Source organism: Hyaena hyaena, unplaced genomic scaffold (assembly GCF_003009895.1).
Source record: "Hyaena hyaena isolate Hyena2069 unplaced genomic scaffold, ASM300989v1 scaffold_202, whole genome shotgun sequence".
NCBI classification, from domain to species: Eukaryota; Metazoa; Chordata; class Mammalia; order Carnivora; family Hyaenidae; genus Hyaena; species Hyaena hyaena.
The window spans coordinates 2,096,605-2,156,392 of record NW_024080832.1 but is presented as its reverse complement, the minus strand read 5'-3'; the positions used below and the strand labels follow the sequence as shown (position 1 = coordinate 2,156,392).

General features: G+C 43.1%; 4 protein-coding genes across 7 annotated transcripts; 1 reads left to right on the top strand and 3 right to left on the bottom strand.

Moving 5' to 3' along the window:
- Window positions 1–13,859: 13,859 nt before the first annotated feature.
- TAP2 (transporter 2, ATP binding cassette subfamily B member) lies at window positions 13,860–24,874 on the bottom strand. 2 transcript variants are annotated; one of them, XM_039241771.1, is made up of 12 exons: window positions 24,714–24,874; window positions 23,817–24,317; window positions 23,614–23,728; window positions 21,954–22,084; window positions 21,462–21,667; window positions 18,328–18,525; window positions 17,720–17,848; window positions 16,387–16,575; window positions 16,058–16,231; window positions 15,404–15,563; window positions 14,941–15,077; window positions 13,860–14,588 (listed from the first exon to the last, which is right to left on the bottom strand). In XM_039241771.1, exons 2-12 carry the CDS (start codon window positions 24,307–24,309, stop codon window positions 14,409–14,411), a joined length of 2,112 nt encoding a protein of 703 aa, XP_039097702.1. In that variant the 5' UTR covers window positions 24,310–24,317; window positions 24,714–24,874; the 3' UTR covers window positions 13,860–14,408. The 2 variants fall into 2 exon arrangements, with proteins under 2 accessions (XP_039097702.1, XP_039097703.1); XM_039241772.1 differs by having other exon boundaries at window positions 24,800–24,871.
- A 2,032-nt stretch (window positions 24,875–26,906) lies between these two features.
- Window positions 26,907–31,063, bottom strand: PSMB8 (proteasome 20S subunit beta 8). 3 transcript variants are annotated; one of them, XM_039241775.1, is made up of 7 exons: window positions 31,046–31,063; window positions 30,059–30,211; window positions 29,146–29,293; window positions 28,874–28,985; window positions 28,303–28,432; window positions 27,473–27,677; window positions 26,907–27,225 (listed from the first exon to the last, which is right to left on the bottom strand). In XM_039241775.1, the coding sequence occupies exons 2-7, from the start codon at window positions 30,203–30,205 to the stop codon at window positions 27,137–27,139; spliced, it is 831 nt and encodes a 276-aa protein (XP_039097706.1). In that variant the 5' UTR covers window positions 30,206–30,211; window positions 31,046–31,063; the 3' UTR covers window positions 26,907–27,136. The 3 variants fall into 3 exon arrangements, with proteins under 3 accessions (XP_039097706.1, XP_039097704.1, XP_039097707.1); XM_039241773.1 differs by lacking the exon at window positions 31,046–31,063 and adding an exon at window positions 30,512–30,861; XM_039241776.1 differs by lacking the exon at window positions 31,046–31,063 and having other exon boundaries at window positions 26,907–27,241; window positions 30,059–30,462.
- A 337-nt stretch (window positions 31,064–31,400) lies between these two features.
- Window positions 31,401–39,253, bottom strand: TAP1 (transporter 1, ATP binding cassette subfamily B member). The gene is made up of 11 exons (XM_039241770.1): window positions 38,446–39,253; window positions 37,889–38,003; window positions 37,602–37,732; window positions 36,292–36,497; window positions 35,659–35,856; window positions 34,721–34,849; window positions 34,361–34,549; window positions 33,604–33,777; window positions 33,187–33,349; window positions 32,755–32,891; window positions 31,401–31,999 (listed from the first exon to the last, which is right to left on the bottom strand). Exons 1-11 carry the CDS (start codon window positions 39,041–39,043, stop codon window positions 31,787–31,789), a joined length of 2,253 nt encoding a protein of 750 aa, XP_039097701.1. The 5' UTR covers window positions 39,044–39,253; the 3' UTR covers window positions 31,401–31,786.
- Window positions 39,254–39,369: 116 nt separating this feature from the next.
- On the top strand, window positions 39,370–45,160 carry PSMB9 (proteasome 20S subunit beta 9). Its single transcript, XM_039241750.1, has 6 exons — window positions 39,370–39,712; window positions 41,588–41,655; window positions 43,104–43,235; window positions 43,896–44,025; window positions 44,271–44,412; window positions 44,980–45,160. The coding sequence occupies exons 1-6, from the start codon at window positions 39,683–39,685 to the stop codon at window positions 45,105–45,107; spliced, it is 630 nt and encodes a 209-aa protein (XP_039097681.1). The 5' UTR covers window positions 39,370–39,682; the 3' UTR covers window positions 45,108–45,160.
- The last annotated feature ends 14,628 nt before the right edge of the window (window positions 45,161–59,788 follow it).

Genomic DNA, 59,788 nt, shown 5'->3' with positions numbered 1-59,788 from the left:
GTGAGAAAGGGAAATGAGGAAGTTCCAGTTGTGTGGCTTCAATGGACTCAGTTTAGGACAAGGGAAAATCTTCTGCTAAAAAGGAATTGGAAGAAAATCCTTTTGACAACTAAGGAGAGAAAGCTGCTTTTTAACCAAAATAGTCTATAAGTACATTATTATTTATTTAGCACAGAGCCATCATCCATGCCTGATACTACAGGCCATGCAGTGATGACACAAAGATGTTCCTTATTCTCAAGAAATACGTAACCTAAGCGGGTGACAAGGAAACAATCCACTGTAATGTCAGGAATCATGAGATTACTTTGTTAATGTTTGGGCCCACAAAAGAGTAGATTTTAACTTAATCTAGAAAGAGTTCATGATAAAGTTGATATCTGATACAAGTGACCTACTAAGCAGAGATTTTTCAAATTTGAAATAACCAGTACATGTTGACAACAGAATGAAGATAAACAGTGAAACGAAAAGTTTATCTGGAGTCCATTTAAAATTTCTGATTATCTGCAATAGATAAATACATGCAAACAACTTAATTAAATGGGAAAAGATACAATATAATTTTTTTTATTCTTCACTTCCCTAAGAGAATACACATAATCTGATGGGTGTGTAAGATAAGATTATGATGGTAGTTGACCGGGACACCCAGGGATACTTGAGTTATGCCTTGCCAAGTATGCTGGGAGTTCCTGAGAAAATTTCTACCCATAAGTAGTAATAGCAAATTGTAAATCAAAGACTGACTCTATTATTAGCTGGTCAAATCTCTGGGTTACCCCCAATAGAAAGTTTTATGGTAAGCATCTATGAAGCTTGAGACCCATGCACAGTCTCATGTTACCTCTTATATACCACTTATACCACTATCAAGCTGTAAATCCTGAAGGATTAAGAATTCGCAAGCATATGAGTAATAGTGTGAGTCCCAAAGGGACTCTGTTCAAGATGGCAGAAATAGGATTCAGAAGAGAGGTGAAATGCAATTATGTAAACTTTATGTACCATGGCCCTGGCACTCTTAGTAAACATGCCCTGTCCTGGAATCTGACCAGTCAAAATAATAATTCCGTCTCCTGGGAGATCATGACAGATAAAGAAAAAGATGGGGAGGTGTGGAAGACCTCACTAGTGCTCACCAACATCCTCTACTTCCTGGGTACATGGAAAACTCTATTTCCTGGTTTCCCAGGGCTATGTGACCAGTTCTAGCCAATGGTTAGTGAACAAAAAGCTCTTGATCAAAGAATTTAACTACCATTTTATGACTCTTCTTCCCTCACCAAGTCAAGCAGGACAACCTTGCATTGAAAGGTGGAATCTGGAATCAGAATATAAAAGCAGTCTAATTAGCTGAGTCATCATGAAGAGTAAAAGCCCTTAGACAATCACCCAAAACCACAACAGATGCTACATGAATAAGACATAACTTTTGCTTGGTTAAGGCTCTGAAGGTTGTTACCACAGCCAAGGCTAGCTTAACCTAACTAATAAAGGACAAGAACAAAAACATTGACCTGCCCCCTCCATGTCCCTCAGGTAGATTTGAATATTAATGAATTGGTACCCTGAGCCCAGGCCAAAACTGGTAGACTCCATACACGGAGCATCTGACCCATGACTGTCGGTACTTCTAGAAGTAAAATGGTTGCACTGCTCCCATCTGGGGGGCATGTGTGGAGCTGAGTAAAAAAGTGACAATCAGAAAGAGCTCAAGCCACTGAGTTTTAACTTCTTCCCTTCTTCCTACCTACACTTACCTTAATCTTTCCCATGTATTTTATCTCATACGGAAGCAGAGAAAAACATTTTACTTCAAGCTAAGTGAATGAGAACATGACATGGAGATTATCCCAAGCAGCAAAATCATGAGAGGGTGGAAGAGGCTTAAACCCAAGTCTGTTTACTCTCCCTCTGCAGGCAATGCTGTGTCCAGGCTTCCTATCTTGATGTGTTTTTGTTTTCAATTTGCACTAGATTCTATTGTAAGCAGAATATTGTAAATATTTTAAAGGATTTTTGCATCCATAAGTAAATTCATCTAAAGTTTTTATTTTGGTGCATTTTCATCGTTTAACATTGATATTATACTTCATTAAAAAAATACATTTGCTGCAGTTGAACCATTTAATTAGGATTAGAATTCCACCTCCTTCGTTTTTCTTTAAAGATATTATTATATTGACCTATATATCTGGGCCCGGAGCACTTTTTGGGGTAGCTCTCTTACAAGTTTTTCTGTTTCTTCCTTGGAAATTATTCCATCTTTAAAGAGATTGGTTTGGGTATATTTTTCAAACAAATTATTCATTTAATCTAAGTTTTCAAGTTTATTTTAACAAAAGTGAACAAAATAATTTCTTATTATTTCCCCCATACATGTATTAATTTTGTCCTTATCATCTCTTATTTTCTCTACTTTTGTCTTGGCTAGGTTTGTCAGTGGTTTATTTTAGTGAAATTTTTTAAGCTTTGAATTTATTCTGTTTCCCTTTTCTAAGTCTTCATTTCTGCTTTTATTTTTATTATCTGTTCCTGTTTTCATGTGACTGATGTGTTGTTCCTTTCACTTAAGTCATATGGTTTCATTCTTTCCTTTAATTGATGAAGGCCATGAATTCTCCACTGAGCACTGCCTTCGTTATTTCACAACTTTGAAATGTAATGTTTAATTATAATTTTTCTAGAAACTTTTTGTTTTTTTTCCCTCTGATCAAGAAAGAGACAGTTTAAGTTTTCATGTGGAGAAGTATTTATCTTTTCTGATTTTTTAAATAATTATCCAGTTTGTTCCATTATGGTCAGAGGATAGTATCAATAGCATTTCTACTTTTAGGAATTTATTAAAGCTTTTTGTGCCATAATATGTAGTACATTTTCATTAATGTCCTGCTGGAACTTGAAAAGATGTGCTATTTTTTGTGAATAAAGTTTAATGTAGATCCATCAGATCTAATTTCATACTGTTGAAGTATCTTCTCTGATCATACTTATTTTTGTCCACTGAGAAAAGTAAATTAAATGTGCTAACACTAGTACATTTCTGAATAGTTTCCTTATATCTCCCTTAATTTCAAACTTATGAGAGTTGCTTGTGTGCTATTTAGAACTTAAAAGTATATCTCTTATATATGCATTATGGATTTCACACTTTACATTATAAAGTGCCTTCTTGTCTCACTCAAGTTTTTTCTGTTTGAATTTCTTCTGTTTAATAATAGTATCATGACCTCTGCTCTGCTTCCTTTATGTTTACATTCTCCCATGCCTTTCCCATAGTTTATTTTTTGAATAAATGAGTGGACCTTTCTGAGTCACTCTATTTTAGGTGTTTTGAGGTTTTTGTTTGTTTGTTGTTTGTTTATGTATATTGCAAACAGCAGAGGTTTTTCTTTCAATCTAACTCAAAAGTATTTTTATTTTATATATCAGTAAGCTCATTTACAATTAATATAGCAAATAGATTCAGTGTAATTTGTGACCTGTAAGTAATATTATTCTGTTAAATATGTTGTTTATATGAGTATTTCTTTTAGAAAATCTTGCATTGTGTCTCATGTTTTCTTTTTCTTTTTTTTCTTTTTTTTTAGTTTATTTATCTATTTTGAGAGAGAAAGCACAAGCAGGGGAGGGGCAAAGAGAGAGAGGGAGAGAGAGAATCCCAAGCAGGCTCCCCACTGTCAGCACAGAGCCCGATGCTGGGCTCTATCTCACGACCTGAGATCACAACCTGAGACAATATCAAGAGTCAGATGCTTAACTGACTGAGCCACCTAGGTACCCCTCATTGTGTCTCATGTCTTATTATAGTTTTTCAGATACAGTATTTTAAAAGGTGTATATTTGATAATTTTTTTCTTAACTAATATAGTTAGTTTCCTCTTTCTTTAGATAGTTCCTATTAGTCATGAACATCATGAAAGTGCTAGTTTACATCCTCCCCTCCTCTTCCATTTTCTTTGTGTTTACCTTTGTACTCTTAAATATGTTCTAAAAACTACTACTTTATTTACCCATTTTAAGAGATATCTTTATGTGTGCTTGGATGGCTCAGTCAGTTGTGCATCCAGCTATGGCTCAGGCCATGATCTCATGGTTCATGGGTTTGAGCTCCCACTGGGCTCTGTGCTGACAGCTTAGAGCCTGGAGCCTGCTTTAGATTCTGTTTCCCTCTCTCTCTGCCCCTCCTCTGCTCATGCTCTGTCTCTCTTTCTCTCTCTCTCTCTCAAAAATAAATAAACATTTTTTTAAAAAAAGTAGAGGTATCTTTAAACTCCCAGATATTATAGATAAGTCCATTAGTAAGTTTATTCTATATTCTTACTCATTTTTCCATTTAATCTATAATTACTGAGAAATCCATTTCTTCTTGCCAATTTATTCTTATAACTCTGTCTATATTTTCCTACACATTTTGTGGCATTTTTGCTACATGTAGGTTGACCCTGTTTTAGTGTAATGTTCTAGTGACTTCCTTTTTTTTTTTAATTTTTTAATGTTTTTTAAATTTTATTTCTAGGAGAGAGAGAGAGAGAGAGTGTGTGTGAGCAGGGGAGGGTCAGAGAGAGAGGGAGTCACAGACTCTGAAACAGTCTCCAGGCTCTGAGCTGGCAGTCAGCACAGAGCCCGACGCAGGGCTCGAACCCACGAACCGCGAGATCATGACCTAAGTGAAAGTCGGACGCTTAACCGACTAAGCCACCCAGGCGCCCCAGTAATGTTCTAGTGACTTCTTGCTGTCATTATGCAATGATTGTCTTTGTCTCTACTAACGCCTTTGTCTTAGACTGTATTTTTAGATATTGAAGTCACCATAAGCATTGTCTTCTGTTCGTGTTAGTTTCTTAGTGTTATCTTATTGCATGTCTTGATTTTAGGCTTTTCATACCTTTAGGTTTTCTTTGTGATTAATATGAAGAGCATATAACTGGATTTTGTGATCCCTTTGCCCACGGTTTCACTTTTGGAAGTTTCAGTGACATATGTCCAACTACCGCCCATAAGCCAATGATCCTCCCTCTGACATCAGGTCAGAAGATCAATTGTAGCCTAATGCTAGGTTGCAATGCCTACATCACTCACCTCATTTCATCTCATCACATAGTCATTTTATCATCTCACATCATCACAAGGTGAAGAGGGTGAGTATAGTACAATAAGATATTTTGAAAGAGAGACAATACAAAACTTTTATTACAGCATATTGTTACATTTGTTCTATTTTATTATTAATTACTGTTGCTAATCTCTTACTCTGCCTAATTTATAAATTAAACTTTACCTAGGTATGCACATATAGGAAAAACAAAATATACATAGAGTTCAGTTGCTATCTATGGTTTCAGGCATCTACTGGGGGATATCCCATATCCCCCATAGATAAGGGTGGGAGAATTGTATTATTTATCTAATCTGAAAAACTTTTAATTCCATATTTAAACTGTTTACATTTACTGTGATTATTAAATTATCTGAATTTGTTTTTACTATTATTGTGTTTTCTATTTTGTTATGTTCTTTGCTTCCTATTTTTCTCCTTTCATCATTCATATTAAATTGATTACATTAAAAATGTTAATGTTTATTTATTATTGAGAGACAGAGCATGAGCATGGGAGGGGCAGAGAGTGGGGGAGACACAGAATCTGAAGCAGGCTCTAGGCTCTGAACTGTCATCGCAGAGCCTGACCCGGGGCTTGAACTCACAAACCGCGAGATCATGACCTGAGCCTAAATTAGATGCTTAACCAACTGAGCCACCCAGGCGCCCCTAACTTCATTACATTTTGAAGTACTCTATAATTTCCTCCTACTGGCTTAAGATTTTTAAATACTAGGGGTGCCTATGTGGTTCCACCGTTGAGCATCCGACTTCAGCTTGGGTCATGATCTTGTGATTCTTGAGTCTGAGCCCCACATCGAGCTCACTGCTGCCACCCTGTTAGCTTCAGATCCTCTTTCTCTCTCTCTCTCTCTGCCCCTCCCTTGCTCACACTAATTCTCTCAAAAAATAAATAAAACATTTTTAAATAAAAATAAATAAAAGAGAATTTTAAATTCTAATTTTATTAGTTAAGAGTTATTCCTACATTTTTAACATGACTACCTAAATTGACAACATCCACAGTTAATCTTTACCCTTCTTCCAAACAGAACAAAGGCTTAGGAATGTTTTACTTTATCTGCCTCATTTTCATGTTGTGATTGTTCCATCATTTTCTTAAATTTAATAGTCATATCTGTCAGTGATTTTTAAAGCCATAGTCATTTTCATACCTTATTCTGATCTCCCAATACCGATATTTTATTTTTTAAATGTATTTATTTAGAGAGAGAGCAACCATGAGTGGGTGAGTGGAAGAAAGAGAGGGTGAGAGAGAATCCCAAGAAGATTCCACACTGTCAGCACAGAGCCCAACATGGGACTCAGTCCCAAGAATTGTGAGATCATGACCTGAGCCAAGTTTGACTGTCAGACACTTAACCAACTGAGCCACCCAGGCTTCCCTAATTTACCAACATTTTAGACAGATGTTTTGCTGCTGGTGTTGTGTGTGTGTGTGTGTGTGTGTGTGTGTGTTTCTCGTCTTTGCTTCTTGTGTTCCAATTCTTGCTGAATTTAGAATCCTTCTTACGTAAGTGGTAATAAAAGAAAAACAATGACAACTACCATACGACATTACTTTCTATTTATTACATTTATTTATTTATTACATTAATGAAATCTAAAAAACTAAGAACACTTGGGGCACCTGGGTGGATCAGTTGGTTAAATGCCAGACTCTTGGTTTCAGCTCAGATCATGACCTCACGGTTTCATGAGTTTGAGCCCCACATCAGGCTCTATGCTGATGGTGTGGAGCCTGCTTGGAACTCCCCCCTCCTGCCCCCACTCAGGCTGTCTTTCTCTCTCTCAAAATAAATAAATAAAATTTAAAATTAAAAAGAATAACAACACTTTGTGTTGGTGAGAATGTGGGGAAACAGATGAACTCATATATTGCTGATGGGACTGTGCATGAATACAACCTCTATTAAGACAATTTTGCAAGACATATCAATAGTAGTGATGTATCTACATTTGGACTCAGCAACTCCCCCTTTAGAATTTATCCTACTGATATTCTTGCACATGTGTATTACAACGCATTACTTATAAAACCAAAGACTTCCAATAGTCTAACTACCCATGAATAGGAGAAGACAGGCTAAATAAAATATGGTACTTCCATAAAATAGAATACTATATAGCCATATGTTTCTAAATATAAAAAATAATGTTCAGAACAGTGGATCTAAAGACTTGCTCTTTGTAAAAATAGGGAATAAGAACATATACACATATTTGCTTAAATTTTCATGATTTCCCTGAAAGGACAAACATAAAGTTTGGAACATGGATTGTGTATGCAAGGGGTCTTGGCAAACCGTGGGAAGGATGGGAGTGAGAGTTTCCTCTGTATACTTTTTTGTGGCTTTTGAACTTTAAATCACATTAATATAAAGGCCTATTCAAATTAATTGTATCTTTAGAAAAGGAAGTAGTAAGAAAGTAAGCAGATAGTGGGAGTGTAGGCAACTCTTTTGAGGAGTTTTGTAGTAAAGCTGGGCAGAGGCCACTTTTTCCAAACTTTTGTAATGCAGGGGAGTTAGTAAATATGGCTAAACCTCCATTTTCTCATTCTTAGAACTGATATAGTATTATCTGCCACATAGGATTATCTTGAAGATAAAGTAAGAAGATATATGTCAGGCACTTAGCATAGCACTTGAATGATTACTGGCATTAAAATTATTACAATTTACAAGTCCATAAAGCTATAGGTTCAAAACCCAGAATTTCCTAGGACCACCAGATGGGCATCAGACTCAATATAATGGGGTGCTTTTGGACTCACACAGCACCCAAAATTGGGAAGATCTTTGTTTTCCCTACTCCTTAGTCCTTTCCCCAAAATGCTGACAACTCCACTCTTCCTCCTCTTGAATCACAACTGCCCTGGTAGACTGCAAGTGGGTTACCCAATTGGACTGGGGCATAAAGGACTTGAAATTCAATGCAATTTCCACACTGGGCAAAGAATATGGGGTAGGAGGTTTTTTGGGGTTTCCAAAAAAATCTATGAGAGTTTCCTAAGGTCTCCCCTCTTCCTTTGGAAAGAGTAAAATATGACTGAATGGGAAAGATGCTGAAGATAAGTGACAAGAAAGGGAAGTTAAGGGGCCAGAAGATGAAATGGTATTGGCAGGTAGGTGAAGTGAATGAAGAGAATTAGAACTCGGGTGATCCCTATCAAAATAACACCAGCATTCTTCACAGAGCTAGAACAAATAATCCTAAAATTTGTATGGAACCAGAAAAGACCCCAAATAGCCAAAGCAATCTTGAAAAAGAAAACCAAAGCTGGAGTCATCACCATCCCAGACTTCAAGATGTATTACAAAACTGTAATCATCAACACAATATGGTACTGGCACAAAAACAGACACTCAGATCAATGGAACAGAATAGAGAACCCAGAAATGAACCCACAAACGTATGACCAACTAATCTTTGACAAAGCAGGAAAGAATATCTGATGGAAAAAAGACAGCCTCTTCAGCAAATGGTGTCGGGGAAACTGGAAAGTAATATATAGAAAAATGAACCTGGACCACTTTCTTACACCATACACAAAAATAAACTCAAAATGGATGAAAGACCTAAACGTAAGATGGGAAGCCATCAACCTAGAGGAGAAAGCAGGCAAAAACTTCTTTGACCTTGGCCAGAAACTTCTTACTCAACACATCTCCAGAACCAAGGAAAACAAAAGCAAAAATGAACTGCTGGACCTCATCAAAGAAAAATCTTCTGCACAGCAAACAATCAGCAAAACTAAAACGCAGCCAGTGGAATGGGAGAAGATATTTGCAAATGACATATCAGATAAAGGGTTAATATCCAAAATCTATAAATAATTTATCAAACTCAACATCCAAAAAACAAACAATCCAGTGGATAAATGGGCAAAAGACATGAATAGACACTTCTCCAAAGAAGACATCCAGATGGCTTAACAACACATGAAAAATGTTCAACATCACTCATCATCAAGCAAATACAAATAAAAACCGTAATGAGATTCCACCTCACACCTGTCAGAATGGCTAACATTAACAACTCAGGCAACAAAAGGTTTTGGCAAGGATGGGGAGAAAGAGCATCTCTTTTGCACTGTTTTTGAGAATGCAAACTGGTGCAACCACTCTGGAAAACAGTATGGAGGTTCCTCACAAAATTAAAAATAGAACTACCCTATGGCCCAGAAATTGCACTACTAGGTACTTATCCAAGGGATACAGGTATGCTGTTTCAAAGGGGCACACACACCCCAATGTTTATAGCAGCACTATCAACAATAGCCAAAGTATGGAAAGAGCCAAATGTCCATGGATGGACGAATGGATAAAGAAGATGTGGGGGATGTGGTATATATATTCACTGGAGTGTTACTCAGCAATCAAAAAGAATGAAACCTTGCCATTTGTAACTACATGGATGGAACTGGAGGGTATTCTGCTAAGTGAAATTAGTCAGTCAGAGAAAGACATCCTCAATGGGGAAAAACTGAGAGCTTTGCTCCTGAAATCAGGAATACGACAGGGATGTCCACTCTCACCACTGTTGTTTAACATAGTGCTGGAAGTCCTAGCATCAGCAATCAGACCACAAAAGGAAATCAAAGGTATCAGAATTGGTAAAGAAGTCAAACTTTCACTTTTCGCAGACGACATGATATTCTACATGGAAAACCTGACAGACCCCAACAGAAGCCTACTAGAACTGATTCATGAATTCAGCAAAGTCGCAAGGTACAAAATCAACGTACAGAAATCTGTTCCATTTTTATACACCAATAATGAATTAACAGAAAGAGATATCAGGAAACTGATCCCATTCACAATTGCACAAAAAACCATAAAGTACCTAGCAATAAACCGAACCAAAGATAGAGGAGATCTGTATGATGAAAACTATAGAAAACTTATGAAGGAAATTGAAGATGTCACAAAGAAATGGAAAAACAATCCATGCTCATAAATCGGAAGGATAAATATTGTTAAAATGTCATAACTACCCAAAGCAATCTACACATTCAATGCAATCCCAATCAAAATTGTATCAGCATTCTTCTCAAAGCTAGAACAAACTATCCTAAAATTTGTATGGAACCACAAGGGACCTCGAGTAGCCAAAGTAATATTGAAGAAGAAACCAAAACGGGAGGCATCACAATCCAAGACTTTAGCCTCTACTACAAAGCTATAATCATCAAGACAGTATGGTATTAGCACAAAAACAGACACATAGACCAATGGAATAGAATAGAGAACCCAGAATTGGACCCACAAATGTATGGCCAATTAATCTTTGACAAAGCTGGCAAGAGTATCCAATGGAAAAAAAGACAGCCTCTCTAACAGATGGTGCTGGGAGAAATGGACAGCAACATGCAGAAGAATGAAACTAGATCACTTTCTTACACCATACACAAAAATAAACTCAAAATGGATGAAGGACCTGAATGTGAGACAGGAAACCATCAAAACCCTAGAGAAGAAAGCAGGAAACAACCTCCTCGACTTCCACCGCAGCAACTTCTTACTTGACACATCCCCCAAAGCAAGGGAATCAAGAGCAAAAATGAACTATTGGGACCTCATCAAGATGAAAAGCTTCTGCACGGCAAAGGAAACAATCAATAAAACTAATAGGGAACAGATGGAATGGGAAAAGATAGTTGCAAATGACATATCGGATAAAGGGCTAGTATCCAAAATCTATAAAGAACTCACCAAACTCCACACCCAAAATCAAACATTCCAGTGAAGAGATGGGCAGAAGGCATGAACAGACGCTTCTCCAAAGAGGACATCCAGATGGCCAATAGACACATGAAACGATGCTCAACATCACTCATCATCAGGGAAATACAAATCAAAACCACACTGAGATACCACCTCATGCCAGTCAGAGTGGCTAAAATCAACAAATCAGAGACTGTAGACGCTGGCGAGGATGTGGGAAAATGGGCACCCTCCTACACTGTTGGTGGGAATGTAAACTGGTGCAACTCCTCTGGAAAACATGTGGAGATTCCTCAAAAAACTAACAATAGAACTCCCCTATGACCCAGCAGTAGCACTGCTAGGAATTTACCCAAGGGATACGGGAGTGTTGATGCATAGGGGCCCATGAACCCCAACGTTCATAGCAGCACTTTCAACAATAGCCAAATCATGGAAACAGCCTAAATGTCCATCAACTGACGAATGGATCAAGAAGATGTGGTTTATCTATACAACGGAATACTACATGGCAATGAGAAAGAATGAAATCTGGCCATTTGTAGCAACGTGGATGGAACTCTGAGGGTGTTATGCTAAGTGAAATAAGTCAGGCAGAGAAGGACAGATACCATATGTTTTCACTGAAATGTGGAACAGGAGAAACTTAACAGAGGACCATGGGGGTGAGGAAGGGGAAAAAATAGTTAAGTAGAGGGAGGGAGGGAAACCATAAGAGATTCTTAAATACTGAAAACTGAGGGTTGATGGGGGTGGGGGAGAGGGCAAAATAGGTTATGGACATGGAGGAGGGCACTTGTTGGGATGAGCACTGGGTGGTATATGGAAACCAACATGACAATAAACTATAAAAAAAAGATACAAAACAGATGAACATAAGAGAAGGGAAGCAAAAATAATATGAAAACAGGGAGGGACACAAAACATAAGAGACTCTTAAATATGGAGAACAAACAGAGTTGCTTGAAGGGTTGTGGGAGGGGGATAGACTATATGGGTAAGGGGCATTAAGGAATCTATTCCTGAAATCATTGTTGCACTATATGCTAACTAACTTGGATGTAAATAAAATAATTAATTAGTTAATTAAAAAAAAGATAATTAGAACTCAGGAACAGACCAGAATTAATAATATCTGTGGTTACCAGGCAGACCACACTTGCAGGCATTTGCCTAAGTTCCACACTTTGACCGCCAGGGACATTTTCAGAATGTGTCCCTGACATCAGGCCTACCTGGGAGTTTCCTTAAGATAACCATCTTTCTAGATATCCTAAGATCCTAAGGTCTGATACATCTTTCCGAACTGCCCATCTGGATGCCTGAGTTTTCTTCCCAGCTCAATCACTGAGTAGCTGTGTGATTTCAGGCTGGTTTCCCTTTCTGTAAAATAAAATTTGGCTGCTAGTTATTTTTAAGATCCTTTCAGGCTTAAAGTATTAGGAGTCTATGGGTATTGTTATAGTGAAGATTTAAAGAATTTTAACAGACCATGTTCTTCCATGAAGGCAGCAGTTTCCATAAGGTTGGGAGATACAGGAATTATTATTCCCATTGTATAAATAGAGGAAGAAAGGAATCAGGCCAGATTCGTCTCCCTCCAAACGGGTATTTCATGTTCAATGATATTCGAGACACAAACAAATGAAGCAGAATGACACAAAGGTTTATCTGCATAAGAAACTACTTACTTTCACCCCACCCTGTTCCCAACAGTTGCCAGGCAAAAAAAAAAAAAAAAAAAAAAATCCAGAACAGTAGACTTCCTTGAGCTGGAAAGTACCTGCTGTTTCTGGAAATGTGAAAGTTTCTCTTTCCTAGAATAGGAACCTTCAAAGGTAAGCCCTTCCCAAAAGGCATTAGTGTACACGGCTTTGAAATTTCAGTGGTTGGCATGTGTAGGGAGAACTGAGATTTACTCATTTGTGCAACAGACATTTGCTCATTGTCTACTATGTGCCAGGTAGTCAATAGGAAGCTTAATAAGAAATACGGCCTTCCACCCAGAAGTTCACAGTCTAGTGGAAGAATAAAGGGGTCAGAGGATAGAGTTTAATAAAGGCTGTGAAAGAGGTAAGTTCTGCACCAACAAAAGCGCTTTCTCCAGACTAAGGAGATGAGGAAAGTCTTCCTGAAAGACCTGACCCCTGAGTTAAATCTGGAGGAACTTGGGGGAAATTGGGAGGGTGGTTCAGGGAATGGCAAGAACACACCATATGCAAAGGCACAAAGACATTAGGAGGGCAGGAAGTTAGCTGTGGCTGGAGCTTAATGCAATAGGAAATGGGGCTATAAATGGGCTGGACAACCTTGCATGCTCTGAGAAAGATCTGAGGAGAAAGGAATGAAGATCACTTGAATAACTTTACAGAAGTGACATCACCCTATATGTCTGCTAGGGAAACAGTGACTTCATGAAGAATGGCTGAAGGAGATGAACCAATGGTGGGGAAACTTCTTTGGTGATGAAATCATCTAAGACTAAATGAAAATTGTTTGTTTGTTTGTTCTTATTTAATTATTTATTTTGAGAGAGGACAGAGAAAGCTCGAGCAGGAGAGGGACAGAGAGAAAGGAAGAATTCCAAGCAGGCTCCGCACTGTCAGCACAGAGGCTGATGCGGTGCTCAAACCTACGAAACCATAAGATCATGACCTGGGCTGAGATCCACAGTTGGATGTTCAGATGACTGAGCCATCCAGATGCCCGTAAGACTAAGTGCAAGTTATAATAACAAGGGGACTAGAGAGAGATAGTGGATTCAGAGCTATTTACCTGATCTGATTATGAATTCAAGATTATGAACACAGGATATAATTTGTTCATTGAGATTGTGGACTCAGGGATCAGACCTGGATTCAACTCAACTCCACCACTGTATAACCTTAGAAAAGTTATTTAATCTCTTTGAGACTCAGTTTCTTCATCTGTAAGATGGGGATAATAATAACCAACCTCATAGGGTTGAGAGGAAAAGGACTAAATATGATAATACCCGAAAAACATTGAGCATACTTCCTATTTATATTAAAACTCTAATAAATGGTAGATATTATCAATGTCTCATTAACACTGTTAATTAGGGAAGTGTGCTCTACCGCCACCCCATACCGTACAGACATCAGTGAGAATGGAGAAAGATACAGAGAGGTAACCTGGTGAATATTTATCTCATTGGCAAATATTAGCTAATATTTATCTCAAAGAACAGATAAGACACTGATAGGATAGCTGGCAAAACAGTCACCTTGGTTACCTCTGGAAAGTGAAACAAGGGTTAGTTTTGCGAATATGTGCCATTTACATAGTAAGGAAACAATTTTTAAATAGATGTATTATGTCACAATACACTACTCAGCACTAGAGAAATGAGACGCTTGGTCACAGATAAGCCCCCCAACTCCCAGTCACAATAAGAGCACACGTGGCCCAAACTTCCAGCATGCCACCAGCCCTCGGAAGGACTACCCAGGGACAGAGCCCAGGAAAACTGAAAGCACGAACTGCTCTGAGTCATGGAGGTGGCCATGAGAAGAGCCTGGCGTCCTGGGGCCTCAGTCCTCTGGTTGCATTTGCAGCAGGTGGAAATAGAGGTCCTGCCCCTCGGCAAGCTGAGTGTTCTTCAGCAGCTCTCCCTGCCTGAGCACCAGGATCTGGTCTGCACTCTGCACGGTCTGCAGCCTGTGCGTGATCACCAGCACCGTTCGGTCCCCGTGGGATCTCCAGTCCTGCAGCTAAGGGGGAGGGTCACAACATCTCAGAAAGGTAAGAATAGAATGGGCACCACATCCCAATTGGGCACCATCTGTTGTGGCATAGGGTGAAAAAGGCACGGAAGACCAGAAAGTTGGAACAAGTGCAAAGTCAAGTCTGCACTGCCCTTCCCTCTCAGCTGTCCTACTGCAGGGGGTGGATAGAAAAGGGAACTGTGGAGAAAGACGGCGTGTTCCCACACACGGTATTCTCCATTCCATTCCCCGCGCCCCGAAAAGGCACAGAGACTCATCCGCCCAATTCTGCGTAGGCTGGTCCTTCAAACATGCCCCCTCAGGTCCCGCTGTCCCGCCCTCCCACACCAGTACTTACGGCCTGCTCACACTGGACGTCCAGGGCGCTGGTGGCTTCATCCAGGATGAGGACTCGAGGGTCCCGCACAAGTGCCCGAGCGATAGCCAGACATTGTTTCTGTCCCACAGCCAACTGGTTCCCTTTCTCCCCTACATCTGAAGAAACAGAGAAATCCCTCTCTTCAGATACCAATGGCCATGACAACATCCTCCCTAGGAGCCGGAGCAAGTGTACAACTGGGGTTTCCCCTAGGATGAATCAAGGGGTAGGAGAGCTGGTGTGAGGACTTGCAGGGGCTGCCCTCACAGAAAACTACTTCCACTGGCTGTTGGGAACAAAGACTCCCGGACAGGATGGGCAACTAAAGAACTCCTGGTGTTGGGGAAGGAGAAGTCAGAGCCAAACAACACCAGACACGGAGCTGCGGGGACACAACCCACACCTCCAAGAATAAGCTCGTTTTTCTTCAGACTGAAGGTACCTGAATCCAGTCCATGCTCCATCTCCTGTATGAACCCCTCTGCACTGGCACTGCGGGCAGCAGCCACCACCTTCTCATCATCACAGCTCTTCAGCCCGTAAACAATGTTGTCCCTCACAGAACCCGAGAAGAGCACAGGCTCTTGCCCAACAGAAGCCACCTGTGCAGAGGCAATGCGAGCACAGGGTTGTGTGTAAACCCCATGGCAGGGATCCTCCTTACCTCCTTGTCTATCTCCCTTTGGATGGACTCTTAGTGAGGCACCTGGATGGCTCAGTTGGTTAAGAGTCTGACTCTTGATTTCGGCTCAGATCATGATCTCACAGTTCAGGAGATCGAGCCCCGAGTTGGGTTCCACTGACAACATGGAGCCTGCTTGGGATTCTCTCTCTCTCCCTCTCTCTCTCTGCTCTGCCCCCATTCACTCTCTCTCTCTCCCTCTCTCTTTCTCTCTCTCTCTCCCTCTCTCTTTCTCTCTCTCTCTCTCTCCCTCTCTCTTTCTCTCTCTCTCTCTCCAAATAAATAAATAAACTTTTAAAGAATATTCAAAAATAAGAATGGGCTCCTTGTGTTTCTTCCATGGATCTCTCATGCTCTCTGCACATGGTCCTTCCCTCCTATCTCCTCCTAACCCATTTCTCCCTCCACACCCACCTGCTGGTGCAGGTAGCAGTGTTCATACTCGGAGATGGGCCTCCCATCCAGCAGCACCTGCCCGTTAGTGGGCTGATACAGATTCTGCAGCAGGGCAGCCACTGTGCTCTTTCCAGACCCATTGGGCCCCACCAGTGCAGTCATCTGACCAGGACGTAAGGTGAATGTCAGCCCCTACAAAAGCCAAGAAACAATTAGGTTTGCCTCTGGACCCTCCCCTTCTCTTTCTTTCAGAGGTACGATCAACTTCTCAGAGGCAACTAGTCTACAGGCCCTGCTCCCTGGGCACGAGGGGTCCAAGTTCCCTCCCTCTGGCCCCTTTCAGACACCTTGAGCACAGGCTGGTCAGGGCAGTTGGGATATGCAAAGGAGACATCTTGGAATTCCACAAGCCCCTGCAGAGTTGATGGGGCCAGTGTCCCCGAAGGAGGCATATTTGGCTCTCGGTCCAAATATTGGAAAACCTTCTCAGCAGCCCCTATGTTGCAGAGCATATCTCCACATATGTATACCAGGGCCTGGAAAACAGAAATGGAGGGGTCAGCTAACCAAATGTAGCTTCACCAGAAACCAACTCCCCAGCTCCTCACATACTCCCCTGAGACACCCCACCCAGGCCAAGCCTCTCATTCCCTCATCCAAAGAGGATTCTCTACCTTCAAATGTATAATTCAGATGGAATTTAAAGGCAATCCAATACCCCAGTTGTGCCAATTTGTAATAGAAAGGAAGGAGAGGTCATATCCCTCTCATATGGCACTATTTCTATCCCCAGAATCTTCCAATTGCTGTTCTGTACACTTGTACACACTTCTGTCTTGCCTAACTAGATAGAGAGCTCCTTAAAAGAAGGCAGGGGTGCCCACCTCATCTTTACAGCCACCAGGGTACCTAGCCCAATTCTCCATACATATAAGATGTTTCACAAATATCTAGAGAAACTATACAATAAAGACCAAGACCAAGTAACTAATTATTTTTTGAAAACTAGTAAACATTAGGAAAGAACTAAATGCTATTTTGCCTTTCCTACTCAACCTGTGCCACTGGGTAACCAAAGAGTAGATGACGGGAGGTCTCCCTGCATATAGATGGATTCTGGCTAGTAAGTGGAAGAATGGTAACATGTCACCGTTTTGCAAACCCTAATAATTTAATGGGTCTAGGCACTGAGCATTCATGGCCGACATCCCACACATATGCACAAGTGAGAAATAAATGAGTACATACACATATGTCACCTGTATGAAACCACTGTATTTCATGAATTTGAGGAATTACTGTGACTTTGTGTGTGTGTGTGTGATGAGGGCTTTGTGTTTAGATTTTGTAAATATAGAGATATTTAGAGATACATACTGAAGCATTTACAGATAAAACTATATCTTCGATTTGCCTCAAAATAATATTGGTGGGGGTACAGAGGGGACAGCCTGGCCAGGAGTTGAGAATTTTAAAGCAGGTGAGGGTGCATGCATGTTAATCATAGCTTATCTTTTTTTTTTTTTTTTTTGCATATGTTTGAAATTCTCCATAACACAATGAGTTGGGGGTTTGTTTTGTTTTGTTTTGTATTTTTAAGGGGAGTAAATAAAGCTGAAGGCCCAGAGGCCAGAGAGAAAAACAGGGGGACAAACTTGTATGCACAGGTTCCTGACTCACATGCACTTGACCAGCTGCCACCTTCTGGTAGAGCAGAAAGGAGACCAGCGCACCCTGGGTGAGGTCCCCAGCCAGAATCTGCTGCAGTCCGCGGTACAGCAGCAGCGCCTCCATTCCCAAACACAGCATCTAGACGGTGAAAAGAAAGGCACTGAGAGGGGCGTCTCAGTGACTCAGTCTGTTAAGTGCCAGATTGTTAATTTTGGCTCAGGTCATGATTTCATGGTTTGTGGGTTCAAGCTACGAATTGGCCCCACGCTGATAGTGCAGAGCCTGCTGCTTGGAATTTTCTCTCTCTGCCCCTTTCCTGCTCCCTGCTCATGCTCTCTTTCTTTTTCTCTCTCTAAATAATTTTTTTAAAAAAACTTTAAAAAAGAGAGAGAGAAAGCCAATGAGAAAGAGTCCACATTCTTTGCCCTCCCCATTCCTACCACATTGAACAGCACAGACCCCAGGATGAGTTGGAAGTTTCCCATTGCTTTCCCTGCCCCTCCCTAAGTCCTACCCTGCACCCCCACCTCTTCTCACTCCCTTAGGCCCCAACCCCCTCCTCCCACTCGCCACCCCCCACCCCTCCCCCTCCATCCTCTGCCCTGCAGTCTTCTCACCCTCTGGAAGAGCCCAAAAAGGATATGTTCCAGGTCTCGCCGCCACCACAGCTGCCGGCATTGCTCTAGGGCCTCCTTATAGAGACAGGTCTCCTGCTCCTCGGCCCCAAAACTGCGCACCGTCTGCAGCCCTCCAACTGCCTCTCGCACCACCTGCCCTGCTTTTGCCACCGCGCTCTGGATCTGCTGGAGCACTGCCTGGAAAAGCGGGGCAGGGGACATAAGAGGCTGACTTAAGAGAAGACAGGAGACCCCTAGGTCTCATTCCTGCCCTTGGGATGCTCTGCTGATCCACCTAAAAATATGAAACTGTCCTCTTTCCCTCTTCCTCCATTTCTTTCCAGAAGGACTAATGAGAGTAGAGAGGGAGGGAACAAAATATTACCAAGCTCTCAGTGCTAGGTAGTATGGGAGATACAGGCTATTTTTGCCCCTTCATTTAAGGTAATCCACACCACTCTCAGTGTCTGAATGAAAAATGGGGTAGCTTTCCTAAGGGGCCATGGCTAGTTAACAAAAGGTGGGGATGTAACTCAAAATGGATCAAAAACCTAAACCAGAGCTAAAACCATAAAACTCTTAGAAGAAAACATACAGACAAATCTTCAGGACACTAGATTTGGTGGTAATTGCTTGGATATGACACCTAAAGCACAAGCAACAAAAGAAAAAACAGATAACTTGATCTTCAGCAAAATTAAAAACTTTTGTGTATCAGAGGACTCCATCAACAGAGAGAGAAAAGGAAACCCACAGAATGGGACAAAACATTTTCAAATCATGTATCCGATAAGGGGCTAATCTCCAGAATATTGAAAGAACTCCTACAACTCAACAAGTAAAACACAACCCAATTTTTAAAATGAGCAAAGGACTTAAATAGACATTTCTCCACAAAATATATAAAAATGGCCAATAAGCACATGAAAAGATGCTCAACACCACCAGTCATTAGGGAAATGCAAATCAAAACCATGGTGAGATATCACTTCATAACCATTAGGATGGCCCTTATTTTTATTATTATTTTTTTTAATTTAATGTTTTTTATTTTTGAGAGAGAGAGAGAGAGAATGAGTGGGGAAGGGGTAGAGAAACAGAGAGACACAGGATCTGAAGCAGGCTCCAGGCTCTGAGCTGTCAGCGCAGAGCCCACCGTGGGGCTCGAACTCACAAACCATGAGATCATGACCTGAGCCGTAGTAGGCGGCAACCCACTGAGCCACCCAGGTTCCCCAGCCCTTATTTTTTAAAAGGTGCTACGCATTGCATATACAACAGAATTTTATTCAGTCATAAAAAAGAAGAAAATCCTGAAATTTGTGACAACATGGATGGAACTTGAGGGCATTATGCTAAGTAAAATGAGCTTACACAGAGAAAGACAAATACTATATGATGTCATTTATATGTGGAATCTAAAGAAAAAATTTTTTCTCAGAAAAAGAGATCATCAGATCTGCAGTTACCAGAGACCAGAGGCAGGGGCGGGAGATTGATTAGAGGAAGATGGTCAAAAGGTACAAACTTCCAGTTATATGATAAGTAAGTACTGAGGCATGTAATAAAGAAGAAACAAACAGAAGATAACAAGCGCTGGAGCAGGATGTGGAGAAATAGAAACCTATGGGTATTGCCAGTGGAAATGTAAAATGATGCAGGCACTGTGAAAACCAATATGGCGGCTCTTCAAAATATTAAATGTAGAGGGGCGCCTGGGTGGCTCAGTTAGCTAAGTGTCCAACTTCAGCTCAGGTCATGACCTCACAGTTTGTGGGTTCAAGCCCCGTATCAGGCTTTGTGCTGACAGCTCAGAGCCTGGAGCCTGCTTTGGATTCTGTGTCTTCCTCTCTCTCTGCCCCTTCCCCACTCACGCTCTGTTTTTCTCTGTCTCAATAAGAAATAAACACAAAAATTAAAAAAAAATTAAATGTAGAGTTACCATATGACCCAGTGATTCTACTGCTGGGTATATACCCCCCCAAAAAAAAAAAAAAAAAAAACCCCGAATGCAGAGCTCAAACAGATATCTGCACACCCACGTTCACAGCAGCATTGTTCCCTACAGCCAAAAGGCGGAAGCTACCCAAGTGTCCAGCAATAGATAAATAAAATGTGGTATTTTTAGTCTTAAAAAGGAAGAAGATTCTGACACATTCTACAACATGAATGAACCTGGAGGACATTACACTAAATGAAATAAGCCAATCACAAAAAGACAACTACTATGCGATCCCTCTTGTATGAGATATCTAGAGTAATCAAATTCATAGAGACAGAAAGTAGAACGGTCATTGCCAGGGGCTGGGAGGAGAGGAAACGGGGAGTTATTATTTACTAGGTACCGAGTTTCAGCTTGGGAAGATGAAGAAAGTTCTGGAGATGGAGGGTGGTGACGGTTGCATAGCAATGTGGAATGCACTTAATGCCGCTGAAATGGGATAATTTAAAATATTAAAAATGGTAACTTTTATGTTATGTATACTTTACCACAATTTTTCTAAAAGGAGAGAAAGTGGAGCTGATATTCAGACTCAGGACTTCCTGACTGCGTGTCTCTACTTTCTTCACCCTCCATCCAAATTCCCTTTCCTAGTTATAAAGGGGAAAACTCTATCTAAAACCCTCCAAGACCGCATTTTTAATCTTTTGTGGGGAAGGTATGGATAGATTCCTTTGAGAATCTGATAAAAAGTTATCCTTTCTCAGGGCGCCTGAGTGCTCAGTCGGTTGAGTGTCTAACTTCGGCTCAGGTCATGGTCTCATGGTTCATGAGTTGAGCCCCGCATCAGGCTCTCTGCTGTCAGTATGGAGCCTGCTTCTAATCCTCTGTCCCCCTCTGTCTGCTCTCTCAGTGTGCTCTCTATTTATTTAAAAATAAATAAAATACTTTTAATTTAAAAAAGAAGTTTATCCTCTCCCCAGAAAAATGCTCCCTCTCCTCCCTGTCTCCTTCTCTCTCTGTCTCACACACACACACACACACACACACACACACACACACACACTTATATAAGTCCCAGGGTCAGGGCCCTTCTGAAGCCTGTCAGAACTGCTGCTCTTGGGGCTGAGAAGAGAAGATCTTTGGGAGAGCTTTCTTCTCCCCCTGAAGATTCCCTAACAGCCACACATACCTGATGGCAGACATTGTACACCTTTTCACCAGCTATTACCAGAGGCAACTCGAGTAGAGAGAGGAGGGTGAGTCGAGGGGACAGGCTGAGCATGAAGCTATACAGCCCCACCACGTTGACCAGGCTTCGCAAGAACACATTGGCATTTAAAGCAAGCCAGTTGCTCATCATTTTGGTATCCAAGCTCAATCTTGAGTTCAGTTCCCCTGGGGAGGACAGAGCCAATGAGGAAATGGTATGTAATGGTAGAGCCCCAGAGACACCCCCCAATCCTCCCCATTGACACAGCCCCCTCGCCCAAACACCCCCCTCAGTTGCAGAGAGACCAGTAGAAGCCAGCCCACTACTCAGTCCCAAAGAGAGCACAGCAGCTCCTTGTGTGGGCCCACAGGTGGAGGTGGGAGGAAAGGGTGTTTGGGGGGAAGGGGGGCAGTGGTAACTGAGGGGCAAAAAATGTCCAGGGGAATACCACGCCTGGACACCAGGCCCCACCTGTCTTAGTCTCCTGGAAGAAACTGAGGTCCTGGCGCAGCAGGGAGGAGAAAAGCTGCTCCCTGACCCGCACGTTGATACTGGACTGAGTGAAGGTGAAGAAGCCTCCTCGGGAGCCTGCACACAGTGAACTGTGGGGTAGGGAGGAGAAGGGGGATGAATGGGAAACGGATGCAGGGAAGGAGGGAACGAGTGAGGGAAGCAGAAGAGAGAAGATGGAATGACAAGAAACACAGGTTGGAGAAAGTGTACCACAAAAGGCAGAAGATAAACAGAAAGGGAGACAAGGGGAAGGGCAGGAATAAACAGAGGAACAAAAAACAGGGCACAGTGAGCTAGACATGGAAACAAAATCATAACACATACAAATGCATGAGTATTTATGGGGTTCAATCCATGCAAGACACAAGGGGAAACTATAACAGCAATGAAGAGATGTTGTCAAGAGAAATAGCCTATGACTTGCTTCTGACCTGGCCTCCTTCGGTGCTGTCCCTCCAGCCTTCCCCTCTGTCTTGGTCTCTTTCCTCCCCACTCTGAAGTCTTTCTTCCTCGTCCCACATACTTTACTGTGGGAACCACAGCAATGAACTCCCTTGCCCTCCCATTCTCTGGAGCCCCGGAGTCATGCTGTCCCCTCACCTCTCCTGTCCCTGGTGTTTAAAATTTCTCTTAGGCCAACCATTTTTACAACAAAACTTAAAGGAAAAATGTGAAAGCATAGAAGCAAGTACCTCACAAAATATGGCATCTAATACAAACCTAGTTACCCTGTTTAGAAGGCTACTGGGGTAGTCGGATATAAAATGAGGAAGGTCTGAATTCTGGCGATCACAGTGAGAATGGATAGGAAAAAGCCACAGGAAAAACACTGTGAAAGCAGAGAGTGATTGGGCTAGTGTCTGAACATTAGAAAGGCATCAACGATACTGTTGCTTGGAGCCTAGGAAATTGATCATTTCATAAATGGGAATAAGAAGAGGGAGCCACTTTCAAGAAGACCAGGAGGGAGTATGATACATTTTGAGCTCTGGGTATGTGGAGTGTGAGATGAGAGGGGGTTACCCAATGGAAACGACAGGGAGGCAACCAGATTATAAGACTGGGGCTGGGTGTAGAAATATGGATCTGGGAGTCACCTGTACAGATGAGCTGAGCTAGCCCAAGAGGAAAACATGTTCTTAAAATCAAAGAACTGAGTCATAAGGAGAGACTATATTTGAGGGTCCAGCAAAGGAGAAAAGTTCTCTAGAGGAGGTAGAGTGAATTGGGAAGTAGAAAGGGAGTTTATAAAAGCTAACCACAGAAAGAGATCAATAATAAGACATTACTCTAATACCAAATGCTACAAAGAAACAAAGAATAGAGGACTGATTTAAAAAAGAAAAGAAAGCAGTGGCTTGATCAATAAGTACTTTTGAGTCACAGTCACTGGTTTCAGCAAAGAGTAGTGAGTATGAAATGGAAGTATAATGTTGGGTAAATATAATGTTGGGTTGAGTAAATGGGTGTGTGAAACAGAATGGTGAATAAACACGTGCATGTTTTAGTTTAACTATTTTATGCTTTGTGAACAAAAGGATCTGAAAACAGAGTTGGGAAATGGAGGGTCCCTGTAAAGGCGTGGGACTACCAGATGGACCAGTCAAACATCACCTACCTCGCAATGGATATGAGGCACATGGAAAAGATGGCATTGGCAAAGGCATCAGGCTTGAAATCACCTCCCAGAATGTCAATGACACGACCAGTATAGTAAGGGATCCATGTCTCCCCTGAAAGAGGCACAAAGGAGAACAGATAAATGTGCCTGCCCCAAGGGCCTTTGCCCACCCCCCAAATCACGATGCCCTCCTGACTCACCCCACACGGCACCACCAAGGAAGAAGAAGGCCAAGAGGAGGAGAGGCAGGTCTGGCCTGGAGAGCTTCAGCAGCTTCCACATCAAGTCTGTGTGGTTCTCCTGGCCCTGCCCCCTCTCCTGGGCTCCTGGAGCTCTCAGCAGCGCCCACACGGTCCAGCTTAGCCCGGCAGCCCCGTACTCCAACAGCAGCCAGCTCCAGGGGGCGGAAGCCACTCTGACTGGGGGAGCGCTCGAGGCACCTGGGACCAGGGCCCTCAGGGAGAGGAACAGCGGGGTCACCAGGCAGAGCGGGGGGAGCAGTGTTCTCACCAGTCCCAGTAGTCCTCCCACCTGTAGCAGCCACCAGAGCCCTCCGAGTCGCAGGGTCCCCTCCAGCCACAGGCCCGGAAGCCCTCGGGGAAGCAGACTTGCCAGAGTCCCCTGAAGCAGCCGGAGGAGAGCCAAGTCGGCCAACAGCAGGAAGGCCCAGGGTCTCAGGCCAGAGAAGCGCATGGTGCTATCTACGGGCGCAAGATGAAGAATTACAGAGGTGGGGTCCCAATCGTTGCCCCTATCCTCACCACCCCGGCTGGGCCAAACCGTCCACCGGGTTCTCATTTTACCCATCTCTACCCTGAAAGATCCCCTGGGGCCCCGGTGCCCATCACTACCTCCCTCCTACCATACAAGACATTCTGCCGGGCAGAGGGAGCCTCATCCTTAAAAAAAAAAAAAAGTCCCGTGACCCCCTCTCCCGAGCCCCCACCCGCCCGCCGCAGCCGAGTTCCGAAGAGCCTCCCTGCGGTCCCCGCCCGGCTCCCTTGCACTCTCCGGGGTCCAGAAAGCAAGGGGCGCGGAGCGGGTGATGGGCTGGGAGGCGTCCGTTAAAGCTCCAGGCTCCGGGCCCAGGAACTCACCGGAGGCGGCTTCGGGACTGAGGCTCCGGAGCGCTTTCTGCTACGTGCTGAGCCCCGAGCTCTGAAATCCGCTCGCCCAGGCTCACCTTCGTTTCCCCGGTCCTGTCTGCCCGCGACGCCCTGAGAACTGGGGAGTCCCGGCGCCCGCCGCTTTCGCTTTCTCTTCCCGGACCCAGCCCGGTTCCGGGCAGCGCCGCCAGCACCAGCGGGGTGCGCGCGACCCCTGCCGACCGCGGGGCGCCGTGTGGAGCCGAGCGAGGACTCGCCGGGCCTGGCAGTGAGCCGCCTGCCCTTAGCAACAGTTACTCTGGAACAGAAAACTGCTGCAAGTGTTTTAAATCGTCATTAAGTAAAATAAAGCTATTTCAAGAATTGAGATGCTTTGTAACTGGAGAACCACTAGATTTTCTCGCCTCAAGCTCTTACTCCCTCAGGCTCTGGTCCTATTTTGAGATCTGCCTCTTCCTCCATCCAAGCTCCAGTTTTATGGTCTGGGATCAAAACAGAGCCAGATTCTGAGCGAAAAACACTCAGGACCTCTCCTAAAAAGAAGATTCCAGACACTATCACCAAGACCTAAGTGAGTTTTCACTTAACCAGATTTTGAGCTAAAGGGCCGGGATTCTTTATTTTCATCTGTCCCCCTCAACACAGCACCTTGCACAGAGCACTTGTTCACATGCCTCTGCATTTGCGTTTCAAATTATGTTGGGAGCACCTTTGGCATATGAGGAACATGGACTTTTTTCCTGGTCTATTTTAACAGTGATTAAGCATAAACGTTATTTTTTAAATTTTTTTAAATATTTTTATTTATTTCTAGACGAGAGAGAGAGACAGCGTGAGCAGGGGAGGGTCAGAGAGAGAGGGAGTCACAGACTCTGAAACAGGCTCCAGGCTCTGAGCTGGCAGTCAGCACAGAGCCCGACGCGGGGCTCGAACCACGAACCGCGACATCATGACCTAAGCGAAAGTCGGACGCTTAACCGACTAAGCCACCCAGGCGCCCCATCATAAACGTTATTTTAAGAGCCCATCTATGGAAAATGCAAGGTTGTTTATTCCAAATATAACTCTTCAGATTGAAACTACCTCCCAAACTCAAAATATCCCCAAAGGAAGGATCACTTGAGTTCCAAACTACCCCTTTGTTACTGGGGTTTACCAATGAGGCACTTCTAGTTGTTTTTTTTTTTTTTTATGTTTATTTATTTTTGAGAGAAAGAGAGAGACAGAGCATGAAAAGGGGAGGGGCAGAGAGAGAGGGAGACACAAAATCTGAAGCAGGCTCCAGGGTCCGAGCTGTCAGCACAGAGCTGGATGCAGGGCTCAAACCCATGAACTGCAAGATCATGACCTGAGCTAAAGTTGGAGGCTCAATCGACTGAGTCACCCAGGCGTCCTCAGGCACTTTTATTTAAGGAGGGATCAGGGATTTGAAGTAGGGGATTACTGAAATCATTCCAACCTTGCCATTATGGGATTTTAAGGATCTCTCCCTAATGAACAAAAGCTCCCTGATCAGCTACTTCCTACTTTCAAGTTTGTCCTTTGACTAACTCCTTAAGAGGGGACATCCTCCGTGACATGCAGCTCCAGCATGACTCAGAAAATCTCATCATGTCTGTCTCATATTTCTATCCTCCTTATTTTTCCTTCATATTCCCCTCTTCGGAGAATCCTTTTCCTCTTCAGTCATGGTCCTGTCTTCTTCCAATTGAGCATGACCCATCATGAAATGGAGCCCCTAGTGTCCATCTTTGCATTCAATATTCAGTATCTCTGAAGTGTTGTTTGAGGTAAATGGCACCATGTTTACAATCACCATATACACACGAGGTGGAAGCTTTTTCATCTAACTTCACAAAGTCAAAAACAGTTATTGTAGTAGCCTACTCCCAGACACCCAAACCATTAACAGTGGGCCACACAGGAGTCTTCAGGTTGCGTCCCTGTGAAAAAGGATCCAAGGATCCTAACCCAAATTAAATGGCAAATATGTGTCCACAGACAATGATCGTCTTCCTGGGGGCATGGAGAAAGGAATGTGGAAGGAAAACCCAAGAGAAATATTTGGTGAAGCCCCATTTGTTAGGTGGGGGCTTGAGTCTCTTCTCAGGGAAAGCTTCTCTATTTCCTGCCCCCTCTTCCCAACAACCCCAGCCTCAAGCCCACTGGCCCACAAAACAGGCATTTATAACCATTTTCCTTTATTGTGTTTAGTGGAGCAACCAGAGGCTGGGAAAGGGGAATGATCCCTGAAACAGAGAACTCTCAATGGGGTAAAATCCCCCCTGCCCCCACTGGCCAGTGGTTATCTCCTACAGAGCTCAGGTTAGGCCCCTCTTTCCTGTGGGGTGTAAGCTGGCCTGGACCCTGAGTCAGCCAGGCTTTGCCAGAGAAGGCGTGTCCAGCAGCCGCCATTACTGCCAGGCCTCCCGGTACTGGTGCAGCAGGTCACTGACGTCTGTGCTTTCCACTTTCACCCAACCATCTTTCTTCATGTGGTACACTGTGGGCAAAGGAGACTAAACATAGAGTCACCTTTCACTTCAGCAAGTTTCTGTCAGTGGTCTTATGTGGAAGGTGACAACAACAGACACTGAAACATACGCTCCAAACATACCTTCTTACTAGAACTTCAGTGCCCCTCTTCCCATGCTGCAAAGCTCCTCCCTACTCTGCCTCCCCTGACTCTCCCAATCTCAAAATCCCCTTCCCCACCCAGGAGTGTGGTAGTGATAGAATTGGTCTCTTACTATTAACAACGCCTCCAGAATAGTTGTCTCGGTGGGTGGCATAAACAATAGCCCTGCGGCCCAGCTCAAAGGCCTCTTCGAGGCTAAGATCTGGCCGGTAGCCACTATCCATGACCCCGTAGGCATAGGTGTTTCCACTGCCAGTGGAGAACATATTTCCGGAGAGCCGATTCCCATTTGAATCCACATAGTAGAGTCCAGGACCCTATAGGAAGCAAGAATGTTCCAGGATGGAACTGGGGAGCGAGTTTTTAGTAACATACAGGTTCAAGTGTAAGCCAAAAGAGTGGACAAAAGAGTAAGAATGACCGCAGGATAGCATTTTAGTAACAATCCTAGAACTTCAGGGGTAAAAAAAAAAAAAAAAAAAAAAAAAAAAAAAATTGGAATCAGCTATTTTATTGAAAAGGACAAGCTNTGAATCCACATAGTAGAGTCCAGGACCCTATAGGAAGCAAGAATGTTCCAGGATGGAACTGGGGAGCGAGTTTTTAGTAACATACAGGTTCAAGTGTAAGCCAAAAGAGTGAAAAAAAAAAAAAAAAAAAACAAAAAAAAGAATTTTAAAAAAAAAAAAAAAAAAAAAAAAAAAAAAAAAAAAAAAAAAAAAAAAAAAAAAAAAGTTGGAATCAGCTATTTTATTGAAAAGGACAAGCTTATCAAACAATGGTCCACGTCTGGACCCAGAAACAGCCCATGGATATGTTGGAACAGCTCTATAACAGTGTTCTATGCACCACACATCTTGTAGGGCAGGGAGTGGGAGCATATGATGGGGAACCTGGTCTCTCGTCCGTCAAGAGGGAATATGGAAAATGGAAAGCACCCACCTTCTTATCCCAGCCGCAGATCATACTGCCCATGGACAGGCCCATGCCTCGGTACTGAAACACCATGTTGGAGAGCAGTTTGGAAGCTGCCGACACTGAGATACGCTCCCCGTTCCGCAGATAGTACAGCCTGGGTACAACAGGGTAGTGGGGGGCAGAGGACTCACAGGTGGCAGAAAGCTAGATCTCTGAGCAACCCACTGGATGCACAGGAAATGATTAAAGAGATAAGCATTTGAGAGGGATGATTTTATAGGATCTAAGGATCAGGGAGGGATTTGGGATTTAAAGTATCTAAACCACATAAAGAAATCCTAGTAAATGATACTGTCCCACCAGGATTGATGATGCCGGGGCTAAATGACTGACGAATTATCTGGTTTACTGGCTGGAGCATAGGCTGAGATTTGGGAGAAAGCTTTTATCACCAAAATGCTGTTTTGTGAAATACTACGTTAGCACCAAGATGCTACATTAGCACAGGGGGAAAGGATGAGGAGCAGTGATCTGGAGGTTCTGGAATCCAGGATTGACCAAAAGGTTTAGGAAGGAGATAAGAGGCCTTGAATACCTGCATTCCTTGGCCAGCAAACGCTCCCAGTACTGACAGTCCGCTGCAGTGCCAGACATGGTGCCAAGCAGGTAAGGGTTAATCTCAATCACCTTATTACACCTTAAGGTGCCTGGAAGAAGATGAAGTTTTGAGAGAGGAGGACTAACCTCTGCAGTTCTCCCTGCGTGTACAAAATCAGCATCTGCTTCTGCCCTGGTGTAGATGTTGGGCTCCTGCTGAGAGGGGGACCCAGCCTCCCAGATTCTGCCTGCTGGAACACACATACTCACTGATGTAACTCCCAGCCGAAGCCCGAGAATCCACCGCCACAATCACTCCATGCTGGAACTTGAAGGCCAGCGTAGTGGTGCCGTGGGCCATTTCGATCTGAACGTTCCTTTCTCCATTCCGACCATGGGACTGGATGAATTCAGTGGGCTAATAAGAAAGAAAAGGCAGAGAACGGGGCACTGAAATTTTCATGGGGCTCCAGGAAAGGGCTTAGGAGAGTTTGGGAATGAGAAGATAGGCAGAGATTCTCCAACCATCAATAACTGTAACGGTTAACAACCAATCTCTATGAGGAAATGGCTTGGGAAAAGAAGCACGTGACACCAACCTTTCCCATTTTCCAGCACGATAGATAGGAAAGGAAATAAATGTTAGCTGTAATTAAACATTTTAAGAGTGGACTTAATGTGGTTTTTTCCCCATCCATAGGTCCTTTAACCCCCACGATGGGTGTTATTAATAATATCCCCATTTTACAGAAGCGATGCCCCAGACCTTGCTTGACTAAGTGACTGAGCCAAGACACACAACAGTTGAATGGCTGAGAGGAAGCCACCAGCCACAGTTCACCCGGTTTCCAAGACACTCCACGGCCCCTATAGCATACGATAGCCCCATGCAAAAGGCTTCGTGATTTGTGTGTGATGGAGAACTGGCAGGAAAGCTCTCTGGTCTCCCTCCACCACACCTCTAACTCTTTGCCCTAATCTGTATTTTCTAACCCTCAGGCGATCAGCCCCTGATTCCCACGTGGCCCCCGCCCTGGCACTGGGCCCTGGATGCGGCTCTCCTTGACTGAAGGATGGCCTCCTCTGGCTTTCCTGGCCTCTAGGGAGTCTCACGGGAGACCCTCCATTCCCCTGAGCCCTCGGGCCCGTCCCCCGCCCCGGGGGGTTGTCTGACAGCCCTGACCTGCATTCCTCGGGGGAGGGCGAACTCCGGAGATCGCAGAGAGAAACTGTAGTGTCCGGGGTCCGAGCGAAGCTGGCTGCCCAGGGCGGGGAAGGCGCAATCCTTCTTCGGCCCTCGGGGGGCCCCGCACACCTCCTGCAGCGCCATAATCGCCTAGGACCCGGAGATGTGTCGGAAGGGGAAGCGAAAGCGAAAGCCCTCAGCCTCAAGGGGAGGGAACCAGAATTTTTTCCGCATCCCCCTGCCCTTTCCAAGAAGAGGCTAGTAGGTGGCTGGAGACCAGGAATATTAGGAAGAGGTTTCTCTGCGCCGGCTTTACAGGGGTTGAGGAAACAGGGGGTGATAGGCTGTCAGAAGAAAAGGAGAAAGAGAGGGAGAGGCTTCGAAAGCCCTGTTGGCGCTGAGATTACAGTAGACACCGACACGCCGCAGGGCATCTTCTGGAACACTTACGAAGTGGGTATGGGGTTGTATGGTCTTGAAGGCTTAGCTTCAACCAGAAAGCTGCAAGTCAGCAAGAAGCCGGGGACAGTTTCACCTCCGGGAGTTGGGGTGTTCATAGGAGCATCATTTTATAAGAGTCGGACAAAGAGGAGGATGTGGGGGCAGTGAGTCTTGAGGACCGGTTCTGGGGCAGCCGGCAGCGGCATATACCCGCAGCGTCTGGGGGAAGAAGGCTCGGTCTCTGAATCTTTCGACTTTGTCCCTCAGGGCCGCTCCCGGTTCTATCTCCCTAACCTATAGCCACCCGAAAGAACCACCCTTTTTGCACACAGCTCCTCACACCACTCCCGATCGACTGAGCACTTTGGGGAAACTCTTCTAACTAAACCCTGTCTCTCCTTGCAACCTGTGTTGGCCTAAACTACCCGGCAACTGTTAACATCACACTACCATGGCCCTCCCAGAATGGAAGAAATTTACTAAACCGCTCTCCCCGCCCCCCCCCCCCCCCCCCCCCCCCCGCCCGCACTGGGCTGAAATTACCCCCGGCAGGTGCCACCTCTGAGCCGGGTGAGTTCTGGAGGAAAAGACCAGGGAGGGGCCGGTGGTAAACTCTGAGCTCTCTGGCTGCGCGCTTGCACTTCCTCTAGCTGCGCTCGCCCTCCATTTTCCACATCAGAAAGGCCATGGCTCGCAGTTGGGAGCTGCGGCTGCTGGTGCTTGGAGGGTGCTGTATCCCACTCCCGCTTATCCTTGGGCGCAGACATGGGAGCATGGGGTAGTGGAGGGGCAACCATAAGAAACAGAAAACTTAAGGGAGGGTATGGCACACTTAGGACTGTGAAGTGTGCAAATGCTGGTGAGCCATTTGGTGCGCTGATAACAGGAGAAACCACAGTTATAAAACACCAACTTTATTATAAATATCAAGGATCCAGAGTGTGTTTATGGGCCAGCATATGCCTGTAGTCCTATTGGAAAGTATTTTCTCTGTGTATTCTAAAGTTCTTCTCATTTTCAGGGCTGTATCCACAACAACCCTGGTTCTAAACCCAGTTACACTAAGGGGTTACAAACTCTTTTCTTCCAAGAAATCCACATTATCAAGAGGAGCTTGGAGAGGTGGTAACACTCGTGGCATAATTTCAGGCATCATTCTAAGAGGTCACTCCTAGAAGCAACTGCCTATTGTGCAGCTCCGGTAACACCTTTGTTCCCAAATTCTCCACTACAGAGGGCAGAAAAGAAGGGAAGGAGGTGGCATGTGCAGGTCTGAGAAGTCTTTCATTCTGGAGCACCTGACCCATCAGGAGCCTGCAACATGGCCCAGTAGCGTCCCCTCCTCTCCACGAGCTGCTGGTGGGTTCCTGCTTCACAGATGGTGCCTCCTTCTAGAAAGAGGATTTGGTCAGCCTGCTCCACCAAGCTGAGACACTGGGTGATGAGAAGCACAGACCGAGAGCATCGCTCAGGGCTTTTGTACAGGAGCTGCTCCACCTGAGAAAAGACACGGATTCTGTCAAGAACCCAGGGAGACATCCGTGTTTCCAGAGCAGGAATCACCAGGGTCACTGCCACCTCTACCAACAACCCCAAAGAGTTGAAGATTCTTGTTCTGAGTATTTCTCTGTCCAACCTTTGATTTGTTAAGGACTGTTTACATGAGGTGGCAACAGTAGAATAAAAGTAAGCGTCCTATGGTGAAGCCCATAAAGAAAGAGTAAAGGACATCAAATAGTCTCTCCTCTCTACCTATAAACTGGGGGTTTTCTATTCCATTTTAAAGAAATATAACTTAGTGGCAAAAAGCATGAGCATGGTCAGGCAGGATTGCTTTTGGGTCTACGCTCCACTACTCAACAGCTCACATTTAGCAGGTCACTCAACCTCTCTTAGCCTCTATTTTATCATCTGTAGAATGAGGATAACAATGCCCAGCTCACAGGCATTTATGATTAATAAATGAGTGCGACAGTACATGGAGAGAGCCTGGTAGCATGTCTGGCATACAGTAAAAGAGCAAAAGCTCAATTGATACTAATCTTATTAGGATGGTCTTCTTATGTTTGGCTTCAGAGATTGAGTCTATAGATAGTCTCTTTGAATTGGTTCTAAGCATCTTGAAGAGCAGCTGTTGGGAACTGAGAATTCCAAGGATTGGTTTGGATAATTATGTTAGTATAGCTCACACAGGATGAGTGAAGGAAGGAAGACTGGGTGGGATATAGTCACTAACAAAATGTCTCTCTCACCCGTAACTGGTTATTTGAATCGAGGGCACTGGTAGCATCATCCAAGATAAGTACACGTGGTTTCCGGATCAGTGCTCGAGCCAAGGCCACTGCCTGTCGCTGACCCCCTGATAGCTGGCTCCCAGCCTCGCCCACCTCTGTAGAGATAAGAGCCCAGGTGAGGGCTGGGCAACCACATGTACGTCCACGTGCTTGCTTGCACGTGTACATGCGCATATGCACACGCACACACACACACACACACACACACACACACCAAGGACTGGATGCATTCACCTTCCTTCTGGGAAGGTGAAGAAGTTCTAAGGATGTGAGGATGAAGAAGCCATAGGAACAAGATCCTACACCTTTAAACTTCAGTGGGTTGGGAAGAACTACTGAATAAAGGTTTCAGTAAAGATGTCTGGGTGATGACATGAGCTGAGAAAGCACCTGTGTTATAGCCCTGAGGGAGTTCAGAGATGAAGCTATGGGCTCCAGACTCCACTGCAGCAGCTATGACTTCCTCCATAGTTGGCTTCTGGACCAGGCCATAGGCAATATTTTCTCGAAAACTCCTTCCAAATAGCTGTGGCTCTTGTCCCACTGCAGCCACCTGGGACAAAATATGATGAAGAGTCATAGAACAAGGGACACAGGAGTGTGGTTATCTAGAGATTGATGGCTCAAAATCTTTACCGAAGGCATATCACAAAATTACACACCAGAGCCCCTCTCCCGACCACATCCCATCTCCATTCAAGGACCATCACTCCCTAGCCTTCCTTTTGGAGTGCTTGGTAAGAGTATCGTTGAGAGTTCTTCTCACTCAATGCCCCCTGCCCTCCCCCATGCCATCTTCTTGCTTACCTGTGTGTGCAGGTAGCGGTGCTCATATTGGGGAAGGGGTTTCATATTCAGCAGCACCTGCCCGTTAGTGGGCTGATACAGATTCTGCAGCAGGGCAGCCACTGTGCTCTTCCCAGACCCATTGGGCCCCACCAGAGCCATCACCTCACCAGGACGCAGGGTGAATGTCAGCCCCTGGAAGCCAGAGAATCAAAAATAAAGAGGCAGACTGAGACTCTAACCTTTAGTCTGTCATTGTCTCCTTACATAGCATGATGTCTTACCCCAGAGAAGAAAGGGGGGAAATTGGGGAAATACAGCAACTCCTATCCTCCCACAGGCATAGACCTCTGTTCATCAGGGAGACAGCTCCCCAAGGGGTAGAGACGAAAGGTGAGGCAAAAACCAGAGTGAAGACCAAGCACTGGTATACCACACACCTGGTATTACATATCATGAGAAAACAGAAAAGAAAATTACAGTCTAAATCACAAATAGAAAGAAAAAGAAAGAAGACTAGAGATAGATTTTGCTTCAGCAATTTCTTAGGATATGAGACCCTTCCCCCTGAGAGCCTCTTCTCAATTCTCCTTAGAAATTCAAACCAGCTCTTGAGTTTGGGGCAGTTGTATGGAGTAGACAGTGCTCATCTTTGCCTTTGGAGGGTTCGGAAGGCTCTACCTGAACCTTGTGTTAAGCAGGCTGAAGGCAAGAAGGAAGTTTAGCATGGCAGAGTCGAGAGTGAGGCTGGTGAACACCGAGGATCGGTAGGTTGTACCTGCAGCACTGGGACATCTGGACGGTTTGGGTAGGCGAAGGAGACATCTTGAAACTTGACAAGGCCCTCTAGGTTTACAGGAGTCAACACACCACTGGCAGGACAGCGAGGAATCCGGTCCAGGTATTCAAATATTTTCTCTGAGGAGCCCACAGCCTTCTGTACGCTGGGGTAGGTGGAGAGCAGTGCCTGGGAGCGGGGGGGGGGGGGGGGGGATAAGAGTATTGAGAAGGGAGAGAACTAATCTATTTGCCAGGGTTATGTGATATGAGAAGGGTAAAGCATGGAAGGAAGGTGACACAGGTGGTGACAGAACATGGGATGGAAAAGCACGGGGGAATGAAAACGGAAGGGTCTCACCTCAACAGCTGTGGTGAACTGGATCTGATAGAGAATAAATGTGACAAGGTCTCCACTGCTTACAGCCCCACTTGTCACCAGCCGCCCACCTATGTACAGGATTCCCACCTTCAGCAGCATCTCTGAGATCTGTGGAAAGGCCACAGAAAAAAAGGATTGTGGTTGAAATATCTCAAGGGAGGTGCAAGGAACTAGACTCGTTAGTCATTATGAAGATATAAAGACCCTTTCCCCCAGGTAAGAGCAGGAGGTTCCCCAGAGGGAAGGGAAGAATGCAGCACGGAGGCTCCATGGAGTCGTGCTCGGTTATCATCACTATCATCACCATCACCGTTATCGCTTCCAAGGAACATTTTGCTCTTCACAAAAGGCCTTCATGAATGTGATGCCATCTAAAATTCATACCAACAACCCTGTAGACAAGGTCATACCACTCCCACTTTTTAAAACGAGGAAATGGTCTCACGAGAAAGTAAGTTACTAGCCCATGGTCAAAAAGCTAGTAAATGGCAGCATCAAGCCAGGAATTCCCAAATGCTGCTCTAGTTCTCTTTCCATTATATAACAGATGCCCCTTATCCCAGGCTTCTGCTATTCCCATGGCTCTTGCTAGCACATTCACAGAGTCTCAGAATGATGCGGGACCAGGTACAGGAATTTATGGTTCCCTGAGTGCTGCCTGAGAGGCAAAGAAAGGCCCTGGGACTGGAAAACGTGGATCTCCCTCAAAAGGGGGCTGGCTGGATTCTGTGTACCTTGGTGAAAGGATGCCATCCAGCAGGCCTAAAAAAAGGGAGGCAGTTAGGAACACTGAGTAGGGTGACAATACTGAAGCAACCATTGCCCAGTGGAAGAGTGTGGAACAGAGTCACGGAAAAGGGAATGGAGTCAAGGCCTCTCAGGGACAAGGGACTAGGCATTCATCTCCAGGTGCTCACACTGGTGGTCCAGCGGTTGACTGCATAGGCCAGAGCCTCCTTCTGATGGAGTGTCTTCATATCCTGCAGCTTTTGCCTATACTTCTGGGCCTCACCCTCCTCGTTGGCAAAGCTCCGGACTGTGGGCATGGCTGACAGAACCTCAATGGCCACCTGGCTGGACTCTGCCAGAGATTCCTGCACCTGTGCTGCCAGCGCCTGTAGAGACATGGACAAGAGATGTCACACAGGGTTGGCGAACCGTAAGGGACACTAATGCCTGAGTTACCTAGTTGGAGACTAAAGGTGAGAAGAGGCAGGTGAATGAAGAAAAGAGAAGGGGGCATCATTACACTCCCTAGATACTAAAGAGGCACACAAGAGAGGAGGTCACTGAGAAGGGTCGAAGGAATCATAATCTTGAGGCTGGTAATCATGTTTGTAAAGACAGATTGTGGGCAGAAGTTACAAGACAATACACACAGAATATGGAGCTCAACACTGAGCAATCCAGGAACATGAACTATATGGCCAAGGAGTCCCGTGAAGATGGAAAATCAAGTGAGGGTCCCAGGAGAGAACCCTGAGGGAATTAATTCTGCCTAGTCTGGGAAATGAAGGTCTGTGTAGGGTGAGGTATCTCCCTGGACATACCTGGTGCCATTTCCCCAGTGCCTTAGGCACAAGAAAAAGCAGAGGCAGGACGGCGAGGGTGACCATGGTGAGGGACAGTGACCCCCAGAGCATGAGCACCAAGAGACACAGCCCCCGCACCAGGTACCACAACAATAGGCTCAGCTCCTCACTCAGACTCTCACTCAGGGTGGATGTGTCCTCTGTCACCCGAGAAGTGATGGCTCCTGCCGGGGTTGGGGAGAAGACAGTGAATCAATGAAAGGCTCAGAGGGGTGGGACAGACTAGCAATGAGCCAGGGGGAGGCGACGAGGGGACCACACAGTGTTCTGAAGAGCTGAGGAAAACAAGGCAAGGGGGATAGGGCAGCTTAGGGTTTTCAGTGCAGGGAGAATGAGTGTTAGAAAGAAAAAGACTGGGGGCCCATGGGTGGCTCAGTTGGATAAGCATCCAACTTCAGCTCAGGTCATGATCTCACAGCTTTGCAAGTTCGAGCCCCCACATAGAGCTCTTTGCTGATAGCACAGAGACTGGAGCCTGCCTCAGATTCTGTGTCTCCCTCTCTCTCTGCCCTTCCCTACTCATGCTCTGTCTCTCTCTCTCTCTCAAAAGTAAACAAACATTTAAGAAAGAAAGGAAGGAAGGAAAAAAGAAAGAGAGAAAGAATGGGAAAGCCTGACTGAAGACTTCCATTTTAACTATAAAGAAATTGAGGCCCATGTGAATTTCCATTTCTCTGACAAATTTTCGTTCCTTAAAGAACATGTATACCCCATGCTGCATATAAAGGCAAGAAGAGCTTAAGCTGGTCACATAACAGAGCTGGGGAAAAACAAAGGGTGCTGCTAGAAAGCAGTCCTGAAAACAATACTGGGCACTGGGCTGGGAATCAGGAGACAAGTTCCATCCCAAAGCTCACTTCTATCCATATATGACCATGCCAGGTTCAGCATTTAGGGTCCAGGCTTCAGTTTCCTTCTCTGTAAAATAGTTAGTTGGACTCTGTGATCGTAAAATTTCCAGGCTTGAAATTCTGTAGTTTCTATCTAAATATACACTCAGGGGATAAATTATGGAAAAATCTTAGATGGAAAAAATTCAGAATATAGTATGATATGATAGATATGATATGATGAATACAATATAATAGTTATAATATAATAAATATGATATGATATGTATAATATAATAATATTTTGTTCTTGAGGCATACCAAGAATTAGAAATGACAATGTCTATGTGGGAGAGAGATCAAAGTTGTAAGTAAAAGAGGATATATGGGTAATATAGGGAGTATATAGATGTATAATGAAAGAGTTTCAAGACACACCCGTTTGGTTCTGTTGGAAAAACTCTGTTTCCTGGCGCAGAACAGCCTGAAATACCTCTCCCTGCAAGTGGCTGTGCACACGGCCCATGATGCTGTAATAGATCCTATCACATACGAACTCCAGCACTGCACTAGAGAGAGATGAGGAGAAGAGGAATCAGGGTGTGTTCAGGGGACAGAGAGAAGGTCCCAAAAAGTGCACTTTGGACAGTTGCCCCAACTTCCATCTCCCCCTTTTTCTGCCCCCCCCCCATTCTCAACCTTCCTTCTTCATTCAGCCCCCAGACCTGGCTATGGTGAGAATGGACATGAGCAGTATGTATGTCATGAAACCAGAAGCTGTCCTATCTTGTACAATGAAGTCAATGAGGCGGCCCGTGAAGAACGGCATGGCCATCTCCCCTGGAGAGAGAAAGGAGGGACGGGTCAGCCAAGCAAGCAGATAAGCTCCAACCAGACTGCCCCCAGCCCATCCCCCTCTTTGACTGTCACCAGTATCCTGAGGGCACCAGCAAAAAGCGGACAGAGGACACAGCTCCGCCCCTGAACAGGCCACCCTGGAACTCACAACCCTGAGCCCCACCAGACCTTTGGGGTTTACTTAGGAAGGCCAGAGGTCATAGGGTGTGCTGTCCAGAAGAAAGGACTTGCCCAAGGTGGCCAGTGAGGCAACACTGAGGCAGCACTGGAGTCCAGGACTCCTGACTCCCACCCAGTCCAGGGCCCTTTCCTGGGTACTAGGTGGTCTCACGACCAGAGCTGGGTCGCCCTCCCCTGATCCACATTTCCCAGAACCCACACTAGCCGATCTCTGTCCGTCCCTCTTTCCCTGCATCCCTCTTACCAAGACAGGAGAGGACACACAGGACCATCAGGAGCGGGAAGCGTCGTATCTCTGAACCCAGGCAACCTAGAAGCCGGCGCACCGCCCCTCCTGAACCCCCGTGGCTTTCCGGCCCCCAAAGTCCCCTGAGCTTTTGCCAAATGGCAGCTGCAGGCAGTGCTGCTACATAACTGAGGGCGAAGGCATCCAGGCGACTTCCCCAGTGCAGGAGCCTGGAGCTGTGAGAATCCCTGGGAACCCTCCACGAGCTCAGCTCTCGGAAGAGGGCGAGTCCTGGCAGGGCCAAGCTCAGCGCCGCCGCCAACGACTGCAAAGCACCCAGCCATCCCCGGACTCCTGCGCTTTCGCTCCGGGAGCCGACCGTTGCCCTGAGAACCCCGCGGGCCCCCAGCCACAGCACAGCCCAGCGGCTCAGGCCCGACACCCAGACCCGCAGCAGCGGCAGCGCGGGGGGTATCAGCAAGGAGCAGATTCTGGGGAGCGCGCCCCGGAGCAGCACCCAGTCGACGAGAACCAGCAGCGCTATCCCCAGCCACGCGACGGAAGTTCGGGACGGGCAGAGGCACCCGCAAGGCCTGGGGGACCCAGAGCCGGCCATGGGCGCGCTGTCGCTGCCGGGGGTCGCGGCCCCGCCTGGGACTCTCCGCTGTCCCCGCCGCGCGGGAGGCTCTGGGCGCCGGTCGCGTCCGTGTGGGAGAGGGCTCCGGCACCCGCCGCGGGGAGAGGAGGGAAGGGCGGGCGGAGGCGGGGCTTTGGAAAGTCCCGGGAAGGGCTGGATCAGGCGGCGCTAGCTAGAAGCCTGCGGTTTCTCGGAAAGAGAAAGCGAAAGCGGTAGGCGGCTCTGTCGATCCGCCCCCTTCAGCCTGCGGCCCGCCCAGACTGTTTTGGGAGAAGGCGTGGGAATCCCATCTGAGGTTCTGCAGCCAGAAGCCTTGAGGCTCCGCCTACTCCATCACGCACACTCGTCCTTCCTTTCACTGCTACCTCTTGCGGACCCCATTTGTCGGGACTTTATTTACCCCAGCCTTCGGACTTTCTTAGCCCCAGACCTTTTCGTCACTTGTCTCTGGGCAGTTCTGCCGCAGGTAGGTTAGCGCGGGGTGCAAAGCCGCACCAAAGGACGCGGCGCCCTCTAGCGGTCGTAGTGAAGGCGCGGGGCTATACAGGCTGTGCGCTGCCCACGTCCCAGGACGGAAACCAGTGCCCCAGGCGGCAAAGAGCTTGGCGCCTCCCAGAGATGCTGCGGTCTGACGAAGTCCACACTGGGGTAAGTAGTCTGTGCTAGGAGTTTACTTAGCAGAGGAGTCAAGAAGGTGGAGCGACAGGGGGACCCTGGAAGCTCTGAGGAATGAATGTAGTGTCTAACAGAGTGAGGAGGTAGATTGTAGCAGCCAGTGCTTGTACAGATGCCCTGCGATGAATACAGGGCATCTCTATTCTGAAGGGGGTCGTGCAGGGGTCCGCGAAGGACTGGGCGCGCCAGGCTGGTGGAGAAGGAGGTGCTTTGGCTCTTCGCTGGAAGTGTCGAGGGGAAGCTTCTCTGAAGCGCTTTCGCTTTCAACTCTGGACTAGAGAGAGGGGCTGGTTAAATCAAGGGAAGGGGTCGGAGAAGGTGCAGATGAATGAAGAAATGGTGCCCTGGGGGAAGTAGAACCGCACTTGGGAAAGGAGAATATGGGCACTGATTGAGAAGGGACTGCTCACTTTGATAAACTGGCCCCTGCGAAACTCATACCCCCGCCCTGATAATGGGGATTCCTTGTGAGCTGGTGGTGCCCTTCACCAGCCTGATCCAAGAAGGCTCCTGCTTGGCCCAGGTGCTGCTGTGCTCCCTTCCTTGGGTCGTCCCTGCACACTCCTACCCGCCTGCCCAGGCTAGGCAACCGAAGCTGTCCACTGCCCAAGGCTGGCTGGCTGGCTGGCTTTTGCTTCCAAACTACTGCCACCACTCTTGGCTTGAAGGCAGCATTGTCTTCGAGAAATAACCTCTAGAATGGGGCTGCCCTTATTCAGTGGCCCTCCCTTCATGATAAGTCAGTATGTCTGAAAGCACACTCAGGGCAACAGCCCCGGGGTCCAGAATAATTTATGGGATGATGAGAATGCACTAAACCCATTTATAAGGTAAAAAAAAAACAAAAAAAAAAAAAACAAAAAAAAAAGAAACTCCCCTCCCTGCCTGATGAGCGGTGGGAAGTAGAAAACAGAAGTCACAACAAGAGATGGAGGTTAGACCTTTGTTTTAATCCCAGTCTGTATTAATCTGGGTGACCTTGAGAAGTCAATTGCCTCTTCTATGATTCCGTTTCCTTATTTGAACCAAGGATCTTTAGGGCTCTTTCCAACTCAACAGGAGTAGAAAACGTATAGCTTTATTCCTTTCACCTTCCTGAATTCTTTTTCTTAATGTCTTTCCTTGACCTGAAAAAGTCAGCCCAAACTCCCCAAACAAATCGTCCCAGTACAGATCTCTTCCCCTAACTAGTGAGGTATGGGCTGACCTCTTGATCAGAAATCCTTAAATGAAAGCTTTATGTTAAATCATCTCATGCTCCTGCCTGCTTCCCTCCTTACTTAATGTATGACTCTGCTAATCACTGCAGCCCTTGATGTTTTCTGCTGTTTAATAAACTGGTTAAGGGGGCGTGGGATGGAGAACTATGGGCCAAAAGAAGACAACCTTGTTTCCCAAAGTCACAGTCACTTGCTCTGTGTTGGGTCTGCACCACATCTGCACACGAAACAAGCACATGTGGTGGAAGTAATTCACTTGTGGGGCTGCTTTATACTACAAGTACTGGGGCACCAGTGCTTGGAAGCCCTCCCACTCTGAGCCAGATTTCTACCTCTGCAGACCTCATCCCCACCTCTTTCTTTATAATTGGGAAAGATTCTACTTAGGAAGTTGGGGACCTAGGGATGTGATTCTTTCCATCATGCCATGACATTCCCTTACAGCTGGGAGAGGAAATAGAGAAAATGGAAAGATGGAGGGGAAATCCCATATTGGGAATCAGCTCTGGCCTGAATTACTGTATGATCTTCAGCTGGTCACCTCCTTTCTGGAAATGTTTCTTCATCTGTAACATGAGGGAATCAAGACTCTTACTGCTCTGACATCCCATCCTCCACATCCCCACAGACAACCATCATGGCAGTGGAGTTTGACGGAGGTGTTGTAGTGGGCTCTGACTCCCGGGTGTCTGCAGGGTGAGTACCAGTCAAAGTGAATGCTTCTAGAAGGAAGCCAATGGCCCCAAAACCGATTTTTCTTACCCGTTCATGAAGAGACAGTGGAATTTTGCAGAAATTGAGTTAACCTTTCAGAAAGATCCCTGTCATGAGATACATGGCAAGTGCTTGGGTCCCTAAATTGATGGACGAGAAATCAGGAGCCTGAATGCTTATGTGGCCATCCCTACAGGAGTGGGTACATAAGAGGGGCACCTGGGTGGCTCAGTCAGTTAAGCGTCCGATTTCGGCTCAGGTCATGATCTTACGGTTCGTGGGTTCGAGCCCCACATAGGGCTCTGTGCTGACAGCTAGCTCAGAGCCTGGAGCCTGAGCCTGTCTTTGGATTCTGTGACTCCCTCTCTCTCTGACCCTCCCCTGCTCACACTGTCTCTGTCTCTCTCTCAAAAATAAATAAAACATTCAAAAAAGAAAAAAAGGAGCGGTTATATTAAAAAAGGGTATGAGAAGGAGGTAGGATACAAAGATTTCAGGGGCCCTCCTTCCATCTATGTTTAGAAATAAAAAAAGATGGTTCTGGGCACCTGGGTGATTCAGTCAGCTGAGCATCTGACTCTGCTTTCAGCTCAGGTCATGATCCCAGGGTTATGGGGTCGAGCCGCAAATCCTCAGCCTGCTTAAGATTCTTTCTCTCTCCCCTTCTGCCCCTCTCTCCTGCTTATGCTCTGTCTCTAAAATTATACGAAATGAATAAAATAAAATAAAATAGAAAGAAAAAAAATGGTTCTGCCAAGCAGATATTCTAGCTTCTCATCCGGTATATGTTGAATTAATTTTGTCTCCTCCCTCCTGACCAGTTTCCTGGTCCCATATGCGAAATGGGTATATGGGATTAGGTCAATATTGTTTACTTTATGTCCCAAAGAACACATAACTTCCTCTAGATGGGTATAGCAAAGAAAAATTACTTAAGAACATTACTCTTAATTTACTTTTTTTTTGTTTTATTATAAAATCTAAGCCTGAAAATAAGTCTAATTTTGATAATTACTTGCAATAATTAATCTGAGATGATTTTTTCTTCCTGCTCTAATCCAAATATTAAATTTCATGTGCTCTGTAGTGGCTGTTCTCTTGTCAAATAAATTTGACAATCACTGTATGATTAACCTCAAGAATTCTGGCAACACTATGGGGCACCTGGGTGGCTCAGTCAGCTAAGCGTCCAACTTCGGCTCGGGTCATGATCTCACGGTTTGTGGGTTCGAGCCCCATGTCGGGCTCTGTGCTGACAGCTAGCTCAGAGCCTGGAGCCTGTCTTTGAATTCTGTGTCTCCCTCTCGCTCGCACCCTCCCCTGCTCACGCTGTCTCTTTCTGACTCTCAAAAATAAATTAAAAACATTAAAAAAAAAAAAAAGAATTCTGGCAACACTAATATTGGTGACTGTTGACTCCTTCCCGGCAGAGAGGCAGTGGTAAACCGAGTGTATAACAAGCTGTCTCCCCTACATCAACACATCTACTGTGCTCTTTCTGGTTCTGCTGCTGATGCCCAAGCCATGGCAGACATGGCTGCCTATCAACTGGAGCTCCACGGGTATGAAGCTTTGGGGTCCTCAGTCCACATTCACTACAGTTCTCCCAACCAGCAACCCCTATACAGTATCCTATTCCAGGAGCGCTGCAGTGAACAATATAAAATTCTTGTTTGGACTCCTGTTTTTATTAGCTTTGATCTGGCACTTGAATCCCAAGCCTGGTTTCTGCCTCTGTAAAGTGGAGATAATTAATAATAACTACCCTATCTCACCCGAAGGTTATTTTGAGAATCAAATGATCCCTGTGAAAATGGCTTGAAAATTGTGAATCACTATCCTAATATAAATAACGAGAAAGAAGACGATGATGTGGACTACCATACCATCCGGCAGTTACCGTGTAAAATGCCAGGGTCATTGGTGCAGAAGTAAAGCTTATCTACTTTTATCCACATAGGCAGGGCCCTTGCAGCCAAGAGTTATACAGTTAGGGGATGGGTGGGTAGGGCAAAGAGTAAAGGAGGGGAACACTGAAATTTTCTTACCAGTTGGTGGTGGGAGATTGGTCCCCTGTACGTGTGGGAGAGAAGCTGGACTTTGAACTATTACAGGTATAGGTCTCAGGTTTCAAGTGTCCCTCGGCAGGGATGATGGTAATGGCACAGGAGGGTAGAACTTCAGGAAGTCATATTGACGCCTATTGCTAACACTTCCTTTAGGTTGGAACTGGAAGAATGTCCGCTTGTTCTAGCTGCTGCCAACGTGATAAGGAATGTCTCTTATAAGTACCGGGAGGACCTGTCTGCACATCTCATAGTAGCTGGCTGGGACCGACGTGACGGGGGTCAGGTGAGTCTCTCCCAACGCACTCCCTCCCTTGGTGTTCCCTGCTACCCTACAGAGGGAGATAGAAGTCGTATGTCATTCTACCAATGAGTTCCAAGGACACTGCCTTTAAAAGTATAGTATAATCTCAACGGACGGGAGAAGGAGACAGTGGGGCTTCGCTGCAGAACACAGAGATGCGCTGCTTGCCTCACTGGCAAGGAGAGGATCGATGCTTCCATAGTCTGACCTGAAGGCGCCTCCCCTAGGTGTATGGAACCCTGGGAGGAATGCTGACTCGGCAGCCCTTTGCCGTTGGTGGCTCTGGCAGCACCTATATCTACGGGTATGTGGATGCAGCATATAAACCAGGCATGTCTCCTGAGGAGTGCAGGTCTTTCGCCACCAAAGGTAACTAACCAAGTGGAAGGGTGCCTGGGGAGGGCTTTTAACACGGAAAGGAAGTTGAGTGTGAGGAACACGATGAGGAATACATGAGCGATCATTTAATTTAATGTCCAAACTGGAACACTTTTGAGAGGGACAGTGCAAGACAATATACTGCACTAGACAGGACCTCAGAATCAAAGGCATAAACCTGGACTGTTTATTTGAGTACCCCAAATTAGAATATGCAGTTATTCTAAGAATCACTGGTGTGCTAGAGTGGGCTTGGGCTAGCTCATGACAGTCAATTGTTAAATAGTCAAGGATTCATAAGCTGCTTATGTATCTATTCATAACTCGAAATCCCTTGTGGTGGGAGTTTTGAGACCACCAACACCAGGAGATGCTACATATAAAGAAAGGCTTTATTTTTTTTAAGTTGGTTTACTGGCAAACCACTTGATATGTGTCCCAAGAAGGTGGGTTTTGAGGTCTGAAAGTGGTAGTAAGCTTATGGACAGGAGGGGAAGGAAAAGATTTCTGAAGCTGAGTCATTCTCTCTCCTTCTCTCCAACCTGAAACCCTCTGCAGCTATCACTCTGGCCATGAACCGGGATGGCTCTAGTGGGGGTGTCGTCTACCTGGTCACTATTACAGCTGCTGGCGTGGACCATCAAGTAATCTTGGGTAATGACCTGCCAAAATTCTATGACAAGTGAATCTTCCTTAGACCTCCTTTCCTTATTTTGTAATAAACTCTTTGGGACCAGAACCTTGTATGGTCAATGGAAAATGAGTGCTCAAGGAGATGAAGCTTAGGGGAGGAGGCTTCCTCCCTCCAGGAAGTTAGATACCCTTTCTTCATTTTGTGCCATGTCCCTATTTCTAGATACCCTTTCTTAATATGTTCATTCACATTAAAGATCAATACATGACCAGTGCTTAAAATTGGATGATTTGTGAGTTTCAAAGAATAACAACAATCAAAACATTGAGCAAGGTATTAGCCAAATGCTTCTAAACCTTATCTCTTATAACCCAAACAAAAGAATTCACATGGATTAGACTATTACTTCCATTTACAGACAGATGAAGGCCTAGAAAAAGTTGGTCCCTTGACCAAAGTCAAAGCCAATTCAAAAGCTGAAATCTGGGATTTAGTTCTTTTTTTACCATATGCCCTTCCTCCCCACTACAGAAAACTTTCCATTTCCCTCAAGCAACATATATCATGTCTTCCTTAAAATCTGCAATAGTTAGCCAGCACAGTAGTTGACACTTAGGAAGTTATTGCCAGATGCCTGAGTAACTGTTGTTAAACAGGCCGAGTTACGGCCCAGTCTTTGCCACCCTCTTCCCGAGTGACAGGGCAAATCATTCCCCTTCTGTGAGCCCTCATTTCCTCTTCTGTCAAATGAAGATGTTGAGCTACTTCTAAGGTGGTTTATAGCTTGGACGTCCAATGTCATTTTGCTAATAAGTGAGCAGTTAAGAGATATATTTAACAGAAATCATAGTAGGCTACCCAGAAAGCTTCTGTCTGCTTTTCTTTCTGGGTTTCAGGCTTCATATAAATTCAGAGTACCCTAAAACAATCCTATGCCCTCAGGAGTATGTGTTTCATTGGAGGGGGGAAAAAACCTAAAATTGTAGAGACTTGAGTTCTCTCTAGCCATGATATTTAATTTATTCTGAAGTTTCCAATAATAGTTTAAGAGCTTATCTCTCCACTGATCACAACTAGAAACTCTGGAAAGCAGACAAAAAGCAAGTGCGGAAGGACTCTGAAAAATAGACAAAAGCAGGTGGGCTATGAGGAGAGCCAAAACTTGGAGAGGGAACACTCCCCAGGGGCAGCTTTGGATTTGTTTCCTTCTTTCATCTGCCAGATTTGCCCTGAAGTTAGGCCTCAGGTATAAAGCTGCAGTGCCCAAAATTGCCAAGAGAAACATCATCATTCTGACTGGAGGAATGGAGGAACCAGAAAAATGAGGCCCCAGTGGGCGGGATAGTTTAGGAGGGTTCCCACATGAGGGAGCAGCTGGAGAAGGGGATTCTTTAAGTCTAGGTTGGAACTCACAAGTACCGGGTGACCCTGAGTTGCACAACGTGACACAGAGCACGGACTTTTTGAGAGCTGAACTAAGATTTAAACCTTTTAAAATTAGGAAGCTATATTTTTCTTTTTGGTCAAAGAATTGTGTCTTGTGTCCCTCATTCCAAAAATGACTTGTAGCAGTTCACAGAGACAGACACGACTGAAAAAGAGGAAGGAGGAGAAAAAACTGGAACAGAGAGAAAAATAAAGCTATGAAATAAGTAAAGCCAGGGGGGATCAAACTAAAATACAAAATGAATATCTTAAAAAAAAAAAAAAGGAAATGGAGTACTGGGTCTGTCTTATACTGGCAAACAAGAGCAAATTGTAAAATGTTCAGGAATTGTGAAAGACATTTGTTAACCATGGGTAGCTTCACATTGGCTGTGATGGAAGTATTTATTCTACAGAAACCAGGAATGTTACATGTCTGAATTCTTTCTCCCAGAGAGCCAGTTTTACAGGATATATGTTTATCAACCAGCTACAGATGGGTTAAAAAAAAAAAAAAAAAGACAATTGGCTCTGAGCTACAAGGTAGTGAAAACAACGAAGAAAGGGAAATTAGGTATGAAGTTCAAAAGATTCATTTAAAAGGTATGGCATAGGGAATATAGTTAATGGTATCGTAATAGTATTGTATGGTGACAGATAGTAGCTATACTTGTGGTGAGCATAGCATAACATAAACTTGTGGGATCACTATGTTGTACACCTAAAACTAATGTAACATTATGTGTCAACCATACTTCAATTTTTAAAATTTAACCCAAAAAAACCACCGTCTAACAAAAACAACTCTATATACGTGAATAAATTTTCAAGTCACATAGAAGATTTGTAAAAACAGGATATGCATTATGCTGTAAAGGAAACTACAGTAGATTCCAAAGTATCAGTACCTTTGAAAGAAAAGCTACATTTTGTAGCCATATTGTAATAAAAGTAGAACTTGATAACAAAAGGATACCTAAAATTCTCATGGTTTGGAAACTAAGAAAGTATTAATAAATAACCTGGATTTAAAAGGCAGTCATAGGGTGCCTGGGTGGCTCAGCTGGTTAAGCATCTGACTTTGGCTCAGTTCAGGATCTCATGACCCACAAGTTCAAGCCCCACGTCGGGCTCTGTGCTGACAGTTCAGTGCCGACAGCCTGCTTCAGATTCTGTGTCTCTGCCCATTCACCTGCTCACACACTGTCTCTCCCTCTCTCTCTTAAAAAATAGTAATAATAAATGGTAAATGGCAATGACATTTTTAAAAAATAAAAAATAAAAGGCAGTAATAAAAGAAAATAACATGTTTAGAACTAGGTTGTAAAAGTGTTGGATATCAAATTTTATGAGGTGCAGTTAAAACAGAACTCAGAAAGAATTTTATAGCTTCAAGTACATTTATTAGAACAAGAAAAGTTAAACATAAATGACCCAAAATTTCTCCAAAATTTTGAAAAAGAGCAATTGAGAAAACTTAAAGCAATAAGAAGGAAGGAAATTATAAAGATAAGAATAGAAAATTTAATAGAGAACAAAAACTATGTAGTAAAAATTCACAAAACCAAAAGCTGCTTCTTAAAAAAATATTTGTAAGATATTCATATTTAGAACAAGACTGATGATGGATAAAGGGGAGATAAAATGAAGAAACAAAATATGGAATGAAAGGGGGAGAATAGCTACAGATATTACAGATATTAAACTTAATAAAAGGTATAATGAACGAGTCTATGCTAATAAAATTGAAAAATTCGATGAGACAGGTAGTTCCTAGAAAAATTTAAACTAGCGCAATTCATAAAGAAGAAATAAAAATTTGAGATTACCAGTAAATATTGAAGAAATGAAAAAAGTTGCTAATAGCATCTGATAAAAATAAATTTTTTTAATGCCCGCATGGTTTCACAGGTGAGTTCCATCAAACATTCAAAGAGTATACAACTCCTATCATATGTGCTTTAATAGAAAATAGAAAAAAAGATTAAAGCTATTCAGCTAATTTTTTTAAATGTTTTTATTTATTTCTAGGAGAGAGAGACAGCGTGAGCAGGGGAGGGTCAGAGAGAGAGGGAGATACAGACTCTGAAATAGGCTCCAGGCTCTAAGCCGGCAGCCAGCACAGAGCCCGACGCGGGGCTGGAACCCACGAACCGCGAGATCATGACCTAAGCGAAAGTCGGATGCTTAACCGACTAAGCCACCCAGGCGCCCCTGTTCAGCTAATTTTATTAGGCTAGCATAATCTTGATTTAAAAATGGGGTATCAGGAGGGCGCCTGGGTGGCTGAGTTGGTTAAGTGTCCTACTCTTGATTTCAGCTGAGGTCATGATCTCATGGTTCATGGATTTGAGCCCAGCTTCAGGCTCCCCACTGACAGCGCAGACCCTGCTTGGGATTTTCTCTCCCTCTCTGCTTTTGTCTCTCTCTGTCTCAAAATAAATAAATAAACATTTTCAAAGAGGCTGAAGAGCAAAAAAATGGTAACAGGGAGCTGTTAAGCACAAAGCAACTCACTTTGAATAAAGAATAAATACACGGAAAACAATACACACTTTTCAAAAATATATAGAACCAAAAATATATACAAAACACATGAGAAGGGTTGCCTTTAGTGAAGGGAAGGAAACCGGAATTTGGGGAATGTGCATAAAAATAAATAAATAATAACAAACATAGAGAAGATTTTATATGGATCAATGATGACCATGTGCCATGAACTGAGAAATATAATTCTACTATTTGTGTGTAAGATGTTTTTAAGTTAATGACTCAAAGAAAATCATAGCTCTGAGAGCAATTTATTTTATATTTCCATGACAAATGTTAGGTAATTCCCTATTTTTTCCATCAAAGTAAATATAGGGAATATAGTTAAAGTGTTCAGTTGAAGATCAGGATTCAGACAGGGAAGATAGACATTCGAAAAGCTTGGGTTCCTCCCTACATTTACAGCATCTCTCTCCAATTAATTATCTCCAATAATATGTATTTTTTCTTTTAAATCTTTTCGAGTGTAATAAACATATTCTTTTTTACATAATGAGCCAGAATATATGGATTATCTTTGGTCCTCTTTACCAAATTCTTAACTCTGCTGGTTGTGGGCATACATTGTAAGAAGAAAACTATCTTAATTCCATTGACCTATTCAGAAGAATTGGAAATTGGTTCAACAATGTTAAACTTTACCCAACAATGTTTATGACAGAGTTGTATGTGTAGTATCGGTATGTGTAATACAGACTATATGCTCTCAAAACTTGGAGATGAAGTATGGATATTCAGTGTTTATCTAAACTGTGTTGGCTAGTGGATTTCTTTGGGAAGTCCCTGTCTAGGAAATGTAATAGGGTTCTCCAGAGAAATGGAACCAATAGGATGTATAGAGAGAGGCTAAGGAATTGGCTTATGTGATCGTGGGGGCTGGTAAGTTCAAAATCTGCAGGGCAGGTTGGGGACACAAGGAAGAGCTGCCCAAGTCCAAGGGCAGTCTGGAGACAGAACTCCCTCTTCGACAGGGAATCTGTCTTTTCTCCTTAAGGCCTCTAACAGATTAGAAGGCCCACCCACATTATGTAGGGTAATCAGCTTTACTCAAAATCTACTGATTTAAATATTAAATCACATCTTTAAAAATACCTTCACAGCAAGATCTACACTGCTACCCAAATATCTGGGTAGCCTAGCCCAGTTAACACAAAATCAGACATCACGTGGCTCCAGGTGAAACTTTGAGGTAAATGTGGTAGGAATGTTGAGGAAAGAAATGGACTGAGTGCTAACCCAATAGGACAGCCGAAACATCACTGAAGTGTCAACTGACCTCGCATCCCACGTAACCGGCAAATAGGTTTTAGATTAGGTTAGGTACCAGACAAATACTGAGTGATTTCATTGAGGATTTTTGTCCTTACCTTTATAGGCTAGCTGCTTTAGACTGCCTTAGAGAGCATATAGAAAAAAAAGGATAAATTAAAAGCTTTTCATCCAAACTCAAGACATGAATGAGAAATTCTAAAAAACCACTGTGGAAGTTTAAAGGATACCTTTTCTTCTGTAACCTAGCACAGATGTGGATGAGGGTCACAGAGCTATTCATTGCATAACCCCATAGTGTCTCTTATGCTAAGGTAAGGCCACTAGTTGGGATAGATTTGGACCCTTAGATATGACATGGCAACATATGAACAGACACAGGAAAGTCAGACAGCTGTGAATCTCCAAATCCCCCAGACATCTTTGCTGGAAGAAGCAGACCCATTGTATTACTTATCTATTACCTTGTCATACCTACTGGATTGGTTATCTATGGATGTGTAACAAATGGCACCAAAATTTAGCAGCTTAAAATAACAAATATTTACTAAGGGGCATTATTGGAACAAGAGAAGACACTTGAATATGGACTGTGTGTTTGATAATCTTGTATCAATTTTAAGTGTCTTGGGAGTGATGATGGTGGTATTGTGGTTATGTAGGAGAAATATCCTTGTTCTTGAAACACACATGCCAAACTGTTTATGGGCATTGTCATTAATGTCCAGATTCTTCTCAGGTGGTTTAACAAAATAGTTCCTCAATGGTAAATAGATAAATGAAATGTACTATATTCACACAGTGGAATACTATATAAGCAATCCATATGAATAAACTAATAATTCAATAACATGGATAAATTAATAGAAACAATATTGAGTAAAGAAAGCAGACACACAAAGAATATATACAGTGTATCTTTCAAGTATTTATTGCTGTGTAGCAAACCACCCCTAAATTTCATGACTTAAAACAAAACCAATCATTTTATTATCTCTTGAAAATCTGTTGGTTAACTGGGCTTTAAGAACTACTGATGTATGTAGCCCATGAACCAAAGCATTTATTCACAGCAGACCCTCCACACAGAATCTCGAATTCCATTTTTGGACACTAGTTATGTTTTCTGGCTGGCTATGGGATTAGAAAATCCTTAGGATACTCCAAAACTTTCCCTGCCTTATGAGTCCTGCCCCCTCATAGTAGAAATCAGAAAACTCAATTCCCTAAGCCCTCTTTGAATCTAGGACACCAATCAAATTCATCCACCTGAGACTTCAGTTCAACACTGAGCAACAGAAGGAAATGGAGATCCACTCTACATTCATTTCACTAACAAAGGTGACAGAAGAACTAAATGGCTTTTGGGGAAGCAGTGGTAAAAAAAAATAAATAAGTTCCTGGAAGAGAAGTGGTTGAGGAGGTGTCTTCAATACAAGTTGTGGTAAAGTCCTGTTGCTAACAACAGAGGAAAAAGTAACATTTAGAAGCAGTGGGATAGCAGCAGTGATGTGGTTTTCCAGACATATTCTCTGTGTGTGGCAGAGGGGAGGAAGGTGGTCTTGTTCTGTTTATGATGAGCCTTCCATCTGTTGTCTCAGCATTTCTACTCTAAAATCCTAGCTAGGAGAAAAATGTATTTTTGGGACTTTTGAAGTCTTATCAAACTCATTAATGAAGGACCCAGGAAGAATAAAAGAGGCTTGATTCAAAGACAAAAAAAAAAAATTAAAAAAAGGGAGTGGGAGTGAGAGAGATTTGCAAAACCAAGATGTATGTAGTCAGGAAAAATTGCTGTTAGAGATTCAAAATGGTTAATGTACAGCAGGGCAATAAAATCATAACCTTGACGTTATCTCCTTTACCAGAGAAAAAGCAAAGCCATCATACCTTATCAGCCTTCCACAGATTAATCTCTAATAGTACAAGGCTGGCTGGGTTCCTTTTAGTCAAGTTACATCCCTAACACGCCCAGACTGTGATCAGGCAGAATTATGAGAAAGTATTCAAGTATGAGAGTTAATAAGCAAGCAAGCAAAATTATTGCCTTATTTCTAAGTTTTAGAACAGTTTTTCCTATACAACTCTTGCTCCTAAAGTATAGACTTGACCAAATAAGACTTTTTAGTAATGTTCTAATTCAGTATCATTAGTTGGATAGTCTCTTTTATTTAGCCAGTTTAGGTTTCAGGCTTAAAGACTTCCTTGTCGTGTGTTTGACAAAGGCAAGGTCTTATTATTTATTTTTACTGAAGTGTAGTTGACATACAATGTAGTTTCAGATGTACAACACAGTAATTTGACATTTATGTAAATTAAAAAATGGTTACTACAGTAACTCCTATTACCATATGTCACCCTATGTAGTTATTACAATATTATTGACTATATTCCCTGTGTTGTACTTACTTCCCTGTGATTTATTATAAATGGAAGTTTGTACTGTTTAATCCCCTTCACCTATTTAACCCATCCTCCCACTCTCCTTCTCTCTGGCAACCATACAGTATTTGTCTTTCTAACTTATTTCACTTATTTCACCCTCTAAGTTTATCCATGCTGTCTCAAATGGCAAGATTTCATTCTTTTTATGATTGACTAATATTCCATTGTGTGTGTGTGTGGCGTGTATGTGTGTGTGTGTGTACTTATGCACCATGTCTTATTGATCTATTGATCTATTGATGGACACAGACTGCTTTCATATCATTTCTGGGCTATTATAAGTAATGCTTCAATAACTATAGCGTACATTTTTTTCAAATTAATGTTTTTGTTTTCTTTGGGTGAGTACTCAGAAGTGGAATTACTTGTATAGTATTTTTATTTTTAACGTTTTGAGGAACTTCAAATTATAGGATTATTTGTTCTAGTTCTGTGAAAAATGCCATTGGTATTTTGGTAGAGATTGCATTGAATCTCTGTATTGCTTTGGGTAGTATGGACATTTCAACAATATTAATTCTTCCAATCCATGAGCACAGTGTAACCTTCCACTTATATGTATCATCTTCAATTTCTTTCATCAATGTCTTATAACTTTCAGAGTACAGGTCTTTTGCCTTCTTGGTTAAGTTTATTCTTATGTATTTTATTCTTTTTGATGCAATTGCAAAAGGGATTTTCTTAATTTCTTTCTGATATTTTGTTATTATGATATAGAAATACAACCAATGGTTGCATATTAATTTTGTATCCTGCAACATTACTGAATTCATTTATTCTTCTATAATTTTCTGGTGGAATCTTCTCCTTTTTCATTTCTGATTTCATTTATTTGCCCCCCCACCCCCATCTCTCTCTCTCTCTCTCTCTCCCTCCCTCTCTCTTGTTAATGAATCTGGCTAAAGGTTTATCAATTTTGTTTATCTTTTCAAATAACCAACTCTTGGTTTCATTGATCTTTTCTATTGAGTTTTTGGTCTCTTTTACATTTATGTTCACTCTAATCTTTATTATTTCCTTCCGTCTACTAACTTTGAAATTTGTTTGTCCTTTTTTTCCTATCTCCTTCAGTTGTAAGTTTAGGTTGTTCATTTGAGATTTGTCTTGTTTATTGAGTGAGGCCTCTATTGCTATAAACTTCCCTCTTAGAACTGCTTGTGCTGTGTCTTGAAGATTTTTTATTGTTTTGTTTTCATTTTCTTTTTTTTTTTTTTAATATTAAAATATTTTGTTTTATTTGTATTATTGTTTTACATTTTGATGAGTCTTTTATTTTTTTTTATTTTTTTTTTTTTTACAAATAGTTTATTGTCAAATTAGTTTCTACATAACACTCAGTGCTCATCCCCAAAGTGCCCTCCTTCATGCCCATCCCCCCCTCCCCCCCACATCCATCAGTCCTCAGTTTTTGTCAGCATTCAAGAGTCTCTCATGGTTTGCCTCTCTCCCTTTCCCCCACCATTTCCGCCCTTCTTCTCCCCCTTGGTCCTCCATCAAGTCTCCACAATAGCTAAAACATGGAAAGAGCCAAAGTGTCCATCAACAGACGAATGGATCAAGAAGATGTGGTTTATCTATACCATGGAATACTACATGGCAATGAGAAACAATGAAATCTGGCCATGTGTAGCAACATGGATGGACCTTGAGGGTGTTATGATGAGCGAAATAAGTCAGGCAGAGAAGGACAAATACCATATGTTTTGTTTTCATTTTCATTTGTCTCTATTTATTATTTTATTTACTCTTGATTTTTTTATTGACCCATTGGTTGGTTAGTAGCATTCTGGTTAGCCTCCGTGTGTTTGTGCTTTTTCAAGATTTTTCTGTGTACTAAAGCAGTCCTAGAATTCCAATGCTTAAACCTGTAAGTTTATTCTCATCATTCTAATCTCTGCAATATCAAGAATCAACAATATTTAGTAGAGTCATTTCCAATGAACTTCCGAGATTGTTCTTTTCTTTTCTTTTTTTTTTTTTTTAATATTTTTATTTACTTCTAGGAGAGAGAGAGAGACAGCGTGAGCAGGGGAGGGTCAGAGAGAGAGGGAGTCACAGACTGAAACAGGCTCCAGTCTCTGAGCTGGCAGTCAGCACAGAGCCTGACGCGGGGCTCGAATCCACGAACCGCGAGATCGTGACCTAAGCGAAAGTCGGACGCTTAACCGACTAAGCCACCCAGGCGCCCCTCGAGATTGCTATTTTCTATTGTTTCTGTCAGAAGACAAAAAAAATTCTTGTTAATGTTTATTTTTGAAAGAGAGAGACAGACAGACAGATGGACAGAGTTCAAGTGGGGAAAAGGCAAAGAGGGAGACAGAATCCAAAGCAGGCTCCTGGCTCTGAGCTATCAGCACAGAGCCCAATGTGGGGCTTGAACACATGAACCACGAGATTATGACCTGAGCCAGTCAGATGCTTAACTGACTGAGCCACTCAGATGCCCCAAGACCAAAAAAAATTTTTTAAGTTTTTATTTAAATTCCAGTTAGTTAATATACAGTGTAATATTAGTCAGGTGTACAGTTCAGTGATTCAACACTTCCATACAACACCCAGTGGTCATCACAAGTGCATTCCTTAATCCTCATCACCTATTTCATCCATTCCTCCACTCACTTCCCCTCTGGTAACCATCATCAGTTTGTTCTCTATAGTTAAAAGTCTGTTTCTTGGTTTGCCTCTCTCTTTTCTCCCGCCATGATTATTTGTTTTGTTTCTTAAATTTCACACATGAGTGAAATCATGATATTTGTCTTTCTCTGACTTATTTCATTTAGCATAATACTTTGTAGCTCCATCCACATCGCTGCAAATGGCAAGATTTCCATTTGTATATATAGTAATATTCGATTATATATATGTATGTGTATAATATATGTATATAATATGTATGGGTATATATATATAATATTTGGTTATATATATATGTATGTATACATTCATATATATATATATAACATCTTTATCCATTCATCAGTCTATGAACATTTGAGCTGTTTCCATAATTTGGCTATTGTAGATAAGGCTGCTGTAAATACCAGGGTACATGTATCCCACTGAATCAGTATTTTTTGTATTCTTTGTTAAATACCTAGCAGTGCAATTGGGTTTTCTTGTTTTATTTTTTACTTTTTTACTTAAATTCAAGTTAGTTAACATACAGTGTATTATTGGTTTCAGGAATAGAATGTAGTGATTCATCACTCACATATTACACCCAGTGGTCATCCCAACAAGTGCCCTCTTTAATGCCCATCACCCATGTAGCCAATTACCCCATCCACCTCCCCTCCAGCAACATACTTTGTTCTCTATATTTGAGAGTCTCATATGGTTTGCCTCCCTCTCTGTTTTTATCTTATTTTTCCTTTTTCTTAATTTTTACTTTTAATTTACATCCAAGTTAGCATAAAGTGCAATAATGATTTCAGGAGTAGATTCCTTAATGCCCCTCACCCATTTAGCCCATCCCCCCTCCCACAACCCCTGCACTAACCCTCTGTTTGTTCTCCATATTTAAGAGTCTCTTATGCTTTGTCCCCCTTCCTGTTTTTATATTATTTTTACTTCCCTTCCCTTATGTTCATGTTTTGTATCTTAAAGTCCTCATGTGAGTGAAATCATACAATATTTGTCTTTCTCTGACTAATTTCGCTTAGCATAATACCCTGTAGTTCCATCCATGTAGGTGCAAATGGCAAGATTTCATTCTTTCTGATTGCCAAGTACTCCATTGTGTGTGTGTGTGTGTGTGTGTGTGTGTGTGAGTGTGTGTGTGTGTGTGTACCACATCTTCTTTATCCATTCATCCATCGATGGACATTTGGGCTCTTTCCATACTTTGGCTATTGTTGATAGTGCTGCTATAAACATTGGGGTGCATATGCCCCTTTGAAACAGCACACCTGTATCCATTGGATAAATACCTAGTAGTGCAGTTGCTGGGTCGTAGGGTAGTTTTATTTGTAGTCTTTTGAGGAATCTTCATACTGTTTTCCAGAGTGGCTGCACCAGTTTGCATTCTCACCAGAAATGCAAAAGAGATCCTCTTTCCCCACATCCTCACCAACATCTGTTGTTGCCTGAGTTGTTAATGTTAGCCATTCTGACAGGTGTGAGGTGGTATCTCGCTGTGGTTTTGACTTGTATTTCCCTGATGATGAGTGATATTGAGCATTTTTTCATGTGTCAGTTGGCCATCTGGATACCTTCTTTGGAGAAGTGTCTATTCACCTTACCTTCCTCTATGTTCATCTGTTATGTTTCTTAAATCCCACATATAAGTGAAATCATATGACATTTGTCTTTATCTGACAGACTTATTTTGCTTAGCATAGTACTCTCTAGTTCCATCCACACTGTTGCAAATGGCAAGATGTTAGTCTTTGTGATCACTGAGTAATATTCCAGAGTAATATTCCTCTGTGTGTGTGTGTGTGTGTGTGTGTGTGTGTGTGCGTGCGCGCGCGCCACATCATTCTTATCCATTCATCAATCAATGGATGTTTGGGCTCTTTCCATAATTTGGCTATTGTTGATAACATTGCTATAAACATTGGGGTGCATGTGCCCCTTTGAATCAGCATTCTTGTATTCTTTGGATAAATACTTAGTAGAGCAATTGCTGGATCCCAGGGTAGTTCTGTCTTTAACTTTTTGAGGAAACTCCATACTGTTTTCCAGAGTGTCTGCACCAGTTTGCATTCCCATCAAAAGTGCAAGAGGGTTTCCCTTTCTCCATGTCCTTGTCAATACCTGTTGTTTCTTATGTAGTTAATTTTAGCCATTCTGACTGGTGTGAAGTGATATCTCATTGTAGTTTTGATTTGCATTTCCCTGATGATTAGTGATGTCAAACATCTTTTCATGTGTCTTTTGGTCATCTGTAGGTCTTCTTTGGAAAAATATCTATTCTTATCTTCTGCCCTTTTTTTAGTTGGATAATTTGTTTTGAGGGTGTTAAGTTTGATATGATCTTTATAGATTTTGGATACTCACCCTTTATTAGATATGTCAATTGCAAATATCTTCTTCCATTCCATAAGTTGCCTTTTAGTTTTGTTCATTGTTTCCTTTGTTGTGCACAGCTTTTTATTTTGATGTAATCCCAATAGTTTATTTTTGCTTTTGTTTCCCTTGCTTCAGGAGATATATCAAATAAAAGTTGCTATAGCCGATGTCAAAGAGGTTAATGCCTATGTTCTCCTCTATTATTTTCATGATTTCCTTTCTCATTTTTAGGTTTTTAATCTACTTTGAATTTATTTTTGTGTACGGTTATAAGAAAGTAGTCTAGTTTCATTCTTTTGCATGTTGCTGTCCAGTTTGCCCAACACAGTTTGTTGAGGAAACTGTCTTTTTTCAATTGGCTAGTCTTTCCTGCTTTGTTAAAGATTAATTGACCACATATTGGTGGATTCATTTCTGAGTTTTCTATTCTCCTCCATTCATCTATGTGTCAATTTTTGTGCCAGTATGATTTTTGTGCAAGTATAGTCTTGATCACTTGTAATACATCTTGAAGTCCAGAATTGTGACTTTAGCTTTGCTTTTCTTTTTCAAGGTTGTTTTGGCTATTCAGGGTCTTTGTTCTAGCTTTGTGAAAAATGCTGTTGGTATTTTGATAGGTATTGCATAAATGTGTAGAATCCTTTGGGGAATGTAGACATTTAACAATATTTGCTCCTCCAATCCATGAGCATGGGGAATGTTTTTCCATTTCTTTGTGTCATCAATTTCTTTCATCAGTGTTTTATAGTTTTGAGAGTACAGGTCTTTCACCTTTTTGGATAAGTTTATTCCCAGATATGATATTATTTTGGGTGCAATTGTAAATGGGATTTTTTTTCTTAATTTCTCTTTATGCTGCCTCATTATTGGTGAATAGAAATGTAACAGATTTCTGTACATTAATTTTGTATCCTGCAACTTTACTGAATTCATTTATCAGTTCTAACAGGTTTTTTTTTTTTTTTTTTGGTGAGTCTTTAGGTTTTCTGTATAGAGCATCATGTCATCTACAAATTGTGAAAATTTTATTTCTTCCTTGCCAATTTGGATGTCTTTATTTCTTTTTGTTGTCTGATTGCTATGGCTAGGATTTCCAATACTATATTAAATAACAGTGATGAGAGTGGATATCCCTGTGTTGTTACTGACTGTAAAGGAAAAATTTTCAGTTGTTCCCCATCGAGGATGATAATTTGCTGTGGGTTTTTCATATATATCCTTTGTTATGTTAAGGTATGTTCCCTCTAACCCTGCTTTGTTGAGTTTTCTTTTTTTAATCATGAATGGATGTTTTACTTTATAAATACTTTTCCTGCATCTATTGACAGCATCATATGGTTCTTACCTTTTTTTTTTTATTAATGTGTATCACATTGATTGATTTGCCAATATTGAACCACCTTGCAGTCCAAGAATAAGTCCCACTTGATTGTGGTAAATGATTATTTTAATGTACTGTTGGATTCAGTTTGCTAGTATGTTAATGAGAATTTTTGCATCCAGTTTATCAGGGCCTATAATTGACCTATAGTTCTCTTTTTCAGTGGAATCTTTATCTGCTTTTGGTATCAGGGTAATGCTAGCCTCATAAAATGAACTTGGAAATTTTCCTCCCTTTTCTGTTTTTTGCAATAGTTTGAGAAAAATGGGTGTTAACTCTTCTTTAAAAGTTTGGTAGAATTCTGTGAAGCCATCTGGCCCTGGACTTTTGTTTTTTGAGAGATTTTTTATTACTGATTCAATTTCTTTGTTGGTTATCAGTCTTTTTCAAGTTTTCTGTTTCTTCCTGTTTCACTTTTGGTAGTTTATATGTTTCTAGGAATTTGTCCATTTCTTCCAGGTTGTCCAATTTCTTGGCCCACAATTTTTCATAATATTCTCTACTACTTGTCTGTCTTTCCATGGTGTTGATTGTTATTTATCCTCTTTATTTGTGATTTTATTTATTTGGGCCATTTCTCTTTTCTCAGATAAGTCTGGCTAGGAGGTTATTAATTTTATTAATTCTTTCAAAGAACCAGCTCCTGGTTT

Coding starts and splice junctions, on each gene's coding strand:
- PSMB9 (XM_039241750.1), top strand. CDS start 39,683: ATGCTGCGGTCTGACGAAGTCCACACTGGG. Junction 41,656..43,103: donor GACTCCCGGGTGTCTGCAGG/GTGAGTACCAGT, acceptor CCTTCCCGGCAG/AGAGGCAGTGGTAAACCGAG. Junction 43,236..43,895: donor TATCAACTGGAGCTCCACGG/GTATGAAGCTTT, acceptor CACTTCCTTTAG/GTTGGAACTGGAAGAATGTC.
- TAP2 (XM_039241771.1), bottom strand. CDS start 24,309: ATGCGCTTCTCTGGCCTGAGACCCTGGGCCTTCCTGCTGTTGGCCGAC. Junction 16,576..17,719: donor TGGCAGCTGGTCAAGTGCAT/GTGAGTCAGGAA, acceptor TCTGTTTTCCAG/GCCCTGGTATACATATGTGG. Junction 15,564..16,057: donor ACTGCTACCTGCACCAGCAG/GTGGGTGTGGAG, acceptor GCCTCTGCACAG/GTGGCTTCTGTTGGGCAAGA.
- PSMB8 (XM_039241775.1), bottom strand. CDS start 30,205: ATGGCGCTGCAGGAGGTGTGCGGGGCCCCCCGAGGGCCGAAGAAGGAT. Junction 29,294..30,058: donor CCCTCCCCCGAGGAATGCAG/GTCAGGGCTGTC, acceptor CTTTCTTATTAG/CCCACTGAATTCATCCAGTC. Junction 27,678..28,302: donor TCTGCGGCTGGGATAAGAAG/GTGGGTGCTTTC, acceptor TGCTTCCTATAG/GGTCCTGGACTCTACTATGT.
- TAP1 (XM_039241770.1), bottom strand. CDS start 39,043: ATGGCCGGCTCTGGGTCCCCCAGGCCTTGCGGGTGCCTCTGCCCGTCC. Junction 38,004..38,445: donor GTGTGTCCTCTCCTGTCTTG/GTAAGAGGGATG, acceptor TTCTCTCTCCAG/GGGAGATGGCCATGCCGTTC. Junction 37,733..37,888: donor TCCATTCTCACCATAGCCAG/GTCTGGGGGCTG, acceptor ATCTCTCTCTAG/TGCAGTGCTGGAGTTCGTAT.